At 42.8% G+C, this 55,984-nt stretch overlaps 2 protein-coding genes across 3 annotated transcripts, besides 5 other annotated features; one reads left to right on the plus strand and one right to left on the minus strand.

Annotated features, from left to right (window-relative positions):
• Positions 1–4,911: 4,911 nt before the first annotated feature.
• On the minus strand, positions 4,912–9,020 carry LOC105371932 (uncharacterized). The gene is made up of 4 exons (XM_047437262.1): positions 8,980–9,020; positions 7,791–8,088; positions 7,495–7,694; positions 4,912–6,839 (listed from the first exon to the last, which is right to left on the minus strand). Exons 1-4 carry the CDS (start codon positions 9,018–9,020, stop codon positions 6,392–6,394), a joined length of 987 nt encoding a protein of 328 aa, XP_047293218.1. The 3' UTR covers positions 4,912–6,391.
• Positions 7,693–7,752: an enhancer, noted in NCBI's record as "active region_12060". NCBI's record gives its function as "activates an Ori minimal core promoter by ATAC-STARR-seq in GM12878 lymphoblastoid cells {active_cell/tissue: GM12878}" and the evidence as "EXISTENCE:reporter gene assay evidence [ECO:0000049][PMID:35858748]".
• Positions 7,941–38,524, plus strand: SLFN5 (schlafen family member 5). Of its 2 annotated transcripts, NM_144975.4 has the most exons (5): positions 7,941–8,012; positions 23,520–24,571; positions 25,840–25,965; positions 29,052–29,772; positions 29,941–38,524. In NM_144975.4, exons 2-5 carry the CDS (start codon positions 23,560–23,562, stop codon positions 30,755–30,757), a joined length of 2,676 nt encoding a protein of 891 aa, NP_659412.3. In that variant the 5' UTR covers positions 7,941–8,012; positions 23,520–23,559; the 3' UTR covers positions 30,758–38,524. The 2 variants fall into 2 exon arrangements, with proteins under 2 accessions (NP_659412.3, NP_001317112.1); NM_001330183.2 differs by lacking the exon at positions 29,052–29,772.
• Positions 8,273–8,382: an enhancer, noted in NCBI's record as "active region_12061". NCBI's record gives its function as "activates an Ori minimal core promoter by ATAC-STARR-seq in GM12878 lymphoblastoid cells {active_cell/tissue: GM12878}" and the evidence as "EXISTENCE:reporter gene assay evidence [ECO:0000049][PMID:35858748]".
• Positions 8,273–8,984: a biological region, named in NCBI's record as "NANOG-H3K4me1 hESC enhancer GRCh37_chr17:33570506-33571134".
• Positions 8,356–8,984: an enhancer, noted in NCBI's record as "NANOG-H3K4me1 hESC enhancer chr17:33570506-33571134 (GRCh37/hg19 assembly coordinates)". NCBI's record gives its function as "activates a minimal SCP1, AML or CMV promoter by ChIP-STARR-seq in naive H9 embryonic stem cells {active_cell/tissue: H9 hESC(naive)}" and the evidence as "EXISTENCE:reporter gene assay evidence [ECO:0000049][PMID:30033119]".
• Positions 21,582–22,781: an enhancer, noted in NCBI's record as "BRD4-independent group 4 enhancer chr17:33583732-33584931 (GRCh37/hg19 assembly coordinates)". NCBI's record gives its function as "activates an origin of replication core promoter dependent on BRD2, P300/CBP, MED14 and CDK7 cofactors, and independent of BRD4, by STARR-seq in HCT116 cells {active_cell/tissue: HCT116}" and the evidence as "EXISTENCE:reporter gene assay evidence [ECO:0000049][PMID:35650434]".
• Positions 38,525–55,984: the final 17,460 nt, after the last annotated feature.

Here is a 55,984-nt window from a genome sequence, read left to right on the forward strand (position 1 = left end):
TTGCCTGTTCCCTCTGATGATAGTTTCTTTTGTGTACCCCAAGGATATATATTTCTTCTCCTTCTCCTTCTTCTTCTTTTTAAAAAAAGAGACAGTGTCTTGCTGTGTCACCTAGGCTGGAGTGCAGCGGTGCCATCATAGTTCACTGTAGCTTCAAACTCCCAGGCTCAGGTGATCCTCCTGCCTCAGTCTCCGAAGAAGCTGTGACTACAGGTGCACACCCCTACACTCGGCTTATTTATTCTTACTTCAGGCCACTTCTCCTTCCACACAAAGTGAATAATCAGGTGCATGATTCAGAGCTCTGCCTACTGAGAAAATCTTCCCTTTTCACTGTCTTTCAGGACTACTCCCTACAGCATGTGGCTATAACACAGTCACAGTTCATTTCTGGTCTGCACGCACATACTAAGCTAACCCATCTGTAAGCTATGCTTGAGTTTTTTTTTCTCTTTCACTTAGTTGTATGGGCACCTCTTTAGCTCCTGTAGAGAAATAGGTGCAAACTAGTGCAAGTGTGGTGAGTGACATAGGGGAGTATAGGAGAGTCTGGACTACCTGCTCCTGCAGCTTAATTGTGTCCTTTGCTCCTGCTCAAGTTCCATTCTGGATTTCCACATTAACACGTTCTGCTTCTGGGCCCATCCAACTTGGGGACTTGTTAGGTCCAACAGAATCCAGCTTATCATGGACAGTTTCAGATGCATGGTTAGCTGGTGTCCCAAGGATAAGTGTTCAGTCTCTATCAGGATCCACTAACGTGCAAGTGCTATTTCTCAAATGGCATATAATTCTCTGCTGTGGATGTCATGGCCTTGTTCCAGAATCCCAGGTGCCTGCCTTGGGATTCTCCCTCTGGGGCTTGCCATGATCCCCATACTGCATTGTCCAACTATTGCCAGATAGAATGCCACAGGCTGTCAGATTGTAAGGTGCAAGTTGCAGGGTGTGATTGCGCCATGTACTGCAGTACTGCTGCAGTACTTCCTGCTCTAGGTCCCTTGAAGCATGCAGCTCTACATGTCACCTGATTTATGGTCCAGAGTAGTATTTTTGGTATGGAGTATGTTGCCTGTAGAAGTTAAATAGTCCTGCCAGATGCTATGCTTTCTTCTTTGCGGTAGGGGATGCAAGATACAGAAATTTGTCCTTTACTATGGAGGGGACACCTAGTGCAACTCTTACTGCTGAATCCCTTAAAAATTTCACAGGAGTGGCTGGTTCCTGAAATCTTAGCATGGTTTATCTCCAGTCCTCTGGAATGTGTACATCTTACCAAGGCCCCTAGAGCCACCACTTGTTCATCTGTTCAGAAGCATGATGTCAAAGTAATGGGTCCATGTGGTGTTCTCTGGGCTGTCCAGATGGTGCAGATTTCTTTGTACTATATTATGACTGAAAGCAAGAGTTAAAATAACCCTGGAGCAAAATGTAACTGAATATTTTTGTCCGTTCCACATGAATGTGAACTGTTTCTGATCTTCTTTTCAATTGGAATGGAAGAGAATGCATTCGCCAAATCAGTGCTCACATACTTTTCACCTGAAGGCTTACTAACGTTGATCTAGATGACACCAAATAGCAGCCAGAATCAGAGTTACTCCTCGGTTAAGCCTGTGGTAGTCTATAGTCATTCTTCAGGATCTTGCCAATTTCTTCAGGGGCTAGGCTAACAAATTAAATGAAAATATAACGGGAACTGCCTTCCCTGCATCCTTTAGTTCTTTAATAGTGGCACGCATCTCTTACACTATGAAACTGATTTTTATTTATCATCTTGGCTGAGTTGTGGGCAGCTTCAGAGGTTTCCATTTGGCCGTCCCCACTATAATAGTTATGCTTTACCGACCCGGGCCTAATGTTGGGGATAGTCCAACTATGCACTTGGCTGCTTGGGAAATCATCCACAGACCAAATGAACCACTGTGAGTCAGATTTCAGACAGAACTCCATTCATTACCTTGTCCCATTGTAACAGGCACTATGATGATATTTCAGGTTTCTGGGTATCAGTGTTAACTCACATCCCATATTCAACAGACCTTGAAATGTCTGGTTATTTCCTTTCCCCAGCATATGGTCACATGAGTAAATGCCCATAGGTACCTTTGGGGAAGAGCTGGAGGAATTGTCATGGCATACATTTGCCATGGCATTGTAAGATTCTTCCTCCTGGGGACCCATCACTTCAGCCAGTGGGTTCCAGATCTGCAAATTGACTTGAGTTTGAGAACTAAACAAGAAGTTGTGGCTTTTTACTGGGGGCAATCACCCATAGCTTCCTGCTCCTTTATTATTGCTCTTCGTGGGTTATGGATGTTAAGTAACATTCTTATTGGCTGCCTGTCTATTTTGCCTCTAAGGACATCATTCTCCATTAACCATCTCCACAACTCCCTGTGGCTCTAGTCCCGGTGGCTGTCTGACTAACCATGCCAGTTACTGTGGTAATTGTGACCTCCTAGCTTCTATTATTTGAGGGCTCCCATCATGCATTCCCATGGGTGTTAATGAGCCCAGCTTTGAGACTGCCTCACCTACCATCCTCTTTGGCATGCAGTGGACAGCCATCACTGGACTTCTTTGATGCAGGTGCCCCTCTCACCAGTGCTTTCTGGCAGTCTTGGTGAGTGGCGTGTAATCTGGGACATGTCATAGAACAAAATCCTCTAGCTGCATTACTTCTGGTCTTACCTAATATATCCATTCCTTCATGCTCATTTCCCTCAAACTCTTTATTTCTTCCTCTACCATATGTCAGGGGAATTTGGGCATTTCCATGTTGCTGAGAGTTGGGAGTCAATGAAAGATGAGAGAGCTGTCAGACAATGATGCAAGTCTGATCCTGTGTGGAGGAGAGGGGAAAAAGATTGGGTGGAAGTATGCCAGATATTTACTCAAAGTCAAGCAAAAGTTGGCCATTAGAGGCATCCTTTGTCTCCTAGGAGAAGGCCTGCCCTGCTGTCCTTGCCATACTCAGTCATCAGCTGGGAGCAGCCCATGGAAGCATGGCCTTCACACAAATGTGCAATGGATTTCAAAGTGAGGCAGCTGGGGTGCTTTGTGAATTAAGCTCCAAGTTGAGGTCTTTGAAGTGCATTCTCACAATTGCCAGAGTGTCCTTTACAGCAAAAAGAATTTTTTTTCTAGTCCGAGCTACAGCCTAGGATTACATGGTGACTTTGTCTTGTCTTTTTAATGTTCTTCAATCTAGAACAGTCTTTCCATTTGGGTTTGGGTTTAACGTTTTCTTTTCTTTTTACTTTGAGACAGGGTCTTGCTATATTGCCCAGGCTGGTCTTGAACTCCTGGCCTCAAGCAATCCTCCTGCCTCAAACTCCCAAGTAGCTTGGACTACAGGTGGGCACCATTGAACCCTCTAATGTTTCCTTATAGTTACTTTCTATTGTGCTGTTTTGTTTTGTTTTATTGGGTCAGGAATACATAAGAAATAAAAATTGTTCTTTTAGTGGCATGCAATTTAATTTGTCCTGTTACTAATGATGTTAACTTTGATCACTTGGTTGAGGTGATATATTCCAGGATTCTCTGGAAAATTAGTGTCTTTTTCCTTTGTAATAAATAGAGCATCTTGTGGGGATATGCTTTGAGACTCTGTAATTACCCTCAGTGTGCTAAAGATCTGAGGGGATATAGAGAGAAAATTCTGAGTCACACTTTCATTTCATGTAGCTGAAAAAGCAACTTAAACATTGGACTTGACTGAAATTAAGCTTGGACTTAACTGAGCTCCTTCAGGAAAAGCTTAATTACTTACTGAGACAGGAAAATCATCAGGACACTCTCGGATCTCAATGTGGGTACTGGGAGTGCCAGAGAACCAAGATTCTCCCTCCCACTCTCTCTGATGTGTGTGATTCATATGAACATTGATAAAGGATGTCTCATCCCTCCTTCAAGTAAACTTGTTCTGACAAAATTTCACCACACTTTGTCAAATGGCAAACATTGTTCCTAAGAAACATCATATACGTGTTTATGCAAATTTTGTTTTTTAAACTTTTTATCAAGAAAAGAAAAAAAGTGGAAAATATGTTTTTGCCTGAAAAGTGAATATTATAAACAAGTAGCTTGGGTTTGAAAGATAGTCTGTGGAAACACAGATAAGGCTCTATGCTAAGATGCTTGCTGCTATAATCCTCAGTCCCCTAGTAAAAGTTTCTGCAAAAAGCTTGGCCAGCCATGATGCCATTGAGCATTGACCCCCATAATCAATCTCCCTGTGACTCTCACGGAGAATGCTGAAGCAAATTTTCTGTAGTGAGGGATCTGTAGACCATGGCATGCAGCCTCCAGTCTCACTGTGCAGACTGAGGACAGTGACACAGGTCATTGACACACGGCTGACCTAGGCAGTGATTCTCCCTACACTAATACAGTGATTCTTTCTGTGAGAGACTGCCTGCCCTTAATAAGATAACATGCCCCTTTGGCCGGGCACAGTGGCTCACGCCTGTAATCCCAGCACTTTGGGAGGCCGAGGCGGGCGGAACATGAGGTCAGGAGACTGAGACCATCCTGGCTAACACAGTGAAACCCCGTCTCTACTAAAAATACAAAAAAAAAAAAAATAGCTGGGTGTGGTGGCGGGCACCTGTAGTCCCAGCTACTCAGGAGGCTGAGGCAGGAGAATGGCATGAACCTGGGAGGTAGAGCTTGCAGCGAGCCAAGATCGAGCCACTGCTCTCCAGCCTGGGTGACAAAGCGAGATTCTGCCTCAAAAAAAAAAAAAAAAAAAAGAATAACCTGCCCCTTTAACCTACCAACTCTCTTCTCCTCTTTAGTTTGTTGAAGCAAAAACAACGTAAATATTGCATTAACCAAGTGTGTGTATGAGAGAGAGAGAGAGAGGAGAGAGAGAGAAGAGAGAGAGAGAGAGAGAATGAGCAGTTATGGCTCTTGGCATTTTTTACTGGACAAGGCAAACCTAAAGATTTTACTTTTAAACTTGAATTAATGCTGAGAGTAAGTCACATCTGCCCTCACTTCCCTCCCACTCCACACAAACATGCATACCACTGGAAAGGCAACATTTTATCAAAGGCATTTGGCGTTTTTCCTCTCTTATGACCCTCTAGAAGCTTGAGAATGTGGGAGAGAAGGGCTGGAACCAGAAATGGAGAAGTAGTGCTGGAACAATAATGACCTGAAAGCCAGTGGAACTGAGGTCTCCTGCAGGAACTTTTGGGGAGGCCTGGATACTTTGGAGACCAATGGGTATGGATGGAAAGAAGAGCAGAAATGATTCAGCTCATAAAGCAGTGAAAAGGAATGATCTAAGTACATGAACAAATCTTTAAAGCAAAATGTTAAAGTGTGGGAGCAAGTTCTACAGAACACATACAATATGATACTTTTTTTTTTTTTTTTAAAGAGACAGGGTCTCACTCTATTGCCCATGCAGGGGTGCAGTGGCACAATCAGAGCTCATAGCATCCTTCAACTCCTGGGCTCAAGCCATCTTCCCACTTCAGCCTCCTGAGTAGCTGGGACTTCATAGGCAGGCACCACCACACCCAGCTAATTTAAAACAATTTTTTTGGCTGGGCGCGGGGGCTCACACCTGTAATTCCAGCACTTTGGAAAGCCGAGGCAGGCAGATCATGAGGTCAAGAGTTCGTAGACCAGCATGGCCAATATGGTGAAACCTTGTCTCTACTAAAAATACAAAAATCAGCTGGGCGTGGTGGGATGTGCCTGTAGTCCCAGCTACTTGGGAGGCCAAGGCAGGAGAATTGCTTGAACCCCGGAGGCCGACATTGCAGCAAGCCGAGATTGCGCCACTGCACTCCAGCCTGAGTGACACAGCAAGACTCCGTCTCAAACAAACAAACAAACAAACAAACAATTTTTTTTTTTTAGAGATAGGGTCTTGCTATGTTGCCCAGGCTGGTCTCAAACTCTGGGCCTCAAGCCGTCTTCCCTCTCAGCCTTCCAAAGTGCTGGAATTACAGTCGTGAGTAACTGCACCTGGCCAACATGATGCCATTTACATGCAGCTTAAACGCATATACATGTGTTGAATCAGTGTCATGTGTTGATGAGGGACATAAACACATTTACTAAAAGTATAAACAGTTGCATGGGAATTAGTAACTTTAAATTCATAAAATTGTACTGGCTATCAGGTGAGTAGGGGACAAGTGGAATGAGGGAATGAGACCAGCTGGGTACCCAAATATTGCTAATGTTATTGCTTAAGCTGTGTGGTGAATACACAGGTGTTCAATTTACTATTATTTCGCACTTTCCGTGTACTTTAGCTATTTGACAATACATTTAAAAATCGAAAACTTATCCCATAATCCCAGGCTCCAGAGGTGATAGTAGGTGGTGTTTTCCAGACCTTTCCCGCTGCCTTGATTTTCTGTTAACTGGCCACCATCCTTGTCTCCTCGCGCTGCCGGTCGCTGCAGAACCCCTGCGCGGAGGGACTGCCAGTTCCCAGGAAGGTGCAGGACAGCTGGAGCCTCTTCTTCTCTGGGCAGGGATTTAAATGTTCTTGGGTAGCCTCGCCAGAGACCTGTGCGGCCCTACAGTGACCTTCTTTCCAGCCACTTTCCCATGAGCTCAAAGCTTTGGATTCTGTCACTTGCAAAGGGTCAGGCCTGATCCCTTGCGGGTTCTTGAGAAGTGAGTAAGACTTCCAGCGCCCCGGCCCAGACTGCGACGACCCAGACTGCGACGACCCAGTCTGCGCCTGGCGCAGGCTCCATAGACGGCTTTTCTTCAGCTCTGTCCACTGAGACCTCGAGCCCTTGAGCAGAAGATGGGAGAGAGAGGGTCTTGCTGGGCGGGCTCCAGAAGTCCTCCTGGCTCTGGGCGCAGGAGTTGGAAGAGAAGAGATAGAGAAACATCTACTCACCAGAATTGTAAACTGGAAGAAGGGTAGAGGAAAGGTGCCTAGAGAGGGCAGCTGGAATCAGGATTGGGCTGAATATTTTAGGAGTCCCCAAGTGCTACTTCTATCCGCTGGGAGCACGGGTTCGAATCTGCCCCCAGGCAGCCCGCTCCTGGTTCTCTTGTCCCCCTGTGCTGCGGCGGGGCCCACTTCGGCCCTCGGGTTCCCCGCACAGGCCACACAGGGCAGCAGCGCGCGCCGTACCCACGGGCAGTTCGAGAGGGCCGCGCGTGGCGGAGCCAGGCCCTTCGCCAGCGCCCAGTACAAATTTAGTACTAGAATTAAGAGAAACACACTGAAATCTGACAGCCCCGCCTAAGACCCGGGCGTGAGGAAGTCTGCGGTGGGTGATGAATACAAAGAACAGTTTCTCTTTCCTGTCAGTAAAACGCTGTTTCCAGAGCCTGCCAGGTTTCGCCCCAGTGGCCACACCTATGCCTGGCAGGTGCTGGTCCGAGCCCCTAGCGCCAGCAAAAGAAAGGAGGCGGACGCAACATTCTCGAATTACTAGGAGAAGGAGGGAGGCTTTCCCTTCCCCCCAGTGCCCCATGTACCAACGCGTCTCGCCATACCCCTTGCCCCTCTTCCAGCAGCTGACGGAGTAATTCGAGTAGGAATCGAAAGATTTGGAGGCGCCGGGGGAGAAACCTGCGGAGCGCTCTCCGAGCCTGTGGCGTCCCAGGAAGACTCCGAGCGGGGCCAGGGAAGTTCTCTGGAGGACATGGGGTGGATACCCAGGTCTCCTTCCCTGGGTGAAATAAGAACTGAAAATCTAAAAATAAAATAAATAAAATAAAATAGAAAACACAGAGAAGCAACAAAAAAGCGCTTCCCCTCCTCAGTTCTCCCCAGTCCACCCAAGGTTTACCAAGACTGTTGTAGTTGCAAGAGTGGGCTTCCGGCTCCACGTAACGATGCGATTGGGCTGTACCTCTGTCTGTCTCCTGCGCGATGTCCCGCCCCGGGAGGTGTCACGGAACTCAGCTGATATAAGCCCGGGATCCCGCCGGGTCAGGTTCTCTGCTCTGGACTTGGGAGGCTCCGTTGCCTGCTCCCGGAGGGAGACGCGCTGCCGAGGAGAACCCAGCGGGTAATGAATCCCCCGCGCTTCTTTGCCCAGGCCTTCCCCAAACCTCCCCCCGGTCTGCGCGGGTTCTCCTATTGGGCTGTGGTGAAGACAAGGTGCGGCGACTGCAGCTCCCCAGGTCTGGGCGCTGCCGGGAGAGAGTCTTTCCCGCTGGGGAGATTTAGTTTGTTGACTCAGGAGCACCTCCAACGACAGCTAGTGGCAGAGGACCCGGGAGCTGGGAGGTTCGGAACGCGGGGCGAGCTGGGGAGGAGGGAGAGGCGCCGACCCAGCGCAGCCTACATCTTAGCAAACCAAACCTGGCAACATTTCCCCACGGTTCAGGAGCACGAAGGACTTAAGGGAAAACGACGAAATCGGGGCTCCCGAGGATGAAGTTAAATGGGTTGTGGCCTGGGGACAAATAGGGCCAATGTCCAGTCTATTACAAGAGGCTTTGTTCCAGAGGCTTGCCTATAAGCCCCTGGCTTGGAACGTCAGTCTTCAAACTGTAACAACAGGGGCAGGCTACTAGGGTAGCCCACAAAGCCCTGTATCCCCCATACAGTGACTAACTAGAGCCCTAGTTGGTCATATCCGCAGTGGCTGAGACTGCGGTGTGATTCCGTTTCCCTCTTGCATGTGTCCCGGGAGCCCGAGTTGTCGAAGCCCAAATTCAGGCTCAGGAACCTGATGTGCTGTTGATGCCAAACACTGACACACAGATGCTTGGAGACAGAGGAAGATTTATTCCATTTGGCCAAAGCGAGAAGGCAAGAGGTCAAGATCTCTCAAATCCACCCTAACAAAAAGAAGTAGTGGGGAGTTTTTATGAGACCAGGAAGTAAGGGAGGGGGAATTTCAGGGAACCTCGGGGAAAAGTCTTTCTTCGTCTCAGATTACATCTTGAACCACCAGACTTCTGGGCGTCAGCAGCTGGTCACAATGCCCTTAAAGGCATTCATTCCTTCTGCAAAATTTTTTTCTTGACTCTGAAGCTATATCCTCCTGCTTGACAAAGAAACGGTGCATCAGCAGTTTATAATTATATTGCTAGAAAAAGGAATATTGGGCAAAAAGTGGGTAGTTAACATATGCAAATAAGCAAGGGCCTCATCGGAATTTTCATGGTTTCATCACTAAAAATGTTGGGGTGCTGAAATCTTGAGGGGCTCGGTTGCACCAGAAGGGGATCCTTTGTCACTAGTGCAGGCAGGAAGGGATGCTTGAGGGAGGATGGGGGGAACTTTTCAATAGTTCCTCCCCTCCCCTACCAATAGCGGGTGGGAGGGCGTTGGTTTAGAGCCAAGCCTCTAGGAGAAGATGAGAGCAATGGCTAAAGTTTGTCTGGCCTCGCCCTATGAGAAGGGGGCGGAGGCTGTGCCTGCCTTTGTGGGGGAAAAAGAAGCCGATTCCTAATCTGTCTGTCTCATGGGAGGTGAGAGTTCCTGTGGCAGGATAACAGACAAGCAATTCAGTGTGATAACATCCTGTGTCAGAAGTATTCATTTAAATGTCACAAGAGGCCGGGCGCCGTGGCTTATGCCTGTAATCTCAGCACTTTGGGAGGCTGAGGCTGGTGGATCACGTGAGGTGGGCGGATCACTTGAGGTCAGGAGTTCGAGACAGCCTGGCCAACATGGTGAAACCCCATCTGTACAAAAAATGCAAAAATTAGCTGGATGTGATGACACATGCCTGTAATTCCAGCTACTCGGAGCCTGAGGCAGGAGAATTGCTTGAACCACCCCCTCCCCCCACCATAAAAAAAGTCACAAGAATTAAACTCTTTTGTTTAAGAAAATAAGCAGTTTTATTATTTCCATGTAAGAGGAAGAAGAGGAAAATGCTGTGATCCACTCCTGGCCTGATTATGAAAATTCACACGTGTTTATAGCAGCCCCACTTTAACCATGGGATATGTCCCAAGACCCTAAGTTGATGCCTAAAACCAGATGCCTGAAACCATGGGTAGCACCAAACCCTATATCTAATGTGTTTTTTCCCTATACTTTCACTGTTTCACTTAAAGAAAGCACTTAAAGAAAGGCTTTTCTTTGGCATATCTGAATTGCCAGCATCACTACTCTGGAGATTTGGGGCCATTAAATAAAATAAGAGTTACTTGAACATAAGCAGTATTAGAGTTGATCTGGTAAGTAAGAAGGCTACCAAGTGACTAAGGGCTAGTAGCATATACGGGGTGAGTACACCAGACAAAGGAATGATTCATGTCCTGGGGTGAGAGGGAGTGGATGGCATGAGATTTCATCAGGCTACTCAGAATGAAACTTGAAACTTATAAATTATTTATTTCTGGAATTTTTCATTTAATATTTTTGGACTAGAGCTGACTGTGGTAACTAAAGCATGGAAAACCACCAGATAAGGGAGGACTACTATATACTATCAGAAAATAGAAATCATTTCCAGTATTATTGTTATGGCAAATTGAATCATATGATATACACTCTTTTATGTCTGGCTTCTGTCACTCAGCATCATTGTTTTCAGATTCATCTATGTCATTGTGGGTACCAATAGTTCTTTCCTTTTTATTACGGTTGAGTAGTCTTCTATTATATGGATAATCAATATTGGCTTCTTCATTCATCTACTGATGGGCATTTGGATTGTTTCCAGTCTATGTCTTTCACAAATAAAAATGTTATGAACATTCATGCACAAGTCTTTGTATGGACATATGCTTTTTTTTTTTTTTCCTCTTGGGTAAATACTTTGGTGTGGAATGGCTGGGTCATATGGCAAGCGTACGCAGAACTTCTTAAGAAACTGCCAAATTCTTTTCCAAAATGGTCGTACCCCTTTATATCCCTACAAGGAGTATATGACGATGCCCATTCCTTCACATCTTCACCAACAACTAGCATGGTTAGTCATTTTAGCCATTCTAATAGATGTGTAGTGGTATCTCACTGAAGTTTTAATAGGCATTTCCCTAACGACTAATGATGTTGAGCATAATTCAATGTGCTTATTTGTATCCATATATTTTCTTTGGTAAATTGTCTATTCAAGTATTTTATTCATTTTTAAATTGGGTTTTTTTATCATTACTTTTTGAGTGTTCTATATATAATCTACTTACAAGTTCTTTATCAGTTATGTAATTTGCAAATACCTTCTTCCAGTCAGAGGTTTATATTTTCTTTTTTTCTTAAACTTTTACTTTAAGTTCAGGAGTACTTGTGCCTGACGTGCAGGTTTGTTACATAGATAAATGTGTTGCCATGGTGGTTTGCTGCACAGATCATCCCATCACCTAGGTATTAAGCCCAGCAGCCATTAGCACCATTCTGATGCTCTCGCTCCTCCTGTTGCCCCCTCCTCTGACAGGCTGGGGCTTATATTTTCATTCTCTTAATAGTGTCTTTCAGAAGGAGAAGTTCTTAAAGTCCAATATATCATTTAAAAAAATTTATTGTGCATCTAGGCCAGGTGCAGTGGCTCATGCCTGTAAACCCAGCACTTTGGGAGGCCGAGGCAGGGAGATCACTTGAGGTCAGGAGTTTGAGACCAGCCTGGTCAACATGGTGAAATGCCATCTCTACTAAAATTACAAAATTTACCCAGGCGTGGTGGTGGGCACCTGTAATCCCAGCTACTAGAGAGGCTGAGGCAGGAGAATCGCTTGAACCCAAGGGGTGGAGGTTCCAGTGACCGAAATAGCACCACTGCACTCCAGCCTGGGCAGCAGAGGGAGACTCCATCTCAGAAAAAAAAAAAAAAATTATTTTGTTCATCTAATATCATCTGTAAGAAATGTTTGCCTAACCCAAGGCAAAAATATTTTCTCTTATATTTTTCTCTAGAAATTTTATGGTTGACAGGCTAAATATACATACAAACTCTGGCCAGGACATATGCAAAAATAGAACTCTGACCCAGAACTGCTGCAGTAACCAGCCTGGGAAGCCAAACACAACTTCTGCAGCAGTTGACTGGTAGTGGTCAGGACCTTGTCAATAACTGACAGCATCCTTAATTTTTGCTCCTGATTCCAATTTAGGACCAGTCAGAGAAAGCCAAATATGTTCCCCAAACTAATCATACAGGATGTTCATTTCTAGTTAGCCTGCTTCCAACTTCCCTACGACAACACCCTTGAATCATATCATACCTGAGCATTCCCTTTTTGTCACTATCAATCTTTCCCCTGCCTGTCTATGAGGCTTTGACAAATGTGAGTGATGATGGCGGCTGACTCCCTCGTTATAGTGAGCTCTGAATAAACAGCCTCTGCTTGTTCTCATCCAGGCAGACTTCATTAATGTCTTTAGTTTCCTTGCAGGTTCCACCAAGGTACCATCTGCCCACTGTGTGGACTCCCATTTTCAAACAGGATGGCTGCTACAGAGGCACCTTGCACCTTGCAGAGAGTGGTTTGTTGAGTTTGCACTGATAGGATAAGTCAGCACTGACTGAATGTCTCTTTTTTTTGAGTTCCTCAGCTACTGATTCTCATTTGATACCCGGGTTTTGTTATTGGTTCCCATTTATTTGGCACCCTAGGTGGAATCAGGCCATTCTCTTTCACCTCTTTTGGCTCTCTTTTTTGTGTGTTTGTGTTGTGCTGTTTAAAAGCGGTTTGTCCGAAGAAGGAGAATGACAGGGTCAGACATAGGCATAGGTCCTACAAGCCTGTTCAAGCTTGCTTCACAGTCCAGTGAGTTTGTGGTTCTCCCTGAACCCATGTCCATGTGGACAAACTTTGTTGTGGGTCACCAATAAAACCAGCTCAGGTTCTCCTTCCATCTTGCGTTTTTGTCCTGAGAGCTTCACTTTGGTCCACGGGGAGTGCTTTCTCTGGTTTTCTGCCTACTGAGGGGCACAGATTGTCTGGTCTGTGTTAGGAGGTGCCCAACTGTACGGTTGGGGACCTGAGACACAAAGTGCACAAGAATTATACTCCTACTGATGGTCAACAGCTCTCATGGGGTCTTCTAAGTCTAAATACCCTCCTCATCTAGGAGAAACTGCTTCTTATTTGTACAACACTAGCTCATGCACCTACCTTCCTACCTTCCTAATGGCATAACTCCAAGGATGATCTGGGCCTTTACTGGCTATTTTGGGGTACATTTGACTTGAACAAAATTGTTCATTTGACATGCACCTTAGAAAAGTAGGAATAAGATTTCTCAGGATGAATGGGGCTGCCGTTTTTTGTTGGTAGGCAGAGGCCTCCAAATGAAATTCTGATCAAAAATTGCTTCATTAAAAGATTCTTTGCCCAAAACCAATGGGAAATTTGACACACTTAAACAACAACAAACTAGACTCATTTCCCTAGTAAATGCTTCTTTTTCTTGTCTTCCAGATGCCTCCGTGTATCCAGCTCTCTCTTTTCCCCCTTATCCTTCTATTAGGTTGGTGCAAGAGTAATTGCAATTTTTGCCATGACTTTCAATAATCTCTCTCCTATACTTCAGTCAACTGCTCACTTCTCTTCCCCCTTTTCAGACCCCCACCCTTTGCCCAATAACTCTCCTAAACTCCAAAATTCCAGTTGCCTCTGAATATCCATCCCTCTCTTTAAGCCAGGTATGCAGACATCTGTAGAATTTAAACCTTGGATCCAAGCTGAATTAAGAGTTATACTTAAAGGTTTCCCTAAACCCAGCAAGACTAGCAAAAATTCACAAAAGAATTTAGAATTCTTCTAGGTACATATGACCCAAGGTTACCTAACCTCTATCAACTTGTACACATGTTGGTCAGAATCTCAGGTGCTAAATCCTGGAGGGCAAAAGCTGATTGGACAGACTCAGAAAGGGACCCACAGTATCCCTCTTTCCATAGTAAATCCGAGGGTTTTAAAAAAAAGGATCCAAAAAGTAAGGCAAAGTCTCCTAAAAGCCATACCCAAATCATTTCTAATAAAAATCCATTGGACCATGCAAACAAAAAAATAAAACTGTTGGACTTTTTCAGGATAGACTAGGAAATACCTTCCAACACATCAGTTAAAGAAGGTGGTAAAAAGCAGCCCTTTCATCTCATTTTGTCAGTGGAGTTAAACATGAAATTGGAGACTTAATTCTAAAACAGAAATTGGAATGGAAAACAACCCCTTTATCTGAATTGTAACACCAAGCAGAACATTTTGAAAGAGCTTTAGAACTAAAATGAGACAGGACTCAAAATAAACTTGTGGCCCACTTCCCAATCAACCACCTATTGACAAGGACACTACAGATATTGTAAACAGAACCAAGACAAATAAAAATCCATCAGTTCAGATCAATGAGGGTGCTCAGAGGAAGGAGAAACTACCCAATAGTCTGCCTTTCCCTAAACACTCAAGGTGATTTAACTATAAATACAGGTGGTCAACTTCATCAATTTCTGGTAAACATGGTACTACTCTTTCTATGTTAAACACTGTCCCTTTTGCTCAATCTCTTCCTCTGAGTAAACATACCACACAGGTGGTAGGTATTTCAAGTAACCCACATATAAGCCACATATTTATTCCATCTCCCAGCCCTTAACTGTAGCCCTTGGTCCCTGACTGAAAAACATTCCTTCCTCCTCTTTGATATCATGCCTATGAGTTTAATAGAGACTTAATTTGCAAATGGAACTGTAATATGTATTGATGTTCCAGAGACTTCTCTATTCATAATCAAGTTGCACCTGCTATGAATACACCTTTGCTTTCTCTATTATATTTGATGCATACTCCAAATAAATATCTTGACACCAAACCTGACAGTGTAAGGGGCTAAAAATTCCACTCACATAGGACGAATAATTGGAGAAGCAAAATAATAAGCAGAACTTACTAAGTTCAGACAGATCCTGTCAAACCATTACCCAAACTTCCCCAATATCCATAGAAGTCAGACGCAAAGGAATGGCTCGAACCTACAGTTGAAGGCCTTATATGCAAAGGTCCTCTCCTATCCCCTAGTAACACTCCTGTCCCGCCAGCAAAGAAACCAAGTGGATGAAGATATTGATTTAAGACTTCAGAACCATCAACAAAATTGTCATTTCTTTTTTCCCAGTAGTGCCTAACCCACACACCATCTGTCATTAATTCTACTTGAAGTCACTTGCTTTACTGTAGTAGAAATTTTCTCTGCCTTTTTCAGTGCACCTTTAGACAAAGACAGTCAATACTTTTCTGCCTTTGCCTTGGGAAGGACAATGGTATAACTGGACAGTCATACTCCAGAGATTCATTGAAGCCCCTGTTTTTGTCCAGATGCTCAAGTAAGAGTTAAAAGATGGCTGGGCGCGGTGGCTCACGCCTGTAATCCCAGCACTTTGGGAGGCCGAGGCGGGCGGATCACGAGGTCAGATCAAGACCATCCTGGCTAAAACGGTGAAACCCGGTCTCTACTAAAAAAAAATATCAAAAATTAGCCAGGCGTGGTGGCGGGCGCCTGTAGTCCCAGCTACTCGGGAGGCTGAGGCAGGAGAATGGCGTGAACCCGGGAGGCGGAGCTTGCAGTGAGCCGAGGTCGCGCCACTGCACTCCAGCCTGGGCGACAGAGCAAGACTCATCTCAAAAAAAAAAAAAAAGAGTTAAAAGACATAAATTTCCCTTGTGACCTTGTGATTCAGTTCTGATACAATATAAAAATGATCTCCTACTTTGTTCAGAGAACAAGGAAGCCTGTTAAAAGGATTCCATTTTCTTGCTCTCAGCCTTAGTAGAGAAGGGACATAAAATTTTTAAGGCTAAATTACAATTTTACCAAAACACAATTCATTATTTGAAGTAAACCTCTCTAAGGAGGGATAAATATTCTCTCCTGATAAAGATTATCCGAAGTTATTGTAAATCCCTCACAAAATGACAGATGAGAGGATTTCTAGGTTAACTGGATATTGCAAACAATAGGTGCCAAAGTTTTCTGAAATTGGAGCACCTCTTTATGGATTGACTGTCTTCAGTGAGGGATTCTCTCCTTTGAAAGTCCAAACATAAAGACCTCCTGGAACCTGAAATCAGTTCTTCAACAGCCTCCTTCCCAAAGCACCCCAACTGTAGAAAGCCATTTTGTCTATTTGTGCGAGAGCGATGTAGAGAAGCCCTTGGGCCTTCAACTTCATGGAAACCATGAAAACCCCATTATTTGCTGTAGCCTCACTCTTGACCTGTTTAAAAGGCTTATTTCTATTGGTTTAGGGCATTAGCTGTCACTGCAAAACTTGATGATGCTTCTGCCAAACTAGCTCTAGGCTCATTCCCCGCCTGACCTCATGGTTTCTCATGCAACACAAACATTACTAATTTGGGGTTTTTTTTTGTTTGTTTTTTTGTTTTTTGAGACGGAGTCTCGCTCTGTCACCCAGGCTGGAGTGCAGTGGCGCGATCTCGGCTCACTGCAAGCTCCGCCTCCCGGGTTCACGCCATTCTCCTGCCTCAACCTCCCGAGTAGCTGGGACTACAGGCACCCGCCACCACGCCAGGTTAATTTTTTGTATTTTTAGTAGAGACGGGGTTTCACCGTGTTAGCCAGGATGGTCTCAATCTCTGACCTCGTGATCTGCCAGCCTCGGCCTCCCAAAGTGCTGGGATTACAGGCATGAGCCATGGCGCCCGGACTTTTTTTTTTTTTTTTTTTTTTTTTTTAAAGACAGAGTCTTGTTCTGTCGCCCACGCTGGAGTGCAATGGCATGATTTCGGCTCACTGCAACTTCTGCCTCCTAGGTTCAAGCGATTCTCCTGCCTCAACCTCCCGAGTAGCTGGGATTACAGGCACACACCACCACGCCCTGCTAATTTTTGTAATTTTAGTAGAAACAGGGTTTCACCATGTTGGCCAGGCTGGTCTCAAACTCCTGCCCCCAGGTGATCCACCCATGAAAAAATCTGGTTGAATCTTTACTCTCATAATCTCTGGTGCTCTCAAAATGGCCACTTGCTGGCACCAAATTATTTAAAATGGATATTAGCTAAATTTCTCCATGAAATTACTCATTATAATATAGACAAATTGGTCACTATCTTAAATCCACATCCGTGGGAAAACTAAAAAGACAGCTGAGCGGTGGGGCATGGTGGCTCATACCTGTAATCCCAGCACTTTAAGAGGCTGAGGCAGGAGGATTGCTTGAGGTTATGAGTTTGAGACCAGCCTAGGCAATCTTGTAAGACCCTATCTGTACAAAAAATTTAAAAAATTAGCTGTGCATTGTGGCGCGTTCTTGTAGTCCTAGCTACTTGGGAGGCTAAGGCAGGAGGATAGCTTGAGCCTAAGAGTTCAAGGCTATAGTGAGCCATGACTGCACTCCAGCCTGGGTGACAGAGTGAAAAGCCCTGTCTCTAAAAAAACAAAAACCAAAAAGGACAGCTGAGGATATTTTCAGGTTATGTGTCGCCTGTCAACAACATAATCCTGGAAAAATTCTAATGTCATCTTTTGTTCCTCTATAGATAATGTGCCTTTTTCCTCTGGATGCTTTTAAGATTTTTTTCTGTATCACTGGTTTTGAACAATTTAATTATGATGTTCCTCAGTATTTTTTTTTTTCACATTTCTTGTGCTTAAGGTTTGTGTAACATCTTAGATTTTAGATCTTGATTTTTTCTAGTGTTCATCAAATTTTCTTCAAAAATGTTTTAGTTGTTTCAGACAGGAGAGTAGCCTAGTCCCTAGTACTTTATTCTGACTGGAAGTGAAAGTCTCATGAATGTAGTTTTGAAAATCATAGTTCCTTAGACACAGTAAGGAAACCAATGGCCTCAGCCTCTCCCACTTCTGCTTGCCAGGAGCCTCTTGTCTCTCGGGCTTTTTCTTCTGGCACGTGTTTCTGTATTTCTAAACAGCATGCTTATTTTCTCCTTTCTCCCTCCCACCCCCTCTCATTTTAGATATTGTCTTAGTCAATTTGGGCTGCTGTAACAAAATACCATGGACTGGGTGGCTTTTAAACAACAAAAATTTATTGCACACAATTTTGGTGGCTGGGAAGTCCAAGGTGCTGAGAGATTTGGTATCTGGAGAGGGCCCTCATAGATGGTGCCTTCTCACTGGGTCCTCGCATGGTAGCGGGGGTGTATATGCTCCCTTGGACCTCTTTCATAAGGGCACTAATCTCACTTATGAGGGTACATCATCATGACCTAATCACCTTCCAATGGCCCTATCTCCTAATACCAGCACCTTTAGGGTTAGGATTTGCACAATGAACTTTAGGGAGTTGCAAACATTCAGACCATAAAAGATACTGTTTATTTCTGGAAGATGACTGTATAGCACTCTCTCTCTCTCTCTCTTTTAAATCTTTGGAGACAGGGTCTCCCTCTGTTGCCCAGGCTGGAGTGCAGTGGTATGATCTTGGCTCACTGCAGCCTCAATCCACTGGGCTCAGGAGATCCTCCTACCTCAGCTTCCCAAGTAGGTAGGACTACAGGTGCATGCCACCATGCTTGGTGTTTTGGTTTTTGAAGAGATAAGAACTCGTTATCCCATTATGTTGCCCAGGCTGGTCTTAAGCTCCTGGCCTCAAGCAATCCTCCCACCTTGGCCTCCCAAAATGGGGGAATTACAGGTGTGAGCCGCTGTGCCTGGCCTGAGTATAGCTAACAGTTTTTTTTTTTTTTTTTTTTTTTTTGAGATGGAGTCTCACTCTGTCACCCAGGCTGGAGTGCAGTGGCATGATCTCAGCTCACTGCAATCTCCAGCTCCTGGGCTCAAGTGATTCTTGTGCCTCAGCCTCCTGAGTAGCTGAGACTACAGCCGCATGCCACCTTGCCTGGCTAATTTTTGTATTTTTCGTAGAGATGGGATTTCACTGTGTTGGCCAGGCTGGTCTTGAACTCCTAACCTCAGGTGATCCGCCCACCTTGTCTTCCCAAAGTGCTGGGATTACAAGCATGAGCCACTGTGCCTGGCCAACACTTCTTATCCTATGCCTTCCTTCTCCACATCCTGCCAATACAACTATATCTTATATCATCATTTTTTATCAGAACAATATTCGGAGTTTATATTATCATGACTAGGACTTTATTTACAACGGTGCCAAATAATGCCTTATGGTTATCTTTTATTTACTATACTACTTTTTATTTTAACTTAGCATTATTGTCTTATATTTGTATTTGTCTGTCTTCCTAAGTGCCTATGACCAATTCATCCCCTACTCTCCACCCTCTCAGTTTACTAAGTGATCTGTCAATTGCATGGTCTTAGGCTCTGTCCACCGAAGCCTGCTGCTCTGTTGTGCAGTTTTGCCTGTGATCTGTAGGCCTGCTCTGCAGCTGTTATTCCCAGACCTCCCTTCACAAACATCCAGGGGATTTTTAAACTTCCTTTCCTTGTTGAATCTCTTGTTTCCTGCATCCACTTTTTTGAGGGAAGAAATGCAGGGGGCAGGGCAAAGACAGTGTCCAGAGAGCATGAAATCTGAAATCTCAGTTCACAGTGCCAACTCTTACGACACAGGGTTCTGTAATCATGCATGAGTCACTGTTTTTCTTCCTACTTCAGAGAACTTCAAATTTTGCCAGCAATGCCCAGCATCCATTACTGCAGGCATTCTATTTTGGTGTCATCAACTTCCCTGCTCAAGTTTTCAGTGCACTTGGCATTCCTTCTGCGTACATGTTGAGGTTTAAATTTCTGGATTTCGGCCGGGCGTGGTGGCTCACGCCTGTAATCCCAGCAATTTGGGAGGCTGAAGCGGGTGGATCACCTGAGGTCAGGAGTTCGAGACCAGCCTGGCTAACATGGCGAAACCCTGTCTCTACTAAAAATACAAAAATTAGCTGGGCATGGTGGCTTGTGCCTGTAGTCCCAGCTACTCAGAAGGCTGAGGAAGGAGAATCACTTGAACCCAGGAGGCAGAGGTTGCAGTGAGCTGAGATCACACCACTGCACTACAGCCTGGGCAATAGAGCGAGGCTCTGTCTCAAAAAAATCAAAATAAATAAATAAATAAATTTCTGGATTTTAAAAAACTCACTATTGTTTTTCAATAATCTATGAGGGGTGAAGGAGGTACAGACATCTTTCTTGGGATTCTTAAGTTAGAATCTCCTGTTATTCTTCTAATTAGAAAAAGGATTAATGATGTTAAAAAAGACAAATCTTATTGTTAATGGCTCTGCAAACCAACAACACAAAAATATTTAGAGAAAAGTGCTGAAGGAAATGCATTAGAATGCTAAATCTTTAAATGGTGAATCTATAAGTGTTCTTTTTCTTTAATTCTGCCTTTGGTTTTTCTTTCTTTGACACATTGAGCACATATTACTTTTACTGCTGGGAAAAATGTAAGTTGAAATAAAAACAACATAGAAAACACTGAATCTGCTTTTAGAAAATGACTACCATGATATGTGTGTGTATGCGTGCGCACATGTGCATACGCATGGGTGTTTTAGCGGAATCTAATCTAATCTGTGTGTCTCTCAGAGTTGGGAGGTAGAGCCTTAGGGCTTTAACTAGAGATGAAAAGACATACATGGAACAATGGATGGAGTCCTGCAGGGAACCATTGTCTGCCTGAGCAGAAAGCTTGTACTTGTATAACAGTGCCTGGGAAAAAAAATGAAAACTCATTTCATTTTGGGATAATTTTATTGTAAAGTATACCACACATACAACAGAGAATAAAACTTTATTACATAGTTAAAAAAATATTAAAATAAACACACATGTATTCACTCCAGATTAAGAAATACATTTCTAGAAGCTAAGAAGCTTCCTGTATATTTCTCCCCTATTTCTCTGTCTCCCTAATTCCACCCTCTTCCTCCCCAAACAGAGGTAGCCACTATTTTGAATGTTCTATTATTTCCTTACTTTTCTTTATGATATTACTACCTATATATGTCTCCCTAAATAACACATTATTTAGTTTTACCTGTTTTTGAACTTCATATAAATGGAATCATAATAGATGTATTCTGTGGTTTGTGTATTTTTTACAACATTATATTCTTAGAGTTCATTCAAAATAGTGCATGTAGGCTGGGCGCGGTGGCTTACGCCTGTAATGCCAGTATATTGGGAGGCCAAGGCGGGCAGATCACCGGAGGTCAGGAGTTCAAGACCAGCCTGGCAAACATGGTGAAACCCTGTCTCTACTAAAAATACAAAAATTAGCCGGGAATGGTGGCAGGCACCTGTAGTCCCAGATCCTCGGGAGGCTGAGGCAGGAGAATCGCTTGAACCTGGGAGGCAGAGTTTACACTGAGCCGAGATCACACCACTGCACTCCAGCCTGGGCAACAAGAAGTAGACTCCATCTCAAAAAACAAAACAAAATAGTGCATGTAATAGTGAAAGTGGATGTCATTTTCCATATTGAGAATGACTTTATTACTGTGTATTTCCAATTTTTTGCTATTTTGAACAGCAATCCTTTGAAAATTCTTGTTCATCTCTCCAGGATATCTGCTTTTTTTTTTCTGTTTTAATCTCACAAAACACTACCAGTTTGGTTCTTTTACACCTGTTTCAGAGTATATGCAAGTAGGTTAAAACAATTTTCCTAAAGACACAAAGCTGGCAAATACTGGGAGTTTGAACTCAGGGTTTCCTCATTCCACAGCCCAAGTGATTTACTATTACACGATGCCACCTTCCTTTTAGTGATTGCCTTGTGGCACAGCTGCATGAAATTGTGGATACTGAGGTCAATCAGGTCATAAAAAGCCTCTTTTGATCTGATTTCATGCTTATCAAGCAGCCTTCTGAAATCTGGCTTCACATACTCTACACCAGGGGTCCCCCTGGCCCTGGACCAGTACCTGACTGTGGCCTGTTAGGAACCAGGCTGAACAGCAGGAGGTGAGTGTAAGTGAGCATTACCGCCTGAGCTTTGCCTCCTGTCGTATCAGCGGTGGCATTAGATTCTCATAGGAACATGAACCCTATTGTGAACTGTGCATGTGAGGGATCTAGGCTGCGCACTCCTTATGAGAATCTAACTAATGCCTGGTGATCTGAGGTAGAACAGTGCCATCCTGAAACCATCTCCTCACCAACCCCCAACCCCCATCCGTGAAAAAATTGTCTTCCAAGAAACTGATCCTGGGGACCACTGCTCTAAATCTACAGGAAGGAATGAGATGCTTTGAAATAAACACCTGAGCTCCCCCATATTTACATTTCCCACTGAACAGTAATCAAGTATCACTGTGACTCAGCTATTTCTGTTTTGAGTTTGGGGTACGAAATCACCTTCCCTCAGAAGGGAACTTTGGGGTCCTAAAAAGATTAATTTTATGGTCCTGACATGTCGAAGACTAGGTCTTAGATACAATTAATTTCACCAAGGACCTGCCATTCCAGTGGCAATTCTTGGCAGCCGGACAGGTGGCTTTTCCTGGCAACACCCCAACAAAAACTTGAGCTCTTTTGCCAATGTTTACATTGTGTACTCATGATTTATTATCTACTGGATCTCAGATCCTTTGTTCCCGCTGGAGTAAAGCAATTTTTTTTTTTTTGCACTAGTGCTTGATGTCTTGTGGAGTTACTATGGAGCAAGCTGAATAACTGCAGCCTGGTGCTGAGATGTTGGGCTCAGTCTTGCCTATGCCCCTTGTCACTGAAAATGCCCCTGCTCACAGAAACACAGCTAGGATGTATATATATGATTTTTTTTTGACAAGATGGAAACCGTTTGGATTAGGGGAAGCTGACGTCGTTGCTATGTATCTGTTCCATAGCAACAATGACAGGTTGCCAACTCAATCAGATGTGTCCCCTCCCAATATTAGGCTACAAAATAATCTGAAAATTGCCCAAGTCTCAGGGAGAGGAGAAAGACAAAGAATCAAGAAAAACAATAAATATTAGCACACCCCAGAGATACTTCTGACCACGAAAGCTTTCTCATTGCTTTCCAGCTCCAGTCCACAAATATCAATGTAAAATTTTCTATTTTCTGCAGGTGACCTGCGAGACTCTGCCACTTTGAGAACTTGGCAGATAGTTACTAAATACACAGCATAAATATAACCTGTTGGTCATTTCTGTGGTGGTGGTGTGCTTCCAGCAGACTCAGCTCCTCAACTCACCTTACAAGCTTAATTCATGTATAAATCTGACCTCAAGCTATGTGGGAATTTCATTCATCCATTTTCACACTGCTGTTAAAGACATACCTGAGACTAATTTATAAAGAAAAAGAGGTTTAATGGACTCACAGTTCCACATGGCTGGGGAGTCCTGACAATCACGGTGGACGGTGAAAGGCACGTCTTACATGGAGGCAGGCAAGATAGAAATGAAAGCCAAGTGAAAGGGGAAACCCTTTATGAAACCATCAGACCTCGTGAGACTTATTCACTACCATGAGAACAAAATGGGGGAAACTGCCCCCCATGACTCAATTATCTCCCACCGGCTTCCTCCTACAACATGTGGGAATTATGGGAGCTACAATTCAAGATGAGATTTGGGTGGGGACACAGTCAAATCATATCAGGAATAAATGAAGGGACCAACCTCAGTAGGATGGCCTTAATCTGTTGGTTTTCCTGCCTCTCCTATTCTTGTCCTGTTCTAATGGTTCTATCTTTCTGTTTTTCAGGAGAACATTTCAGGATAGGAATAGGCCAAGTGCTGAGAAGATGAGTCTTAGGATTGATGTGGATACAAACTTTCCTGAGTGTGTTGTAGATGCAGGAAAAGTCACCCTTGGGACTCAGCAGAGGCAGGAGATGGACCCTCGCCTGCGGGAGAAACAGAATGAAATCATCCTGCGAGCAGTATGTGCTCTGCTGAATTCTGGTGGGGGCATAATCAAGGCTGAGATTGAGAACAAAGGCTACAATTATGAACGTCATGGAGTAGGATTGGATGTGCCTCCAATTTTCAGAAGCCATTTAGATAAGATGCAGAAGGAAAACCACTTTTTGATTTTTGTGAAATCATGGAACACAGAGGCTGGTGTGCCACTTGCTACCTTATGCTCCAATTTGTACCACAGAGAGAGAACATCCACCGATGTCATGGATTCTCAGGAAGCTCTGGCATTCCTCAAATGCAGGACTCAGACTCCAACGAATATTAATGTTTCCAATTCATTAGGTCCACAGGCAGCTCAGGGTAGTGTACAATATGAAGGTAACATAAATGTGTCAGCTGCTGCTTTATTTGATAGAAAGCGGCTTCAGTATCTGGAAAAACTCAACCTTCCTGAGTCCACACATGTTGAATTTGTAATGTTCTCGACAGACGTGTCACACTGTGTTAAAGACAGACTTCCGAAGTGTGTTTCTGCATTTGCAAATACTGAAGGAGGATATGTATTTTTTGGTGTGCATGATGAGACTTGTCAAGTGATTGGATGTGAAAAAGAGAAAATAGACCTTACGAGCTTGAGGGCTTCTATTGATGGCTGTATTAAGAAGCTACCTGTCCATCATTTCTGCACACAGAGGCCTGAGATAAAATATGTCCTTAACTTCCTTGAAGTGCATGATAAGGGGGCCCTCCGTGGATATGTCTGTGCAATCAAGGTGGAGAAATTCTGCTGTGCGGTGTTTGCCAAAGTGCCTAGTTCCTGGCAGGTGAAGGACAACCGTGTGAGACAATTGCCCACAAGAGAATGGACTGCTTGGATGATGGAAGCTGACCCAGGTTAGGGAGCAATATCCACAATGGTTGTAATGTTTGCTGGCAGCAAGGCAGGGCGGGTCAGAGAGGAAAGAGGGATATGGTATTCCTTGGAATCTGGGGAAAGAGATTTACTCTCTGATTTGCAATTGTCTGACTTATTAATCCCTGTAGATGTAGTTCGTGGATTATTGCCCTTCCTTTCTTCTGCCATCTTAAATAGTCTTCATTCAACAGATGCCCTGGCTAGTAGCCCCATTAAAGGCTGGTGCAGGGGGCTGTTTGACCTAGTTATTTCAATTTTCACATCCTTTCTTATGTTCATAGTCAAGCCTCTTATTTTTCAATTATGAGCTTGCATTTAATTATTTAGGAAATTTCTTTTTTTCACATGTACAGATGTGTCCACTTTAATTTACTGCCACTTTCCTCTGACTTTCCCTTCTTAAATATTCACCCTTTCTCACTGCCCACTTCCATTTTTTGAACCAAAATATGACCAAATCACGGCTTTCGCTCTGCTTTCCCATTTTTCCTTTGGGGAGCCGGTACGTGATAAGCCAGAGGATGGTTGGTGACATGCATCTATCCTGGAAAAGGAAAGCCTGAGATAAAATTAGACAGAGAAAACCAATAGTAACTTCTTCAAAGGTCCAGAAAAAACAAAGTCCACCTCAGAATCTGCTCAGGTGTCTATATCCATTGGCCTTTGCATCTTCTCATCATTTTTCTTTAAAAAGTAGCATTCTAAAAATATAAAAACAGTCTGGGCACGGTGGCTCATGCCTGTAACTCCAGCACTTTGGGAGGCCGAGGGGGGCAGATCACCTGAGGTCAGGAGTTTGAGACCAGCCTGGCCAACATGGTGAAACTCCGTCTCTACCAAAAATACAAAAAATTAGCTGGATGTGGTGACGCACGCCTGTAATCCCAGCTGCTCAGGAGGATTGCTTGAACCTGAGAGACGGAGGTTGCAGTGAGGTGAGATCATGCCACTGCACTCCAGCCTGGGCAACAGAGTGAGACTGTTTCAATAAATAAATAAATAAATAATAGAAATAAAAATAGTTTTGTTTTGACATAATAAAATTAAAAAGTGTTGCTTTATGCTAGGTTATTTTTTCCTTCAAAAACCTCAGTAGGCTTTCCTGAGCTGACCTGAGATGTAAAGGCAAGTATCTGTGGGCCGTGGCTTGAGTTGTAAGACTAGGTGAAAGACTTTGTAGCACAGCTCAGCTATAAGTTGGGGTCTGCCTTTTTGCATATTGAATCCTTGGTTCTTGTTTCCTAAGACCTTTCCAGGTGTCCTGAGATGGTTCTCCAGTTGAGTTTGTCATCTGCCACGCCCCGCAGCAAGCCTGTGTGCATTCATAAGAATTCGGAATGTCTGAAAGAGCAGCAGAAACGCTACTTTCCAGGTAATTGGCCATCTCTGGTTGCTTTGGAATATGTTGATTGTTCATTCATATAAAAAATTGACTCCTACTTTATATTATATACAGAATCAATTCCAGAGGTTTAAGGACTTAAATATGAAAGCCAAACCTTTAAAACTTTTAGTAGAAAGTGTATATGAATAATTGTATCATTGGGGTAGGAAAGCATTTCCTAAACCAGACACAAAAGGATCAAACTTAAAAAGACTGATAAATTTTACTACATTAAAATTAAGAACTGTTCCTCAAAATATACCTTAAAGAAAGTGAAAAGACTGGGCACAGTGGCTCATACCTGTAATCCCAGCACTTTGGGAGGGTGAGGTGTGGAATTGCTTAAGTCCAGGAATTTGAGACCAGCCTGGGCAACATAGCAAGACCCCATCTCTACAAAGTAGCAGCACTCTACTATGCCAGGCTAATTTTTTAACTTTTGTAGAGATGGAGTCTCCCTGTGTTGCCCAGGTTGGTTTCAAGCTCCTGGACTCAAGCGATCCTTCCACCTGAGCTTCCCAAAGTGCTGGGATTACAGGCATGAGCCACCACGCCAAGCCACCAGTCTTTTTTTTTTTTTTTTTGAGATGAAGTTTCGCTCTTGTTGCCCAGGCTGGAGTGCAACGGTGAAACTTTGGCTCATTGCAACCTTCACCTCCCGGGTTCAAGCAGTTCTTCTGCCTCAGCCTCTCAGGTAGCTGGAATTAGAGGCGCATGCCACCACACCCAGCTAATTTTTTTTGCATTTTCAGTAGAGACAGGGTTTCACCATGTTGGCCAGGCTGGTCTTAAACTTCTGACGTCAGGTAATACACCCACCTCGGCCTCCCAAAGTGCTGGGATTACAGGCATGAGCCACTGCGCCCAGCCCAATCATTTTTTTGATGGACTTTTATATGACGTCTAATTTTTTCATTTTTAAACAATGCTATAATATACATTTTACCATAATATACCTGAGGTGTTCTTTAAGGATAAATTCCAAGTAGTGGCCAGGCACAGTGGCTCAGGCCTGTAATCCCAGAGCTTTGGGAGGCCAATGCAGGCGGATCACAAGGTCAAGAGATCGAGACCATCCTGGCTAACACAGTGAAACCCTGTCTCTACTAAAAATACAAAAAATTAGCTGGGTGTGGTGGCATGCGCCTGTGGTCCCAGCTCCTCGGGAGGCTGAGACAGGAGAATCGCTTGAACCCTGGAGGCGGAGGTTGCAGTGAGCCAAGATGGCACCACTGCACTCCAGCCTGGGCGACAGAGGGAGACTCCATCTCAAAAAAAAAAAAAAAAGAAAAGGAAAAGAAAAAAAAATTCCAAGTAGTAATAATTACTTGTAACTTTAGATGGATATTGCCAGATTGTAAGCTAAAACATATACCCAAATACACTTTGACCAACCAACATGGTATTATCACGGCATTTCTCTTCTGGAAGAAGCTTAGAATCATTTTATCCTATCAAAAAGAAAAAAAGATGGCCGGGTGAGGTGGCTCACACCTGTAATCCTGGCACTTTAGGAGACCGAGGTGGGAGGATCACTTGAGCCCAGGAGTTCAAGACCAGCCTAGGCAACATGGTGAAACTCTGTCTCTACAAAGAAATACAAAAATTAGCTGCATGTGGTGGCATGCACTTGTAGTCCCAGCTACCTAGAAAGCTGAGGTGGGAGAATCACCTGAGCTCAGGAAGTAGAGGCTGCAGTGAGCCATGATCATACCATTGTACCCCAGTTTAGGTGACAGAGCAAGACCCCGTCCCCCCCAAAAAAAAGTCTCCATGCTGTCCCTTTTTAGTCAAACTCTCCCCAAATCCCTAACCTCTAGCATCCATTGATCTGTTGCCTGTACCTATAGTTGTGCTTTACAGAATGTCAGGTAAGTGAAACCATACAGTACGTAATCTTGCCAGGTGTTAAGATGGCACTCTAATGCCTTCCTCACCATCCTTGTTTCCACCTCTTTGCCTCGCACTTTGGATGTCAGCAACACAAACTGCTTGGAGTGACCTGAATGGACCTTGCTTTTTATTTATTTATTTTTTTTTGAGACAGGATCTCACTCTGTTGTGCAGGCTGGAGTGCAGTGGTGTGACCTCAGCTGGCTGCAACCTCCGCCTCCTGGGTTTAAGCGATTCTCGTGCCTCAGCCCCCCGAGTGGGTGGGATTACAGGCACGCACCACCATGCCCGGCTAAGTTTTGTATTTTTTGTAGAGATGGGGTTTCACCATGTTGGCCAGGCTGGTGTTGAACTCCTGGGCTTAAGTGATCCAACTGCCTCGGCCTCCCATGGTGCTGGGATTACAGGCATGAGCCACCACGCCCGGCTTCCTTGCTGTTTCTTGTCCCTGAGTGTTAGTCATGTGCCCTCTTTTGACCATGTCTCTATTCTCCTCTTCAACTCACTAACTCCAAGTCATCCTTTAATAATCAGCTCAGGGCTGGGTGCGGTGACGCACGCCTGTGATCCCAGCACTTTGGGAGGCCCAGGCGGGCAGATCACTTGAGCCCAGGAGTTTGAGACCAGCCTGGCCAACATGGTGAAACCCCAGCTCTACTAAAAATACAAAAATTAGCCAGGCTTGGTGGCACACGCCTTTGGTCCCAGCTACTTGGGAGGCTGAGGCAGGAGAATCACTTGAACCCAGGAGACAGAAGTTGCAGTGAGCCGAGATCGCACCACTGGTGCGACAGAGCAAGACTCCATCTCAAAAAAAAAAAAAAAGAAGAAGAAAGAAAAAGAAAAAAGAAAAAAAAGAATCAGCTCAGGTGTTTCCTTCTTCATAAAGACTTTCATATTTTCTTCTTTCCTAAATTGTACCTTTCCTTGGTATTCACATAATACTTTCTGTCCTTCTCTCTAGTTGTATTGACCACTTTTTACCATAATTATTATTGTCTGTTTATACCAGCTAATTAGCGCCCCATCAAAATAAGAATTGTTTATCTTTTTATTACTAATGTATAACCTATTGTAGATACATAGTAGAGTCCCAGTGTTGATTAATTCTTCTACGTATAATGATGATTACTAGCTTGTCTGAGGCTTTTCTAATTTCTTCCCATCCTTTCCCTGTCTAGTATTTTCAGACAGAGTGGTATATACTCCAGAAAGCCTCTACAAGGAACTCTTCTCACAACATAAAGGACTCAGAGACTTAATAAATACAGAAATGCGCCCTTTCTCTCAAGGAATATTGATTTTTTCTCAAAGCTGGGCTGTGGATTTAGGTCTGCAAGAGAAGCAGGGAGTCATCTGTGATGCTCTTCTAATTTCCCAGAACAACACCCCTATTCTCTACACCATCTTCAGCAAGTGGGATGCGGGGTGCAAGGGCTATTCTATGATAGTTGCCTATTCTTTGAAGCAGAAGCTGGTGAACAAAGGCGGCTACACTGGGAGGTTATGCATCACCCCCTTGGTCTGTGTGCTGAATTCTGATAGAAAAGCACAGAGCGTTTACAGTTCGTATTTACAAATTTACCCTGAATCCTATAACTTCATGACCCCCCAGCACATGGAAGCCCTGTTACAGTCCCTCGTGATAGTCTTGCTTGGGTTCAAATCCTTCTTAAGTGAAGAGCTGGGCTCTGAGGTTTTGAACCTACTGACAAATAAACAGTATGAGTTGCTTTCAAAGAACCTTCGCAAGACCAGAGAGTTGTTTGTTCATGGCTTACCTGGATCAGGGAAGACTATCTTGGCTCTTAGGATCATGGAGAAGATCAGGAATGTGTTTCACTGTGAACCGGCTAACATTCTCTACATCTGTGAAAACCAGCCCCTGAAGAAGTTGGTGAGGTATGCTGCTTGTCTGTGTTCACTTTATTTTCTTGAGTGACTGTGGCTGGTGTGGCTTTCAGTTTACTTGCTAAAATTCATATTGTATTTACCATGACCAGAGGGGTTTAAGAGTAGAATCTGCTTTCTTTGTTTCATTGGGGAAAAACCTGACTCTGTTTCTTACAGTTTCAGCAAGAAAAACATCTGCCAGCCAGTGACCCGGAAAACCTTCATGAAAAACAACTTTGAACACATCCAGCACATTATCATTGATGACGCTCAGAATTTCCGTACTGAAGATGGGGACTGGTATGGGAAAGCAAAGTTCATCACTCAGACAGCAAGGGATGGCCCAGGAGTTCTCTGGATCTTTCTGGACTACTTTCAGACCTATCACTTGAGTTGCAGTGGCCTCCCCCCTCCCTCAGACCAGTATCCAAGAGAAGAGATCAACAGAGTGGTCCGCAATGCAGGTCCAATAGCTAATTACCTACAACAAGTAATGCAGGAAGCCCGACAAAATCCTCCACCTAACCTCCCCCCTGGGTCCCTGGTGATGCTCTATGAACCTAAATGGGCTCAAGGTGTCCCAGGCAACTTAGAGATTATTGAAGACTTGAACTTGGAGGAGATACTGATCTATGTAGCGAATAAATGCCGTTTTCTCTTGCGGAATGGTTATTCTCCGAAGGATATTGCTGTGCTTTTCACCAAAGCAAGTGAAGTGGAAAAATATAAAGACAGGCTTCTAACAGCAATGAGGAAGAGAAAACTGTCTCAGCTCCATGAGGAGTCTGATCTGTTACTACAGATCGGTGATGCGTCGGATGTTCTAACCGATCACATTGTGTTGGACAGTGTCTGTCGATTTTCAGGCCTGGAAAGAAATATCGTGTTTGGAATCAATCCAGGAGTAGCCCCACCGGCTGGGGCCTACAATCTTCTGCTCTGTTTGGCTTCTAGGGCAAAAAGACATCTGTATATTCTGAAGGCTTCTGTGTGACAGGAAACCCAAGCCTAAGAAACAATTAAGTGGTTCTCATCTCTAATTAACTGTGAAACCATTTAATCCAAACATGTAAGCACACACTCACTTATTAAGTCACATACTTTTCTAGGTGCTGGGGATTGAGAACGAATCGATGTAAGATTCCTCCTTTAGGGCAGAGACAGACCACTGACAAATACACAGATAGACAAGGAATTTCCCATGGTAAAAAGGGATATCAGTAATTAGAGGACCGTGAGACTCAGAGATGTGTGTGTGTGTGTGTGTGTGTGTGTGTGTGTGTGCGCGCGCGCACGTGCACATGTGTGTAGGTAGATGGAGGGGGTGATTATTTTGGGTGGTCAGGGAAGTGCTCAGTGAGGGAAGAACTTGTCATGAGAATCTCTGAGCGTGCCAGGCAGACTCGGATATTTTTATAAATTTTTAACATGGCCACTTGCAGAAGAGCTTGAATGGGACGTGCAGCGAGAATGTGAAGGATGGAGCAGGTAGCTCATCTGGCCTTGTAGGTGCCGGGAACGGGCAAGACATGTTTTGAAATGTAAGATCACAGACTGTTTTTTGCAAGACCACATTATATTACTTTATTATTTTCTGCTTTTTCTTTTAACGACATTAGTGTTTTTGATCACTATATTTTAAAATGCTTTTTGTGAGCCTTTTGGTTATGTGGAATCTGTTCCTTAGCTCTGATTTTTTATTCTTATGGAGCGTCTTAGGTTACTACATGAAGGTAAGACTGCCACAGTCCCCCAGGGAGGCACACTGTGTTTTACTGATTGATTTGAAGATGATAGAGAGCCTAGGGGGATGAGTCTATTGGACTCAAAGGTTACATTTTGTTTTTCCATTTAATTTAATAATCAACAAAACGACAAAGTCAGTTTAATATCTTTCTTCTGCTGAGTCTTCAGGATGTTAGCTAGTCTTTCAAAAGCCATTGCTACAAAAGTGCAAATTTCTCATTTCCTGTGGGTCTCTAGAAACTCTCTCAATATTTAAAGCCAAACAAATCCATCTTTTCTGAGAGACAGAAACTAAAAAATTCAGAGTTAATTCACTATTAAAAACAGCAAGGCCCTGCTATTTCCCAAGAATAAAGAAATTTAAAATTCTCATTGTAAGAAGTATGAACTTGAAGCTAGAATTGGTTTATTTCTGGCAGCTACTTACAATATTAAGAACTTTACTTTTTAAATTTGAGACAATTTCACAGGAAAGCAAGAAATTAGTCTATTGTGAAATGTTTTTACAACTAACTTGGAATATACTGCAAATCACTAGTAAGTAGAGACACATTTAAGATAAAATGATTAATAAAACAATTGGTAATTCTGAATAAGGATCTGAATAAATCCAGATCACAGACTGTTCCTTTACCAATATGTAAAAGAATGTGCAAAATTAGTAAAAATATACCCAAAAATTTACCAGCAACAGAGAAGCAAAGAATGGAGTTCAACCTTACACTATAAACATCTAATAGATATGTATGAAAATTTAAAAACTAGAAAAGGTTGGGCATGGTGGCTCATGCTTGTGATCCCAGGACTTTAGGAGGCCAAGGTGGGAGGATTGTTTGAGCCCAGGAGTTCAAGACCAGCTTGAGCAATATAGTGAGACCCTGTCTCTACAAAAACAAACAAACAAACAAACAAATAAATAAATAAATAAAATTAGCTGGGAATGGTGATGCACACCTGGAGTCCTAGCTACTCAGAAGGCTGAGGCAGGACGATCACTTGACCTCAGAAGTCTGAGGTTACAGTGAGCTATGATCATACCAGTGCACTCCAGTCTGGGTGACAGAACAAGACCCTGTCTCCAAAAATTAAATAAATAAAACAAAAAAAAAGAATTTAAAAGTTTTATATAAAGGCATAGCTACTATCTCATCTGCCCAGTGTAGTCATGAATAGATGTCACATAAAGAAAAGAAAACCAGAATTCTTGTTAATATGGCCAGTTTGAAGGGTGGTGGCGGAGGTATTGAGCAGGCAGCTCAGGGAAATGCCAGGGAGACCCTTGAGCACAGAAACTCCTGATTGTCCCCAGGGACTCTCCGTGGACACAGGAGGGATTTTCCAGGATTTCACATGAATTCAATGAAGGGGGCTGTGTCTTATTCCTGGATGCTTTGCCTCCTTCATGGAATTCAGTGGATTTAATGGAAGTTCCTAGGCAACAATAAAGAGTAGAAACCAGGTTAACAGCGAGGGCCTCATCTCACACCAGATCATATCAGGCTACACAAAAGTAGATGGAAGACACCACCCAGGCCTCCAGCTATACACTGGAGAAGAAGCCAAACTAGTCTACTTCATCTAAGAAAGTTGTCAAAGAGAGCCCTTCTATACTATCTTAAGGTAAAAAGAAAGACTCTACCCAGCTGCCCTGATTAAGCATTAGAAAGATAAGTGTTCTGATCATTAGGCGAAAGACAATGGGGAAAAATGTAGAAAAGAAATATGACATGAGCCAGATGAAGAACCCATCCTGAAAGGATATATAACTCAGGGGACAAAAGACAACTCACCATAAGTTGGGCGCAGTGGATCACGCCTGTAATCTCAGCATTTTGGTAGGCCAAGGCAGGTGGATCACCTGAGGTCAGGAGTTCAAGTCCAGCCTGGCCAACGTGGTGAAATCCTGTCTCTACTAAAAATACAAAAATTAGCTGGGTGTGGTGGTGCATGCCTGTAATACCAGCTACTCAGAAGGCTGAGGCAAGAGAATTGCTTGAATCAAGGAGGCAGAGGTTACAGTGAGCCAAGATCAGGCCATTGTACTTCAGCCTGGGCGACAAAGTGAGACCCTGTCTCAAAAAACAAACAAAGCCTCCCCATAGATGTCTCCTGCCATAGAAGAATTTAAGAAGTTCATAAATTCAATAAAACAAGAGTTGAAGGCCTGTCCCACTGTACCCAATTTCTCCCTCTCTGAACTGCAGCCTAGAAACTCTCTACAGGCAGTAAGCTGGGGCAGTCACAGAGGTGACCTCATCTGTTTCCCACATCCTGCATTAGGACAGTGATCAGGGATCAGTATCCTTCATTGACTGATTTCCAATATCTCGAGACCTGTTGTTTCATATATTTTGCCTTATTTTGCAATTGTTTCATATATTTTGTCTTATTTTGCAATTGTTTCAGGAGGGAGGATAAATATGGTCCCTGTTCCTCTATCTTGACCAGAAGCATCTAAGAAGGCAGTGAAGCAACATGTGTACAGTTCTTAGGGAAACAAATTTTGACCTAAAAATATTAAACCTAGTCAAAATATTATTCTAGTACAAAGGCAGCACATGGGTATTTTTGAACATAAAAGAGTTCTAGAAATACAGGACCCATGAATCATTCTTGAAGAAAAGTTACTCAGTAAGGAAATCTAGCTAAGCAAGCAACATGTACAAATAAAAGATTATTATAATTGGACCAAAGTTAAGTTTAAATCCATTCACATGTATATAATTAAGATATATAGGAATTATAATTACAGAAAAGAATGTTACAAACCTTCACAAAGTAAAAATATTTTTATATCAGATAGATTCTTCTGTTTCAATCCATAAAACCAGGGTTTGGATCATTTTAAAAAAACAAACAAAAATAATTTATTGGAATCATTAGGGAGGACCTGATAGAATAAAATGACAAGCTGACCAAATAGGCCTTAGAAGGGAGAGGTGCCTGGGCAGTTACAAGGACCTAGGTAGCAGGGGTGACTTGGCCACAGTCATTTTCTTTACTTGATTTAAGGAGGTTAAATTACAGTGAGAGAGTTGCACTTATTTAGTTTGCATACCGTACTCAACTCTTAGCTAGCATAGGGCAGGTTCCTTAGTTGAAAAATTTCCACAAAACATGATGTAAAGTGGAAAGATCAGTTCCCCCAAAGAATATCAGTTACCAAAGTAGGATGAAAGGATGTTGGGTAGATCAAAACAACAAATGTCCATTACAGCAATTAACAAAAGTTAGGGAGTGGGGAAGTCTGAGTGCTAATATGGATTTCAAAACAACTTTAAAAATGGCTTCAAACATTTTATGCTTTTTGTAATTTAGTCATTTTAATATTAGATAAATCTTCCTGTAACTGAAAGTTCTTGAGTTAAAGAAAAATATTCGGTAGTTCAGCTCTTCCTTCAATTTTATTAGTTGCTTTTTCTTTTGTTCAAGTGAAATAAACATAAAAATAATTTTAAAATATTATGTATCATATCCTTCGATTTAACATAATTCTATCTAGCTGTTCTTATATTTTCTCTGATATATTTTTAAAAGCTTTCTGGAATATTATTAACCTTGAATATTTCTAGTTGATGAGTTTATGAGTGATTTATTGCTTCCTTTTCTCTTTCAGTATTGCTAGAATTAATTTTATTGACTTTGCCCCTTTGCATAAAGACCTTGAAGGTCACATGCTGAAATCGCCCTCTACTAAAACAAACTCATAGAAATAATGGGGAAGATATTTCAAAACATTGCCATATGCATAGCCATCCTCACAACCAAGAAAAGCGCCTCTCCATGAACTAAAACCTATGAGTCATTGGTACAGGTAGGGAAAATCTAGGTAAACCACGGTAATACACTGAGGCTGGCACCACCACAGGCCAGGACAACCGTTGTCACAAAGCCAGGACAGAATCTCCCAGCCAGAAAGTGTTGCCCTGAGGCTGAAGCCAAATTCATTTTGCCCCCAGTTGGCCAGACCAAAGCCTAGAACTAAAAAACCCATACCTCAGGGTTTGTCAGCATTGGCACTGCTGGCTTTTTGGGCTGGACAACCATTTATTGTGAGAGGCTTCTCTATGCACTGTAGGATGTTTAGCAGCATCCTTGGCCCTACTCCCTAGACGCCAGTAGCAAATCCACCACCCTCCCTCCCCTACCCCAGGGTTGGTTGTCAGTTGTGACAACCAAAAATGTCTCCAGACATCGCCAAATGTCCCTTGGGGGGTAAAATCACCACCACCATACCTCTTTTGACTAAAAGAGTTTCCAGAATAGTGGCAGAATATATAGGTCAAGCATAACACATTACAATCAAGATTCAGAACATCAAAGATTCTTTTTTAATCCTAAAAGAAAAAGTTTGGAAAATCTACAAAAAGAAGTGTGAATTTGACAATAACTATTTCACTAGCAAGGGTAGACGTAAGCAGAATACAGGTAGCATATTCAAACTGCTGTGGAAAAACAACATCAAACCTAGACTTCTCTCCCCAAACTATCATTCAGAGTCGAGGGCAAAATAAATAGATTTTCTGACTTGGAACAAGTAGGAATAATGTACTTATAGTATTCATCTTCATACAGGGATGGACTATAAGTGATTTTTAAAAAACTTCCTACTTGTTCCAAGTCAGAAAAACTATTCATATAGGGATGGGCTATTAGCAAGAGTATATGAATAACGTACTATAACAAGAAAAAATGAATTGAGAAGAAAGTAGTGGTTTTAAGAAGGAAAGGAGAACAAATAAATTAGTGAAACATAAGGTTAAGTCTATACATATTATTTTCTAATTGCCTATTATGTCAGACTACATGTAGTTAGAAAATACGATGAAAGAAAAAGCCATATTATAATTCCAACAAAAAGATAAAATAATTAAGAATAACTGCAACAAGAAAATATAAGTTCTGCAACAATAAAACTATACAATGAAACTAAAGAGCACAAAAAAGAACTTAAACAGATAAAAAGCAGACCACGTTTTTGGATAAGAAGATTAAAAATTATAAATATATCAATTTTCACTGTTAATCTATAAATTCAGTGTAATCCCAATAAAAATGCCAACAGGTTTTCCCCAATAGCATTGAAATGATTTTAAAATTTAATGAAGGCCAAGCATGGTGGCTCACTCCTGTAATCCCAGCACTTTGAGAGGCCGAGGCAGGTGGATTGCCTGAGTCCAGGAGTTCCAGACCAGCCTGGACAACATGGTGAAATCCCGTCTCTATTTAAAATGCAAGAAATTAGCTGGGTGTGGTGGTGTGCACCTATAGTCCTAGCTACTCGGGAGGCTGAGGTGGGAGAATCACCCAAGCCTTGGGAGGTCGAGGCTGTAGTGAGCCAAAATCACATCACTGCACTCCAGTCTGGGCAGCCAGAGTGAGACCCTGTCTCAAAAAAAAAAAAATTATTGGAAACTACGAGGCAAGAATATCCAAGAAAAATCTAGAAAAGAAGAAACCTGAGTGAGTCAGCATGACCAAATATTAAAACATCTTATAAAGCTACAATAATTAAAACAATGTGGTGCTGATATGTGGAGGGTCAATGGAACAAGATGAAATGGCCAAAAATAAATTTAAAATACATGTTGAAATGTATTAACAGCATATGTTAAAGTTAAGTTATGTTAACTTTATATGTTAAATTCAAGTTAATTGGGGAAAGATGGATTATTCAATATATGATGAACAACTCTGTCACCCAGCTAAAAAAAATTAAGCTTGGGCCATATGCCAGACTAGATACCAAAATAAATTCCAGGAGGACCAAGTTTTTAAAAGTAAAAATATGGAATCATGGAAGTGCATGAAGAAGAAGTAGCACTTAAAAAAATAATAATCTCAGCATGGGGAAGGTCTAAGTATGGCCCTCAATCAGAAACCAGGAAGGAAAATATTGACTATTTTAAACAAAATTATCTCTGTACCAAAAACAGCATAAAAGGTCAAGAAACAACACACTGGAAAAAGAATTGCAATGAATATCACAGCCAAATAGTTAATTTCTTATTTTCAAAAAATAGCTTCTACAAATCGAAGAGAAAAATTCTAAGGTCTCAAAGGAAAAATGAGCAAAGGATTTGACAGGTGGTAGAATACAGAAAAAGAATTTAAAATAGCTCCTAAAGATATGGAAACATTACTCATGATAGCAGAAGTATCAATTGACAAAATTACTCAGATTGGTAACAAACTTTAAGGGGGAAAGCACTTCCATGCATTGCTGTAAATTGGTACATCTTCTACTGAGAACAATCCGGCAGTAGTTAACAAAATTGTGAATGCATATATCTCTTTCTCTAGAAATTTCTCTTTTGGGAATTTATTCTACATATATATTCAAACGTGTGAAATACTTCTATACAGGTGATTGAATTTCACTTTATTCCTAAGAGCAGAAGACTGCAAAATAGTAAATATATACCCAAAAGGGTCTAATGGATTAGTTTTTGGCATATCAGCACATGATAATACTATGAAGCCATAAAAAAGAGAGATCTCTATATGTATTGATGGGGGACCATCTTTAAGATATACTGTGGTGTTGAACAAAACAACATGCTGAAAATGTCTCTTATTCTTTTAGAATCAATATAAGTCTGTGCTTGTAAATGCAGTAAGTATCTTTGGAAGTATACCTAAAAATTGGTAATAGTGTTTGACTCCAGGGAAGAACAGATGGGTGCCAGAGTGAAAAAAAGATAGCTTTTGCTTTTTATGACTTTTGGATTCTGTACCACGTAATAATTTTGATGTAAATTTTGCTGTGTGTGTTTTTACTTGTTCATGTAGTGATTTTATAAATTACTCTTTTAATTTTCTATCAATGAATATCCTGGGATAAACCCCTCATGATCATAATGAATAATGATGTGTGGAGAGTGGGGAGGGTTTACATATGAAAAATGTAGAAAATACAAAAAGTGTCTATATATACAAAAATGTAAGTGTTAACATTTTTATATTTGCTTCAAGCTTTTTTTTTAAATAAAAGAAATGCAATATTGCAATTAAATTTGTGTTCTTCTTTCTTCTGTTTCACATCCAATTTATCTCCCCTTCCTCCAGAGGCAGTAACTATCATGGCTTTTGTGGGTATCCTTCAGGCTGTTAGTTTTACACACACACACACACACACACACATCAGATCACACTATCACTAGTGGTGGCATAAGATGAAGTGAAGGTAGAGGACAAGGTACTGGGAATTCCAGTTTATGAATTTAGTTTCGAAAGGGATTTAGTTTCCATGGCAACAATAGTCATTATAAAGATTGTAAATTGGCATTTTCGATAGCTCTAGGAAGTTTAGACAACGAAAAAATTGAGATTGAAAGAAAAACTATCCAGCTGAGAATATCCATAGAAAACTGGAATGCCTTGATGACAGTTTTGGACAAGTCCCTCATCCTCTATAGATGCAGGGCAGATATGACTGAGCACCAAGCCAAGGACCTAATTGTAACGGATGGTGAGTTCAATGCCAATGAAATCTGCAACCACATCACATCTCTTTCAGTAAGGGAAAAGCACTGGTATGGAAGCAGTGGGACCTTGAGACACGGCATAAGGATATTTGGGCAGATACTGAGAACTCTGGAGCCCCAAATACCTTTCAGACAGGCAGCTACATTGTGCCTAAGAGGATTATCCTTCCTTGCCAAAAAAAAAAAAAATGCCTTCTATTGACTGAATGACTGCTCCCCACTCCATAATAAGAGTTAGATCTCGGGGGTGGAGCCAAGATGGCTGAATAGGAACGGCTCCAGTCTACAGCTCCCAGCGTGAGCAACACAGAAGACAGGTGATTTCTGCATTTACAACTGAGGTACAGAGTTCATCTCACTGGGGAGTATCGGAAAGTGGGTGCAGGTCAGTGGGTGCAGTGCACCGCGCATGAGCCAAAGCAGGGTGAGGCATCGCTTCACCTGGGAAGTGCAAGGGGTCAGGGAATTCCCTTTCCTAGTCAAAGAAAGGGGTGACAGATGGCACCTGGAAAATCAGGTCACTCCCACCTTAATGCTGCACTTTTCCAACGGTCTTAGCAAATGGCACACCAGGAGATTATATCCTGCACATGGCTCCGAGGGTCCTATGCCCACGGAGCCTTGCTCATTGCTAGCACAGCAGTCTGAGATCAAACTGCAAGGCGGCAGCAAGGCTGGGGGATGGGCGCCCACCATTGTCCAGGCTTGAATAGGTAAACAAAGCTTCCAGGAAGCTCAAACTGGGTGGAACCCACCACAGCTCAAGGAGGCCTGCCTGCCTCAGTAGACTCCACCTCTGGGGGCAGGGCACAGCCAAACAAAAGGAGCAGAATCTTCTGCAGACTAAAATGTCCCTGTCTGACAGCTTTGAAGAGAGCAGTGGTTCTCCCAGCACAGAGCTGGAGATCTGAGAATGGACAGACTGCCTCCTCAAGTGGGTCCCTGACCCCTGAGTAGCCTAACTGGGAGGCACCCCCCAGTAGGGGCAGACTGACACCTCACACAGCCAGGTACTCCTCTGAGACAAAACTTCCAGAGGAACGATCAGGCAGCAACATTTGCTGTTCACCAATATCCACTGTTCTGCAGCCTCTGCTGCTGATACCCAGGCAAACAGGGTCTGGAGTGGACCTCCAGCAAACTCCAACAGACCTGCAGCTGAGGGTCCTGACTGTTAGAAGGAAAACTAACAAGCAGAAAGGACATCCACACCAAAACCACATCTGTACATCACCATCATCAAAGACCAAAGGTAGATAAAACCACAAAGATGGGGTAAAAACAGAGCAGAAAAACTGGAAACTCTAAAAACCAGAGCGCCTTTCCTCCTCCAAAGGAACACAGCTCCTCACCAGCAATGGAACAAAGCTGGATGGAGAATGACTTTGACGAGTTGAGAGAAGAAGGCTTCACATGATCAAACTACTCCGAGCTAAAGGAGGAAGTTCAAACCCATGGCAAAGAAGTTAAAAACCTTGAAAAAAAATCAGACGAATGGCTGACTAGAATAACCAATTCAGAGAAGTCCTTAAAGGACCTGATGGAGCTGAAAACCAAGGCACGAGAACTACATGATGAATGCACAAGCCTCAGTAGCCAATTTGATCAACTGGAAGAAAGGGTATCAGTGATGGAAGATCAAATGAATGAAATGAAGTGAGAAGAGAAGTTTAGAGAAAAAAGAATAAAAAGAACGAACAAAGCCTCCAAGAAATATGGGACTATGTGAAAAGACGGGGAGAATGGAACCAAGTTGGAAAACACTCTTCAGGATATTATCCAGGAGAACTTCCCCAACCTAGCAAGTCAGGCCAACATTCAAATTCAGGAAATACAGAGAACGCCACAAAGATACTCCTCGAGAAGAGCAACTCCAAGACACATAATTGTCAGATTCACCAAAGTTGAAATGAAGGAAAAAATGTTAAGGGCAGCCAGAGAGAAAGGTCGGGTTACCCACAAAGGGAAGCCCATCAGACTAACAGCTGGTCTCTTGGCAGGAACTCTACAAGCCAGAAGAGAGTGGGGACCAATATTCAACATTCTTAAAGAAAAGAAATTTCAACCCAGAATTTCATATCCAGCCAAACTAAAGCTTCATAAGTGAAGGAGAAATAAAATCCTTTACAGACAAGCAAATGCTGAGAGATTTTGTCACCACCAGGCCTGCCTTACAAGAGCTCCTGAAGGAAGCTAACACATAATAATCTTAACCTTAAATGTAAATGGGCTAAATGCTCCAATTAAAAGACACAGAGTGGCAAACTGGATAAAGAGTCAAGACCCATCAGTGTGCTGTATTCAGGAAACCCATCTCACATGCAGAGACACACATAGGCTCAAAATAAAGGGATGGAGGAAGATCTACCAAGCAAATGGAAAACAAAAAAAGGCAGGGGTTGCAATCCCAGTCTCTGATAAAACAGACTTTAAACCAACAAAGATCAAAAGAGACAAAGAAGGCCATTACATAATGGTAAAGGGATCAATTCAACAAGAAGAGCTGACTATCCTAAATATATATGCGCCCAATACAGGATCACCCAGATTCATAAAGCAAGTCCTTAGAGACCTACAAAGAAACTTAGACTCCCACACAATAATAATGGGAGACTTTAACACCCCACTGTCCACATTAGACAGATCAACGAGACAGAAAGTTAACAAGGATATCCAGGAATTGAACTCAGCTCTGCACCAAGCAGAGCTAATAGACATCTACAGACCTCTCCACCCCAAATCAACAGAATATACATTCTTCTCAGCACCACACCACACTTATTCCAAAATTGACCACATAGTTGGAAGTAAAGGACTCCTCAGCAAATGCAAAAGAACAGAAATTATAACAAACTCTCTCTCAGACCACAGTGCAATCAAACTAGAACTCAGGACTAAGAAACTCACTCAAAACCGCTCAACTACATGGAAACTGTACAACCTGCTCCTGAATGACTACTGGGTACATAACGAAATGAAGGCAGAAATAAAGATGTTCTTTGAAACCAACAAGAACAAAGACACAACATACCAGAATCTCTGGGACACATTCAAAGCTGTGTGTAGAGGGAAATTTATAGCACTGAATAACCACAAGAGAAAGCAGGAAAGATCTAAAATTGACACTCTAACACCACAATTAAAAGAGCTAGAGAAGCAAGAGCAAACACATTCAAAAGCTAGCAGAAGGCAAGAAATAACTAAGATCAGAGCAGAACTGAAGGAAATACAGACACAAAAAAAATCCTTCAAAAAATCAATGAATCCAGGAGCTGGTTTTTTGAAAAGATCAACAAAACTGATGGACCGCTAGCAAGACCAATAAAGAAGAAAAGAGAGAAGAATCAAATAGACCCAATAAAAAATCATAAAGGGGATATCAGCACCAATCCCACAGAAATACAAACTACCATCAGAGAATACTATAAACACCTCTACACAAATAAACTAGAAAATCTAGAAGAAATGGATGAATTCCTCAACACATACACCCTCCCAAGACTAAACCAGGAAGAAGTTGAATCCCTGAATAGACCAATAACAAGTTCTGAAATTGAGGCAATAATTAATAGCTTACCAACCAAAAAAAGCCCAGGACCAGATGGATTCACAGCCGAATTCTACCAGAGGTACAAGGAGGAGCTGGTACCATTCCTTCTGAAACTATTCCAATCAATAGAAAAAGAGGGAATCCTCCCTAACTCATTTTATGAGGCCAGCATCATCCTGATACCAAAGCCTGGCAGAGACACAACAAAAAAATAGAATTTTAGACCAATATCCCTGGCGAACATTGATGCGAAAATCCTCAATAAAATACTGGCAAACCGAATCCAGCAGCACATCAAAAAGCTTATCCACCATGATCAAGTGGGCTTCATCCCTGGGATGCAAGGCTGGTTCAACATACGCAAATCAATAAATGTAATCCAGCATATAAACAGAACCAATGACAAAAACCATATGATTATCTCAATAGATGTAGAAAAGGCCTTTGACAAAATTCAACAATGCTTCATGCTAAAAACTCTCAATAAATTAGGTATTGATGGTGTGACCGGAATTGGTGGGTTCTTGGTCTCACTGACTTCAAGAATGAAGCCAGGGACCCTCGTGGTGAGTGTTACAGCTCTTAAGGTGGCGCATCTGGAGTTTGTTCCTTCTGATGTTCGGATGTGTTAGGAGTTTCTTCCTTCTGGTGGGTTCATGGTCTCTCTGGCTCAGGAGTGAAGCTGCAGACCTTCGACGGTGAGTGTTACAGCTCTTAAGGCAGCACGTCTGGAGTTGTTCGTTCCTCCCCATGGGCTCGTGGTCTCGCTGGCTTCAGGAGTGAAGCTGCAGACTTTCACGGTGAGTGTTACAGCTCATAAAAGCAGTGTGGACCCAAAGAGTGAACAGTAGCAAGATTTATTGCAAAGAGCGAAAGAACAAAGCTTCCACAGTGTGGAAGGGGACCCCAGTAAGTTGCCACCGCTGGCTCAGGAAGCCTGCTTTTATTCTCTTATCTGGCCCCACCCACATCCTGCTGATTGGTAGAGCCCAGTGGTCTGTTTTGACAGGGCGCTGGTTGGTGCGTTTACAATACCTGAGCTAGACACAAAGGTTCTCCATGTCCCCACCAGATTAGCTAGATACAGAGTGTCCACTGGTGCATTCACAAACCCTGAGCTAGACATAAAGGTCCTCCACGTCCCCACCAGACTCAGGAGCCCAGCTGGCTTCACCCAGTGGATCCCCCACCAGGGCAGCAGGTGGAGCTGCCTGCCAGTCCTGGTGCCGTGCGCCCGCACTCCTCAGCCCTTGGGTGGTCGATGGGACTGGGCGCCCTGGAGCAGGGGATGGCGCTCGTCGGGGAGGCTCCGGCCGCACTGGAGCCCACGGAGGGGGTGGGAGGCTCAGGCATGGCGGGCTGCAGGTCCCGAGCCCTGCCCCACGGGAAGGCAGCTAAGGCCCGGTGAGAAATCGAGCACGGCGCTGGTGGGCTGGCAGTTCTGGGGGACCCAGTACACCCTCCGCAGCCGCTGGCCCGGGTGCTAAGCCCCTCATTCCCCCGGGCGGCAGAGCCAGCCGGCTGCTCTGAGTTTGGGGCCCGCCATGCCCACGCCCACCCGGAACTCCAGCTGGCCCACAAGCACCGCGCACAGCCCTGGTTCCCGCTCAGGCCTCTCCCTCCACACCTCCCTTCAAGCTGAGGGAGCTGGCTCTGGCCTTGGCCAGCCCAGAAAGGGGCTCCCACAGTGCAGCGGTGGGCTGAAGGGCTCCTCAAGTGCCGCCAAAGTGGGAGCCCAGGCAGAGGAGGCGCCGAGAGCAAGCGAGGGCTGTGAGGACTGACAGCACGCTGTCACCTCTCAATGGGGCATATCTCAAAATAATAAGAGCTATCTATGACAAACCCACAGCCAATATCATACTGAATGGGCACAAACTGGAAGCATTCCCTTTGAAAACTGGCACAAGACAGGGATGCCCTCTCTCACCACTCCTATTCAACATAGTGTTGGAAGTTCTGGCCAGGGCAATCAGGCAAGAGAAGGAAATAAATGGTATTCAATTAGGAAAAGAGGAAGTCAAATTGTCCCTGTTTGCAGATGACATGATTGTATATCTAGAAAACACCATCGTCTCAGCCCAAAATCTCCTTAAGCTGATAGGCAACTTCGGCAAAGTCTCAGGATACAAAATGAATGTGCAAAAATCACAAGCATTCTTATACACCAATAACAGACAGAGAGCCAAATCATGAGTGAACTCCCATTCACAATTGCTTCAAAGAGAATAAAATAACTAGGAATCCAACTTACAAGGGATGTGAAGGACCTCTTCAAGGAGAACTACAAACCACTGCTCAATGAAATAAAAGAGGATACAAACAAATGGAAGAACATTCCATGCTCATGGGTAGGAAGAATCAATATCGTGAAAATGGTCATACTGCCCAAGGTAATTTATAGATTCAATGCCATCCCCATCAAGGTACCAATGATTTTCTTCACAGAATTGGAAAAAACTACTTTAAAGTTCATATGGAACCAAAAAAGAGCCCACATTGCCAAATCAATCCTAAACCAAAAGAACAAAGCTGGAGACATCACGCTACCTGACTTCAAACTATACTACAAGGCTACAGTAACCAAAACAGCATGGTGCTGGTACCAAAACAGACATATAGACCAATGGAACAGAACAGAGGCCTCAGAAATAACACCACACATCCACAACCATTTGATCTGACAAACCTAACAAAAACAAGCAATGGGGAAAGGATTCCCTATTCAATAAATGGTGTTGGGAAAACTGGCTAGCCACATGCAGAAAACTGAAAGTGGACCCCTTCCTTATGCCTTATACAAAAATTAACTCAAGATGGATTAAAGACTTAAATGTTAGACCTAAAGCCATAAAAACCCTAGAAGAAAACCTAGGCAATACCATTCAGGACATAGGCATGGGCAAGGACTTCATGTCTAAAACACCAAAAGCAATGGCAGCAAAAGCCAAAACTGACAAATGGGATCTAATTAAACTAAAGAGCTTCTGCACAGCAAAAGAAACTACCATCAGAGTGAACAGGCAACCTACAGAATGGGAGAAAATTTTTGCAATCTACTCAACTGACGAAGGGCTAATATCCAGAATCTACAATGAACTCATACAAATTTACAAGACAAAAACAAACAACCCCATCAACAAGTGGGCGAAGGATATGAACAGACACTTCTCAAAAGAAGGCATTTATGCAGCCAAAAGACACATGAAAAAATGCTCATCATCACTGGCCATCAGAGAAATGCAAATCAAAACCACAATGAGATATCATCTCACACCAGTTAGAATGGCGATCATTAAAAAGTCAGGAAACAACAGGTGCTGGAGGGGATGTGGAGAAATAGGAACACTTTCACACTGTTGGTGGGACTGTAAACTAGTTCAACCATTGTGGAAGTCAGTGTGGCGATTCCTCAGGGATCTAGAACTAGAAATACCATTTGACCCAGCCATCCCATTACTGGGTATATACCCAAAGGACTATAAATCATGCTGCTATAAAGACACATGCACACATATGTTTATTGCAGCACTATTCACAATAGCAAAGACTTGGAACCAACCCAAATGTCCAACAATGATAGATTAAGAAAATGTGGCACATATACACCATGGTACACGATGCAGCCATTAAAAAGGATGAGTTCATGTGCTTTGTAGGGACATGGATGAAGCTGGAAACCATCATTCTCAGCAAACTATCGCAAGGACAAAAAACCAAACACTGCATGTTCTCACTCACAGGTGGGAATTGAACAATGAGAATACATGGACACAGGAAGGGGAACATCACACACCAGGGCCTGTTGTACGGTGGGGGGAGGGGGGAGGGAGAGCATTAGGAGATATACCTAATGTTAAATGACAAGTTAATGGGTGCAGCACACCAACATGGCACACGTATACATATGTAACAAACCTGCACGTTATGCACATGTACCCTAAAACTTAAAGTATATATAAAAAAAAGAGTTAGATCTCAACATAGTCCAGATGCAGAAATAAAGGCCTGTTCTTGAAGAGGGAGCTTGTACACAAAAATGTTCCAGATCTCATTTGTGTGTATTGGCAGGACCTGGGAGGCAAGTATGGGAATGCATACTAAAGATGTAGATGAAGGAGAATGAAATAAAGGCTTGATCTAGCTGAAAGCATTGACGCTCAATAGGGATTGAATGTGTTGGCTTGGGAGTAGTTGATACTCTGCTAGATTTGGCCAACTGATTTTGGCTTGCTGATGCCTTGACTCAATGTTGGTCTACAGTTAATGAGTTTGAGATTCCCTGACTTACGTGGCATTTGGTAGAAACTTGCTGCTCAAAATGTGTCATGTGGAGTTGCTGTAGCAGCATCACTGGGAGCTATTTAAAAATGTAGAATCTCGGGCCCCATCCTAGACCTTCTGAATCAGAATTTTAGCAATATTTCCATGTGCTTCATATGCACATTATATGTTACAGTTTGAGAGGCATTGTTCTAGAAGGAGCTCAAAGACTCAGGGATGTGAGAATATTGAAATGGAGCTACTATGTGCAACACGCTTCGACACTACCCCCCTAGCCAGAATCCCCGAGCAAGCCCAGGGGATGCACCTATCACCAAGGAATTAAGACATGCATTGGAGAGGAAGGTACTAGCAGTGCTGGAGTGAGGGGGGAGGCAAGAAGACACCCAGGATACAACATTTAACCGGGCACCCACCCTCCGGTACTGATCCTGAATGCATGAGCCTGAAAGTGAATGCCTCCTTTAATATCTTGTGCCAGGGTGCTTCACTAGCCGTGGGCACTGGTAACCTTGTGAAGCTTTTTGGTGGCTGTTCTCTATAGGCCAGAAATGACAGTGGGGTATGCAGCACTGGAACTGGCTTCCCTTATCTAAACGGAAGTAGTGGAATCCTGCAGTGGTAGAAGCCAGGTTGCAGTCGTTATTGAACAGCCGAGACAAGATGGACATATTATCCCAATAAACCGTAGGATTGGAGTGGTAATCTGAGTGTTTTGACCAGGAGGGATCCATAGTGATGATCATGGCATCCTTACAAATTAAATAGATGGGCAGTCTACTAAAATGTGGCTTGACATACATAGGCAGAAAAATCCCAGATATACTGGGCATAACCCTATCTTTAGTTGTCATGGTGGGGAATCAAAACCCCTTATCCAGTTTCCAAATATAAACTAATCCAAAATCCTACAACTCTTTGGGAAAGAGACCTTTGAGAAAAATCCTGTTACATGGCTGCAGACACATTCTATGACTCTTCCCTCAGTCCTTCATCAGAGGGACCTGCAGACATTTAATAGGGTGACTCTGTACTGGGGAAATGGAACTATCGAGGGATTCCTAGATTCTGGCTCTGAATGATTCTGGCTCTGATTCTGGCAGAGACTGAAGTGCCACATTGGTCCAGCAGGCAGAGGGAGGGCCCAAGGAGCCAGATAATCACTGGTCCTTTGGTTATTTCTCGAGTCTGGACAACGTATAGTAGACATAGGATTGGAAACTGCCAGAATTCCCACATCAGTTTCCAGATCCAAAAAGTGAGAGTTATTATGTTAGGAAGGGCCAAGTAGAAGCCCCTAGAATTGTACTCTTCACCCACATCAAAATAGCAATCTTGGCCGGGCGTGGTGTCTCATGTAACCCTAACATTTTGAGAGGCTGAGGTGGGCAGATTGTCTGAGCTCAGGAGTTTGCGACTAGCCTGGGCAATGTGGCAATAATCCCATCTCTACTAAAACACACAAAAACTTAGACGGGCATGGTGGTGCATGCCTGTAGTCTATTGCTTGAACCTGGGAGGCAGAGGCTGCAGTAAGCCGAGATGGCACCACTGTACTCCAGCCAGGGAAACAGAGCCAGACTCTGTTTCAAAAAAAATAGCAATCACACATTCCTGAGGGGAGTTTCAGAGATTAATCCTACCGTCAACAACCTAATAGGTGCGGAAGTAGTGATTCCTATCACATCCTCACTTGACCCATCTCTTTGACTGGTGAAAAAGCAGATGGACATGGAGAACGCCAGTGATTTTCACAAACAGGCTGTGATGCCAATATCACCTGCTCTTCTGGGTTGCAGTATCTTTACTGGAGCAAGTTAATACAGTCCCTGGCACCTGGTTTGCAGCTATTGCTGGCTTCTCTGCTCCCCCACACAATTTCTACAAGACAAGGAAATGAGAAGCAGTTTGATCTAAGTGGTGGGGCAAGAGGATAGTTTGCCATCTTGCTTCATGACTACCTCAATTCAAATGCATGCTGTCATGATGTAATCAGGACAACTCTTGATTATTTTGCTATCCCATAGGGATGACATAATGCTAATTGGACCTGATGAGGAAGTATATCAAGTGTGCCTTGGATACATGCCTGCCAGAGGGTAGGTGACAAACTTCACAGGTTCCAGAGCCTGTCACATCAGTGGTGTTTCTGGAGTTTGGTACCTTGGGACAGGTTGAAACAACATCTCTAAAAGAAAGAATAACCTACGAAGCTCCATGCTTGCTTGGTTTATCTGGATTTTGGACAGGCTAATCCATTTTCTGCCAAGCAGTAAGACTGCTAGAGAAGGAAAGTTCTCTCTAGCAGGTCCAAGTTGTGGTGTACATGTCCCACTATTTGCACACAATGACCCAGCAGACCTAATGATAGTGGGAGACTCTGCAGAAGTCAGAGATCTACCAAAATCCCCAATAACAGAATCCCTAGAGTTTTGGAGGAAGGCTATGCCCTCTTCTGCCAACAAGTACTGTCCATATGAAATCAGTATCTCACTTCCCGTGGGACCCTGTTGAGACTGAATATCTGACAAATATCTGTGTGACCTGAGCTCTTATCAAATCCAAAGGGGTCATCTCTTCCACTAAATCATACACAGCAGAATTCATCATAAAATGGAACTCATATATGTAAGACTGGGGCCTCATAGGTCTGCAAGAAATTAATAAGCTGTAACAGCAGGTGGCTCAGACTTGCATAGGATCAATGTCCACTGCTTCACTGCCTTTCTCTCCACTTACAGCAATGACCTCTTGGGGCACATGACCAGCTAAAGGAGGACAAAAAGGTGTGGGCTTGGTTTGCAAATGAAGCTTCATGATCCATAGGTCTCAACAAGAGTGGATGGCTTTTACTCTCCAGCTCCACTCAGGGATAACACTGCAAGACAATGATGAAGGGAAGTCATCTAAGTGGGTATACACGTTTGTGTATTTTGGGTGAAATGATAGCCATCACCACGGACTTAGAAACCACAGGAGAATGAAAGTTTAAGTAACCCCACCCAGTAAAGAATCCCATCCAACTGAGGTGGGCAGGCAGAACTTAGAGAGGGTTGTGGGAGAAGGCTGCTATAACTACCAACCGAGGCCTTGTGACTAGCTTCAGAAGTAGGTACAAATACAGATAGGTTTTATTTTACCAAAAGAAAAACTTTAGACAAGTTAAGTTTAGCAGAGTTTACTTGAGCAAAGAACAATTCATGAATTAGGCAGCATCCAGAACCAGGAGACGTCCAGAGAGCACTCCCTAGCAACATGGGCAGGCAGTATTTATAGAAAGAAAAGGGTAGTGACATACAGAAACAGCTTGATTGGTTGCAGCTTGGCATTTACCTTCTGTGGACATGGTCTGATCACTTGGCAGCCTGTGATTGGCTGAAGTTTGGCTGCTGTGTATGGGATTGGATGGGACTTGGCTATTCGTTACAAGACTATACTCTTAAGTTATGTTGCAGTTTGTTTACTTACTACATTAGGTTACAGTTTGCTATGTATGGAGGCAGCTTTAGGCCAAATTTAGTTTAATATAAAATTGCTAATTATTGATGTTTCTTTCTCCTCTTTCCCCTGTGGCCTTATAAAAAGAAGATTGGCCATGGCTAACATTTTTGGTTTCAAACGAACATTTGACTGAATTGATACCATGGTAGCTTAACACACTTTATTGTGTTGGGGACATTAACTCTTCACCCAGAGGAATGATAAGATTGGGGTAGGAGGGGAATGGGGGAGTTGGCATGCTGGACATCCTCCATTTATTCCTTTGGCATCTATTCTCCATCCTTCTCCAGCCTGCTCTGGGCTGCAAGAGGCTGCCTGGATAATATCGGTAGGGCTCCCTTGCCATCTGAATTTTGGTTGCTTGGTCAATGGGGACAATGGCTGAAGATGAGAGGGAGGGAGGAGAGTGAGGTGAGACTATTTTTTTTCTTCTGGTTCTCCTCTTGCGAGTAATGCACGCTGGCTGTGTCCCACAACTAAAGTTCCTATGATGCAGCCTCTTGACAGGTCTTTTGATCTCCTGGTTCCAGTAACAACTTCTTCCCCTCAACAGAGCTGCCTGCCCCTCATCAATAGCCCCAAACTATACATTATCTCCTGTGGCCTCCCTCTTCTCTGTCCACACCTTTGTAAATAGTCCCTTTTGAACTCGTCTCTAATTATGCCTTTGAATGTACCTTGTGTTTGTTAAAGGAAAACTAGACGAATTAAATTTAACAGAATTTAATTGAGAAAAGAAGGACTTGTGAAGAGATTCAGAGAGCTCTGAGCCTAAATGTGGGCAGGCAGCATTTATAGACAGAAAACAGAAGTGAGGTATAGAAACAGCTTGCTTGGTTACAGCATGGTGTTTGCCTTATTTGGACATAGTCTGATCAGTTGGCAGCCTGTGATTGGCTGCTGTGATTGGCTGAGACTCAGCTAGTCGCTACAAAAAAGATAATAAAACTCCTAAGTTAGGCTTTCAGTTTGTTTGCATAGTAAGTTTGGTGCTTGTTTGTTACATATGGACTCAGGTATTGAGGCATCCTCAGGTCAAATTTAGTTTAATTTAACATTGTCCTGCTAGGCCTCCTGTGGATATGCCAGGTTAATAATATGGACCCAGGAAAGACAGCATCTAGCCAGCACTTCTGAAGGATGCATATGAGGCACCTGGAGGATCTTGTTACAACACAGATTCTGAGTCAGTAGATCTGGGATTCATCTATTTCTAGTGGAAAGGAAATATTCTAGACCCTTGCTACTCAAAGTGAAGTCTTTGGTCTAGCAGCTCCTACATCACCTGGAATCTTGTTAAAAATAATGTCAAGCCTCACCCAGAAAGAACTTCCCAATCAGCAGCTGGTAAGTGCCCAGCTCTGCAGAGCTCCTTTGGGAGAAACCAGAGGCCCCAGTTCTTCAGGATTTTCCTGGCTGTTTCCCAAAACTGCTCACTCACTTTTTTTTTTAATTTTTTATTTCCATGGGTTTTTGGGAAACAGGTGGTGTTTGGTTACATGAGTAAGTTCTTTAGTGGTGATTTGTGAGATTTTGGTGCACCCATCACCCAAGCAGTGTACACTGAACTCAATTTGTAGTCTTTATTCCTCACCCCCTTCCCACCCTTTCCTCCCTGAGTCCCCAAAGTTCATTGTATCATTCTTATTCCTCTGCATCCTCATAGCTTATCTCCCACTTATGAGTGAGGGCATTCGATGTTTGGTTTTGCATTGCTGAGTTACTTCACTTAGAATAATAGTCTCCAGTCTCATCCAGGTTGCTGCAAATGCCATTAATTCATTTCTTTTTATGGTTGAGTCATATTCCATATGTGTGTGTATATATATATATATATATATATATATACATATATGTATATACGTGTGTGTATATATGTGTGTGTGTATATATGTATATATACACACATACATATATATACATATATACACACATATAATACACACACATATACACACATATGTATACACATATATACACACACACACCACAGTTTCTTTATCTGCTCATTGATTGATGGGCATTTGGGCTGGTTCCTCATTTTTGCAATTGTGAATTGCCACTCATCCTTTTAGCTGCTTCTCTTTCAATTCAAGTTTTCATAAAAATTCAACAGATTTTTGTTGATTCACTCTTCTTTTTCAGTTCTGCTTCTGAAGCATGGATAGAGACAAGAGTCATATAATGAGGCCAGAATTCTCTGTTTCTTTTCTTGGCTACTCTTTTTATTAGGTTGGTGCAAAAGTAAAAGCAGTTTTTGCCATTAAAAGTAATGAAGAAAAGAAACAAAACTGTGCTTGTTTCTCTGCATCTCACCATTGCTGGCTAACTTTTGGCTATATCTTTACAGTTTTCATCCATTTTATAAAATACTGGGGGAGAAGGCTGGGCATGGTGGTTTATGCCTGTAATCCCAGCACTTTGGGAGGCCGAAGTGGGCGGATCACAAGGTCAGGAGTTCAAGACCAGCCTGGCCTATATAGTGAAACCCTGTCTCTACTAAAAATACAAAAATTAGCTGGGCATGGTGGCGTGTGCCACTTGGGAGACTGAGGCAAGAGAATCACTTGAACCTGGGAGGCAGAGGTTGCAGTGAGCCAAGATTGTGCCACTGCACTCCAGCCTGGGCAACAGAGCAGTTTACTTTGATTCTGTTTGTCTACCCTTCCCCTGCCTCTGCCTCTTTTGGCCTCTCCAAGGCCTGACACAGTGCCCCTCTCTGTCCTTCATACCCACCCTACCCCAGAGACTCAGGCATTTCTGCTTCCTCACGGTGGGGGATATCAAGACTGAGAAGTGCCTGCCCTCAGGCTTCACATGGCAGCTCTTTCCTCAGTAGGACCTCCCTGACCTCCCAGTCTAATTTACCAACCCCTCTTACCAAGCAGACAGACCAGACAGACACACTCGTAGATACTGAGAGCCCTTCTGTTGTACTGCCTTGCTTTACAATCTTTTTTATCTGTTATTCCTTGTACTCGTATTTGTTCACATATTCCAGGACTTTCCTGTCGTGTCTGCCTCTGGACTCCCAACAACCTAGACCTGCTAGTTTCACACACAAGCAAGGGCAGGAGCTGCCTCTTTCTTCTTAGATGGGAGGCCTTCCAATCAGTTATCACCCTTCAGAATATAAAGCTGTGTTCTCACCCTAGAGGCTGGAGAGAGTGGAAGATCTTGTACAACAGTTGTTTCAACCCATTCTATGGAAATCTTTATTCAACAAGAAAGAATGAGGGAGTTAATGAATACGGGAATATAAGAGACAAATAACTTACGGACTGAATTGTGTTCCCCCAAAATTCGCATGTTGAAGGTTTTAGGGAACTAATTAAGGTTAAATGAGGTCATAAGAGTGGGTCCCTAATCTGATAAAACTGGGGCTTTTATAAGAATAGGAAGAGACACCAGAGATCAGAGATTCCGCACCCCCAACCCCAAAGTGCACAGAGAAAAGGCCATGTGAGGAAACAGTGAGAAGGTGGCCATCTACTAACCAGAAAGACAGCCCTCACCAGAAACCAAATTTGTCATCATCTTGATCATGGACTTCTTGCCTCCCTAACTGTGAGAAAATAAATGTCTATTGTTTAAGCCAGCCAGCCTATGGTATTCGACGACAGCCCAAGTAACCTACTACAATAACCAAGGATCAAAGAAGAAATCACAAAGGAAATTAGAAAATTCTTTGAGATGAATAAAAACTAAAACACAATGTACTAACATTAATGGGATGCAGCTAAAGCAATGCTTATAGGGAAATTTATAGCTGTAAATGTCTATATTTAAAAAGAAGAAAGGTCTCAAATCAATAACCTAAACATCCACCTTAAGAAACTAGGAAAACAAGAGCAAACTAAACCTAGAGCAAGCAGAAGGAAGAAAATAACAGACCAGTGCAGTAATAAGTGAAACTGAGAACAGGAATAGAGGAAATTAATGAAACTGAAAGTTGTTTCTTTGAAAAGATCGAGGAAATTAATGAAACTGAAAGTTGTTTCTTTGAAAAGATCAAGGAAATTGACAGTCTTTTAGCTAGACTGACCAAGAAAAGAGATGACACTCAAATTACTAAAATCAGGAATAAAAAAAGGGGCATAATGAATGACATTATGGAAATAAAAAAGAATATAAGGGAATATTATGAACACTTGTACAGCAAAAAAAATCAGATAATATAGATGAAAGCAACAAATTCCTAGAAAGATACAAACTATTGAAACTCACTCAAGAAGAAATAAAAATCTGAATAGACCTATAACAAGTAGAGAGATTGAATTATTAATAACTAGGGGGAAAATGCCCAACAAACTTCCCACAAAGAAAAGCACAGATGGCTTCCCTGGTGAATTTCATCAGACCTTAAAAAAGAATTAACACCAATTATTCATAAATTTTTCTTAAAAACAGAAGAAAATGGAATACTTTCCAACTCATTCTATGTAGCCAATATTACTCTGATACTAAAGACAGACAAAGATATCACAAGAAAATAAAATTACAGACCAATATACCTTGCGAATATACATGCAAAAATCCTGAACAAAATACTATCAAACCAAAGACAGCAACATATAAAAAGGAGTATAAGTCATGACCAATTGAGATTTATCCCAGGAATGTAAGGTTGGGCTTGACATACAAAATCAATGTAATACATCATATTAATAGAATAAAAGACAAAAACCCCATGATCACATCAATATATACAGAAAAAAACTTGACAAAATACAGTGTCCTTTCATGATAAAAACACTAAACAACTAGGAATAGAAGAACATCTCCTCAACTTGATAAAGGCCATCTACTAAAACTCCACAACCACACCAAACTTAATGGTGAAAAACTAAATACTTTCCCTCTGAGATCAAGAACAAGACTATAATTTCTGCTCTCGCCACTTCCATTCAACATGGTACTGGAAGTTCTAGCCAGGATAATTTGGCAAGAAAAGAAAATAAAAGACACCTAGAGTGAAATAAAAGAAGTAAAACTATCTCTATTTGCATATGATATGATATAAAAACTAAAGTATCCAGTTGGAAACTATTATAATGAATAAATGAGTTAAATAAGGTGCAAGATGCAAGATCTGGTTACAAAAATCAGTTGTATTTCTGTGTAATAGCAATACAAAATTTGAAAATAAAATTTAGAAAACAATTCCATTTATGAAAACATCAAAAATAATAAAATACTTAGGAATAAGAGAAATGTAAGATTTGTCCATCAGCCGAGCGTGGTGACTCATCCCTGTGTTCCCAGAACTTTGGGAGGTCGAGGTGGGTGGATCGTTTGAGCCCAGGAGTTTGAAATCAGCTTGGGCAATATTACAAAATTCCGTATCTGCAGAAAATACAAAAAAATTAGCCAGACATGGTGGCGCATGCCTGTAGTACCAGCTACTTGGGAGGCTGAGATGGGAGGATCACTCGAGCCTAGGAGGTTGAGGCTGCAGTGAGCCGTGATCACATCACTACACTCCAGTCTGGGCAACAGAGTGAGACCCTGTCTCAAAAAAAAAAACTGTCCATTGAAAACTATGAGATATCATTTAAAGGAATTAAGCAAATGGAAAAATATTCCATGTTCATGAATTGGAAGGTTTAATTTTGTCATGATGGCAATACTCTCCAAATGGATCTATAGAGTCAAT

This window comes from Homo sapiens, chromosome 17, assembly GCF_000001405.40.
Source record: "Homo sapiens chromosome 17, GRCh38.p14 Primary Assembly".
Lineage (NCBI taxonomy): Eukaryota > Metazoa > Chordata > Mammalia > Primates > Hominidae > Homo > Homo sapiens.

Bases quoted from the DNA above. Each gene is read 5' to 3' on its own strand.
- SLFN5 (NM_144975.4), top strand. From the start codon at position 23,560: ATGAGTCTTAGGATTGATGTGGATACAAACTTTCCTGAGTGTGTTGTA. The intron at 24,572-25,839 runs GTTAGGGAGCAA...TTGTTTCCTAAG, and splicing joins GATGATGGAAGCTGACCCAG to ACCTTTCCAGGTGTCCTGAG. The intron at 29,773-29,940 runs GTATGCTGCTTG...TGTTTCTTACAG, and splicing joins CCCCTGAAGAAGTTGGTGAG to TTTCAGCAAGAAAAACATCT.
- LOC105371932 (XM_047437262.1), bottom strand. From the start codon at position 9,020: ATGCACCGTTTCTTTGTCAAGCAGGAGGATATAGCTTCAGA. The intron at 7,695-7,790 runs GTAAACCTTGGG...TTTTATTTTTAG, and splicing joins TTGCAACTACAACAGTCTTG to ATTTTCAGTTCTTATTTCAC. The intron at 6,840-7,494 runs GTATGGCGAGAC...TCCTGCGCCCAG, and splicing joins TGCTGGAAGAGGGGCAAGGG to AGCCAGGAGGACTTCTGGAG.